The sequence below is a fragment of the Protopterus annectens genome, chromosome 13.part0 (genome assembly GCF_019279795.1).
Source record: "Protopterus annectens isolate FY-2018-M chromosome 13.part0, PAN1.0, whole genome shotgun sequence".
NCBI lineage: Eukaryota > Metazoa > Chordata > Ceratodontiformes > Protopteridae > Protopterus > Protopterus annectens.
Genome location: NC_056747.1, coordinates 1,084,228,624 through 1,084,300,712, shown reverse-complemented (window position 1 = coordinate 1,084,300,712; position 72,089 = coordinate 1,084,228,624).

Below are 72,089 nucleotides of genomic sequence, written 5' to 3'. Positions count from 1 at the left end.
TTTAAATATTGTTCTTACAAACTTAGAAAATTGAAACAACAGCAGGTTTGCAGAATGCAGCTTTTCTGCCACTCCCCCCAAGCAACAGTACACATCAGAAAACATGCAGACCTCCCAACATTTTAGGGCAAGACATCTGGACAAAGCCATCAATAATGGGGTGAGGAAAGGGACAGAAACAGAGACACCTTTTAAATATTGCTCTTACAAACTTAAAAAATGGATAGAACAACAGGTTAGCAAAATTCAGCTTTGCTGCCACACCTTCTGTGATGTCCCTCCTCTGGGCCAATAATCAAGGAGCCTCAATCCTCACCACTGACACCAGTGAAGGACGTTCACTTGGAACAAAAATAGATATGCACAGTATTTCTAGATGCAGCTCACTGCACCACACACAATTTCCCTTAAGAGCACACAGGTAACACACTCCCATCCTTGGATTGGGTTTCCCCCTCTCTCTCCAGACCCCAAATAAGTCTCCCCACTGACACAGATATAGAGTTAAGTCCTTAGCTGGGTGCTCAAAGCCAGGTCCTCCACCACCCTCTGTGAAATCAGTGCTCTTACTGTCCCTCTTCAAAATAGCTAACACACACCTTCTCTTTGAGCTTTAGATTTCACACACACACACACACACACACACACACACACACACACACACACACACACACACACACACACACACACACACACACACACACACACACGCACACGCGCACACCTGGGAAAGGCAGGCACAGCTTTACTAGCTTTACCACCTTCACCCAGGCTATAATGTAGATACACTGCCACCAGAACACCCACAAAGACAGCTACTGTAAGGCTCTTACCAGGGTACCCAATTATACTGAGTGAAATTAATACTAATACCAGTGGTAATGTTGACTAAATAGCAAGGCTTTAAGGAGCAGCCACAGTGTCACCCAATAAATGTAAGTACTCTGAAAGGTTAAAATATCCTCTGTAAGACCAGCCACAATGAAGAACATGGAAATACTAACTATCTATTTACAATAAACACCAGAGATTCAGATACAGGAAATATTAAAATAACATAGATGGAAAGATTCACACAGATGCAGAAAAAACAATACTTAACTAATCTCACTATAGTTTCTTGACTGACTAAAAAATTACTGTTCCCTAGTTTACTTACTAAACCAAGGCACAGTGATGTGGGTAAGTGGTTCTACTTTGTCAGGATTCACAAACAGACAGCTGAGAGCTAAGTGATATCTCTTACTAATATCTAAATATCATTTCAGTGCTGCCAACATCACATCTGGTCATCTGACTCTGGCTCCTACACTACCCCCTCTACTAGAAACGGAACCAGAATCTAGCATATATGTCTCAAAATGCACACACATAGAGCTTTGCTAAGATGTGTTACAGCATCAAGAAGCTGTAAAACAATTTTAGCACTTCCACTCTTCCTACAGAGCTACTAAACCAGGCTTCTCACAGACATTTCATGACTGGCTGCAGTCAGCACTGTGAGATACAGTCTTTATGGCCTACACCAGGTAATTTAATTTTAGACTAATTTTCAAAGTTAGTTGGACTGATATTAACCTCTTCCCTTCCAGTATCCTCTGTTACAATATATTAATTTCAACAGTTACAATACAGTCTGACATACAGGTGTATTTCTTTTCTGTCCAGCAGGACTCACTGTTGGTACATTTTTAACACAAGCAGCTTTACAAATACATTTTTCAACACACGTATCTGCCCAAATTGGTTTGGTATACAGATGACATATATTTATTTACAAAACTCCAGCTAACCATGCTGGCATATGTCCAATGTCTTACTCTCCTTTCATAGCTGGCAATACCTCAATCATCACTCCCCCCAGTGAACAGTACATAATGCAGACCATACTCCTCAACTTCTTAAGGCAAGACCTCTGTACAGAGTATGACATAATGTAGGGGCAATAGGACAAATATAAGGACACATGTTAAATATTGCTCTTATAAATGAAGAAAGTTGCTAGAATAACATAATTTGTGTTACCATGCATTGTCTGAAGGGCATGAAGTTTGAAACTCAAAGGCAAGCCATTATTTAGTCACTTCAGTCCTCAGATCATACTAGTGATTTGCCAGAAAACCATAACATTTATGAGGAACAGGCCAAAAACAAGAGGCAAAACCTGGACATTCTGCAAAAAACTGGGCACTTGAGAGGTATGCTAGGGACACACATTAAATATTGCTCTTACAAACTTACATGATTTGTCAGAAGGATATGAAGTCTGAGACTCAAATGTCTGTCACTATTTTCTGACTTCAGTCCTCAATACTTTAACAGTGATTTGCCAGATAAAAAACACAATTGTATGATAAATAGAGCAAAATATGAGACAACATCTGGATATTCTGAAGATATTTGTATATTTAAGAGGTATGTATCTGCCATTCTGTTAGTGCAACATATCTGCACAGGGGACAACTTAATTAGTGGAAAAATCACTGGTAATAGGGATATATTTGACAGAAATGCCACATGGGAATTTGTTTGAATGTAACACTCTCAACCTCTTGGAATGAGAAATGTGAACAAACCCATAGCAATGGGGGGGGGGGGCAAAAGGCCATAAATCAGGATAGATTGCCAATATTCTGTGTCCAAATTATGAAGTTGATAGAATATATAGGTTGTACATTAGCATGAACTTTCTGAAGAGCATGAAGTTTGCAACTGAAATGTCATTTATCAGTTACTGACTGCACTCTGCAATGACATGCCATTGACTGGCCATGAAAACAGCATATTATGAGGAAAAGATCAGAAATATGAGACAGAACTGGACATTCTGCACAGATCAGGACATCTGAGAGGTATGAAACCAAATGTCTGTAATATTGAGTCACAGCCATCCAGAGATTATTCCAGTGATATGGCACAAGTCCACACACCCGATAAGGAAAACACCTGGACATCCTGGAAATATCTGGGCACTTGACAGATATGAATGTGAAATATATGGTCCAAACACAGTACAGGACAGTATACCTACAGTGCAGAGTACTATGATATCCCATTCCTGCCATTCTGTAATGAACCTGTGTTAACGATCTGAAACAGGACATGGGACTGCCATGTAAAGTGTTCACCCAGGGGAAGAGTGAGAGACAGAGATGAATTGTAAGAATGAACACAGGTGAAACTCCCACATGTACAGCACAGGAGGGCATGTAAATCAAAGATGGTTGTAGCAGCAACACCAGGCACATATCTATATGATACAGTACAGACTGTGCAGTGAAAATGTGTTGCCTGTGACTGTCACACAAGGTGACATAACAATGGGGAGGATGTGTGTATGAGATACACATCCTTACATGAGTAATGCAGAGGACATCCATCAGGGATTGGACATACAGTTGAGGTAGGGTGCATATTGGGAAGCTGTGCAAAATTATATACCTGAATAAGACTGTACTCAGCAGAGATCTCCGGCATGGTGCTCACAGTTAAAAGATCATGGCAAACATTACAAGAATGAACCACAATCATAGGAAATATCTGAATAATAGGTTCATAGGAGTTTACTAGGCTAACGACCACAAAGGCCTTTTTAAGCCTAGCCATACATCTAAAATATCTGACAAGTTCTGAGACCCTTGATAAGTGTTAGCATGAGCCTGGGAGATTAACCATTTACAGGTTACCTGTGTCCATTAGAGACATAGGTGCCAAACCAGGGATGAATTTCCAGTTCCCCATCGAATTGTCCAAGTTGCTTGAATTGGGTTAGGGAGGAACTCTATTTCACATGGATAGGGAGCCTGTTCCATAGACAGGGTAGTCTTTGGGACACATACCCATCTCTCTAGCAGGTCCTATTTATATCACAGGGAAAGTTTATGTCTTTAGAACAGGTTATTCTGGTGCTGTTTCTTTTGTGGATATGCAGGAGGTCTATTAGAGTGGGGTCTGACAATGCCCTGTATGCCAGGAATAGATCTCCCCTCAAAAGCCTGTAGGAGACAGAATACAGGGATAGGGCCTTGAGGTGGTCTGCATAGGACATTTTACTTACTCCCTGTATTCTTTTAGTGAGGAACCTCTGTGGATGTTCCAATTGATATATATGCCTGGTTAGGTACATATCACTCAGTGATATGTCTGATGAATGCCAAATACAGTGGAACAATGACTTCCTTGGATTTTGATGCCATAGCTTTGTTTATAAGTTGAGCAACATAGAATGATTTCATCACCACTGTAGACACATGATGGGCAAAGGCTAGATTCCTATCTATGTGTGTCCCTACGTCCCTGACTACTGGGTCAACTCTAAGGGGTATGTTGTCAATATGATAGTTACCAGGGATGGGTGACTTCCCAAAGGATACTATTATGCATTTCTTGGCATTTAGTTTTAGTCCAAGGCTCTGACACCAGATGTTTGCCTGTGTCAACCCCCTCCTGGAGAACATTTGTGTCAGTGTGAGATTCAATAATAGATCCTAATTTTCAATCATCTGCATATTTAGTCAGCCAGAGACCATTGACATTGGCCTTGACTTCTGAGAAGTAAATGCCAAAAGGAGCAGTCCAAGGACTGATCCCTGAGAGACTCCACTTGTGACTGTCCTCTTTCTAGAGATGGGCTCCCCAAGTCTAACTTCTTGGGTCCTGTCTGTGAGCCAATAGGCTATCCATCAGGTGACATATGGGTTTGTACCTAACCTCTTGAGTTTGTCAACAATACCCGAGTGGGGTACTGTGTCAAATGGCTTGGCCAGGTCAAGGTAGGCAGTGTGCAAGATTTTGCTCTCATCCATTGATGTGACCTTCTCAAAGAAGTCCACCAGTTTGACTAGGTATGATCTTCCCTTGATGAAACCAAACTGGGTTGGGTCTAGTATCTGTAGGTTAACTATATCTCTATTGATCATCCCCATGATAATTCTTTCCATGGCTTTACATATAAGACTAGTGAGACTTATAGGTTTGTAGTTTCCAGGGTCTGTAGATGGCCCACCTTTGTGCAGAAGGTTGACTGTTCCCTTTCTCCATTCATGAGGCATGAAGCCTTTTTGAAGGCTACAGTTAAACTGTAGTTCTAGAGGGCCTGATAGGTCATGTTTCATGCTATTTAGAAGGCATCTTGGGATACTGTGTGGGCCCATTAATGCAGTGTTCTTGGTCTTAGAGAGAGCATTAATGACCTCTTCCCTAGTGATAGGAGGGGCAGTTATATTTGATGATATTTCCTAAGGGAAGGTTGAGGGGAAGAAAGGGGTAAAGTTGGAGATTAATGTGTCAGCCAGGAGGTTTGTTATATCACCTGGCTCAGTATAGGTGGCTCCATTTACAATGAGCTCTGCACACAATTGTGTATTGCCTTTGAGGTTGCAGACATAGCTAAAGAATGCTTTGTGGTTGTCCTTGGCCTGATAGTCCAAACCTACCTCAAATTTGGCTTTGTTAGACTTTATTTGTCCTCTGAATTGTTTGTTTAGTTTGATGAGAGTGCTTTTATCTTGCTTGGTGCTGCACCTCCTAATTTTTGCCATGATTTTCTTCCTCCTGTTATACGGCTTATTGATTTTGTGATTCCAACAGGGTGTCTTGTTCTTTGAGTTAGTGCTGTACTTTTTTCTAGTGTGTACAGCTGCCTCTATGCAGCTATTAACATGCTTGTACATGGTTTATGTGAACAGTTCTCCATAAGCAGCTGTGTTCTCAGGGTTTATGGGAGCTTGAAGTTTTGCCAGGCTCTCACTTAATAGCAGGAGGTTAGCCACTAATTCTATGCCTGTGAAAGAACATATGTGATGTGGAGTGATAACAGATGAGCCTGCACACACATTGGACAACTAGTGTGATACATTCATGTGCTATGAAGCTAACCATGCACACTGTCCTGGTACTGTAATATCTGCAGTAGGTGTTAGGAGGAACACAGCTATACTTATATGTGACAGTATGGGCACTACAGGCTAGTTGCCTTGTGTGCCTGGCATATATAAATGGCACAGTTCACACTGTCACAAATTATATGCATGCCATTAATGTTGTCAAACATCAATGTATGCATTGTGTGCACAAGGTGAACAGGTAGCACACATGCATTTGGTGGACAATCATGTATATTCCACAGAAAGAATACCTAGGTATGGACAATAAGCTGTGTGACAGTGCACTGTGACAAAGGTGGTACATTTCAGTTACACATCACTGGAACATATGTAAGGAGGTACATGGAGAAGGTTGCATCGCACTCAGTTATTGGTGTGATGAATGCTGTGAACCATGATGCTAGTATGCTCTCTGATGTGCATGTCCTTCAATTCAGTACTTGTGTTACAGACATGGAGGGATCAGCACTGTGACCACATGCTGGTCATACTTCGCAACCTCTTCACGCAAGAAATTTGTAAAAAGTCTAAAATAATGGGTGGACAAAGGCCGAAAAATAGTGACAGATTTTAAATACTGGTCTTATAAAATTAGAAAGTAGCATGTCTTGTGTTAGTATGAATTTTTCTGAAGGCTATGAAGTCTGAAACTCAAATTTATGTTAGTCCTCAGTGATTTACTACAAATTCACAAATTTGAAGTGGGACAGACTGAAAATATTAGGCAAAAATCTGGACATTCTGCGAAAATCTCGATAGTTGAGATGTTTGATGCTGGTGAATGTACCACTTACCCTCTTCCCCAGGAATTAGGTCAGATACCTATTGATCTGATTATAGGGTGTGATGTCCACATTATACTTGTGTGTTGTGCCTGCTTCCTGATGTAACACATTCCTCCATGTGTCTTGTCAATGCAGGTGTTGCCATGGCTGTGGCAGTATTCTCTGGTATGTATTGATACTATGTGTATTATACTAATATTACAGTTGTAGTCAGTGATTGCCCAAAAGCCTGTAGTCCTTCAGGATGATGTTTAGACACAGCATGTATATGTCATCAGTGATGTCCATTACTTATCTAAGGGGCAGGCAAGGGCCTAGCAGACACCCCCAATGTACTGACTTGATCACTGGACCTGAGATATGTGTCACATCACACATTTCAGCATAGTGCGATGCCACATATGTCATACACAATGGCCTATCTATTTGCTGATATAGCTGTTTTTGGCCACATGTAACAGTATTGATTGAATACCACAGTGTGATGTTTTGACAAATGCCTTTACCTATTCAAGTTCCACAACATGATACTGCTGTCATCATGCATGCCCTTGATGACCTATTTGAGGACATCTGTCAGATGTAATGGACCTGATGTAGCAAAAACAACTCACACAGGTCTGTTGCATACACCCAAAATATTACTAGTATAAGTGTAGAAGAGGTCCATGATGACATGTTGATCTACCTCACAGTCAAGGAGAGTCAAGATGTCTCTATACATGCATGCATCAAATGCTGTCTCCCCAATGCAAGTGGATGCAAGTTGATGTACACACTTGTACTGGAACATAGGTTGTGTGGATAGTGTGTTGAACTGTGTATTCTACTGTATCAGGATGATGTATGTGCTTGATCACACCATAGATGATCTATGATGTGGTCATGGCAGACTGATTACATGTGATCATAAGTCATGCCATCATATTGACATCTTAGGATTATATGACAGCACTGTAGTCAAACTGCATTACAGCAATAATAGAGTATACTGCTCTTTTTTTACATGTACCTCAACAGACATATGTAGCAGCGGAAGAAAGCAGTGGGCTTTCTCAGCAAGATAACACAGGGTCTACACACATGACATGATGTATGTGGATAGATTAGAAGCCATGCCACTGTAAACTTTATTGAATAAGATGACATGACCTCTGCCTGCCCTTATGGGAGTACTGCATATCCAAAAATATAATATTGCTGATGACATCAGCACTGTCTATTGAGGACAAGATAGCAGTGTCCCACATGCTAGTGTAGAATGCTCTCTGTAATGTCAAACAAAAGCTCACATGCACACACACACACACACCCAAGTTGATTGCAGTGAGAAGAAAACCTCTACCTCTCTAAGTACACAAACTACAAACAAAGTATTTAACACAAGTTCCACTGTTCAAGTCTGACTTGAAGTGTGTCAAACAACACTTTATAGCTGATGATTTCAGCAATGTCTTGGGAGGAGAATATGGCAATAACAGTGTTCCACACACTGGCATAAAAGACACTATGTCATTGGAGAAGTAACTGTGGGGTACACATTTCTGCTTTTCTGTCTAGACACACACACACACACACACACACACACACACACACACACACACACACACACACACACACACACACACACACACACACACCAAGGTGACTGCAGTGAGAACAGAACCCCTACCTATGGAAGAACACCAACTATAGAGCATAGTACTTAGTGCAAACACTACAGCACAAGTCTTATTCATGCATAACTGCAGGTGAACTTATAGTAGACAACATCAGCAGGCCATGTGGGGGACAACAGGTTTTGAGGCCTACATAGGCACATAGCTTCATAAATTCATATAAGGCTAATAGCCAATAGTACTAGGATGTGTAGAAGCCTACCAGTGTAAAAACACAGGTACCCTTATTAAGCATAGTTGGATGGATGTTTTTAGCTTGTGAGCAGCATCAGCTGACCCTGTCCATGAGGGACATACTGTAGGCACCAGCTCACAGGTGACTGTACAATCACCCAACCAGTAGGGAAGGTTGCCATTGAACACCGTCAATGAGGAGTACTTCTTCACATGCAGTGGGAGTCTATTTCAGCCTCTGGGGGTGGCATCTATGTCCCTCATAGACAGGACCAGTTGTTGCTCTTCACAAAATTGCTCTGCTAACAACAGCCATCTAAATATGCTTAATAAAGGTATTTGTATTTTTACACAGCTAGGTTTCTATTGCCTCATGTATAGGGATAACCATGTACTCCTACAACTTACCAATACAATATGTGAGAGATGCAAGTATATAATGAATCTACAATAAATCCTTTGTCTCTCAGGTATTAGAGCACCAGATATCAAACAGGTTGTCACCACACACACTTTACCTCCTCAACAAACCAAGTGCACAACACACAAACCCACATATGCAGAGGTACTCATTAAAAACTTACCAAAAGATCAGTGTCCTCATAAATGCAAACCTTCTGCACACACGACAGTCCAAACAGAACCCACTACACATAAAAACAAACATATCATTGTCTCACCCATTAAGCCCTTAAGTCAAAACAGCTCAAAACTAATGTCTTGGACATAGGTGAATCTATAGTGAGACACACAGTTGTCCCCCTCACCAGGTTGTACAAGGAGAAAATCACGGTCAGCTGCCTGTCAAGTGCCAGGATCTGCAACAAGTCTTTCAACAACAAAGTACAGTTGTGTAAAATCTTACCATAACAGTAGATGTCATGCTTTTACTGCTGTAGTATACTAACATATGGGATTCCCTACTGTGGAAGCCTGACATCCGGCAAATCTACCAAAGAATCCTATTGCTTTAAAGGTTCACCAAATTTCACCCAAATGCTCCTTGGATAGCATAGGGCATAAAGGTGATATTCAGGCCTAGATTGCCCCAGTAGGAACACCAGCCCAAGGAACCCAGGAGGTACTCTGTACATCCAGGAAGGCAAAGGACTAGGGGGAAGGAGGGAGGTAGAGAATACTACAGCAGTGAAGGCAAGAACATCTACCATTATCGTAAGATTTTACACAACTGCACTATGTCCTCACATTCACAACTGCAGTATTCTTAATGTATAGAAGAGTGCCAAAACTCAAGAGGAAACTTGGGGGGAGCAGAAGACTCCTCTAAAAAGCCCTGAAGAACAGCACTAACAAAACCAGCCCTAGCTCTATAGATACTTGGAAAAACAAATAGATAGGTAAACTTGACAAAGAAACACCGGCTGCTGAAGTTCGGCAATAAAGGTTCCACAGATCCTCTGATATTCACCACTTAATATTTATTCCACGACAACACTGCACACAGATCTCATTGTTCATCGGTTGATGAATTGGAAGTTGTCCGACCTCTGTTTCTCATAGTCCTGAATCTTGTATTCTTCTCATCTTTCTTCATTAAAAAAGACTTGGGTTTAGCTCCGGCCACCATTTGTTCATGTTGGTTATTATTACCGGCGTCTTCAATCACCACAGAAGTAACTTCCTGTCTACTGGGGCAACAAGATTTTAGGAGCATCCTGTTGAATTTTGAACAGGACTTTTGGAATGAGAGGAAATGGAGGAAATGCATAAAGAAACATCTCCTTACAAGAAAATGAGAGGGCGTCCACCTTCCATACCAGAGGACCTGGGACTCTGGCACCAAACAGAGGAAGTCGTCTGTTCACAGGGGAGGCAAAAACATCCAATTGAAGGAGTATCCCACTGATATATAATGTCTAAAAACACATCCCTGTGAAGCATCCATTTGTGGGATGGAGTTAAGTACCTGCTCAGAGTGCCTGCCACAATGTTCTGGCTGGAAGGGATATAAAGCACCTGAAGAGACACTTGATGCTTGACAGCAATGTCTCATACCAGAAGTTCCAATCAGCAAGGAATATATGATCTCATTCCTCCCTGTTTGTTGATATATCACAGCACAGTTTGTGATATTGTCTATGAACAGTTTGAGAAGCCCTGAAGAGAAAAGAAGATGAAAGGGCTGTAGAACCAGCAGAAGGGCTCTCATCTCTTTGACATTGATGTGTTCCTTCTGCTGATGAGGTGACCAAACTCCCTGTACCTTTAGGGAGACAAGTGTTGCCCCCCCCCATCCCATGTCTGAAGTGTCTCTGAATAATTCATGACTAGGAAGAAGGGAATAAAAAGGGGTCCCTAGATTCAGAAACAACTGCTGAATCCACCAGTGAAGTTCCTGTCTGAGACAAGGAAGAATAGGAACTACAAAGTCTAGACAATGTGCATGTTGAAGCCACATTGACTTCAGAAACCACTGAAACTTTCTCATGTGAAGTTTGGACAGAAGGCACATTAGAGTAGTAGATGCCATGAAAGCCAGAACTCTCAGAAACTCCATGGTGGTAATAGAAGCCAGAGGAAGAAGAGTGTGAAAGGAAGAAATGAGTAAGAGTTAAGGCCATTGGAGGTGGCAGGGATGAAAGCATTGGCACTGTCTGAATTCTGCAATCATGAAAATCATGATCCTGAGAAGGAGTTAGAGAAGGTTTTTTGAAATTTATAGTGAACCTCAGGCTCTGAAGAAGGGAAAAGGGAAAATGAAGATTTTGCAAAAGGATCTCTGGAGAGGACACCTGAATCCATAGGTTGTCTAAGTAAGGAAATATTTGGATCCCTTGAAGTCTGTAAAAAGCAATCACAAGAGCAAGGCATTTGGTGAACACCTTTGAGGCAGTAGAAAGGCCAAAGGACAAAACAGAGAACTGAAAATGCCAGGAAGCAACAGAGAAATGCAAAAACTTCATGAAAAGATGATGGATCAGAATATGGAGATAAGTATCCTTGAGATCCATCGATACCATATAGGCCTGATGGAGCAATAGAGAAACAGAATCAGAGGGACAACATCCAAAAGGAAGGCACTTTTAAAAATTGTTTAGATGTCTACATTAGGTCTCCAAGTGCCCTTTTTTCTGGGTACTAGAAACAGTCTGGAGTAGAACCCTTTCCCCCTTTGTGGCACAGGCATCTCTTAAATAGTACCATGAGTCAAGAGATTTTGAAGAACCTCTGGGGAAAAGGGAAGTTGTTCCTGAGGAGGTTAAGGAATGTCCATAAAAGGAGGACATGATTTCCACACCTTGTAGTACCCCTGACAAATGATCAACAAACCCCAAGCATCCTTAGTGATCTGAAGCCAAACAGGAAGAGAAAAATAGATGTCAAGAGAAAGAGGCATGTGGTTTGGAAAAGAGGGATAATCATAAAGCACCTGGTTTGTCTGGAAAAGAAGGCTTCAGAGTCCCTGAAAACTGAGCATCCTTAGCAGGAGGAGCCCATTTGTCACTCTTCTTACCTTTAGTAGAAGGGCGTGATTGCCTACGAATAAAGGCAGGCTTAGCAGGGTAGTTTCTCTGAAACACAGGCACAGGAGAAACAAACACATGTTTAAGTTCCTGTAAAGCCTTACCCTTATCCTAAAGGAATTTAAATCAGCAAAAGCTTCCCCAAACAAAAGTTTAGAATGTAGAAGAGAATCCATCAACTTAGCTTTAATATCATCAGGTAGAGGTTGAAGTCTAAGCCAAGAATACCTTGTCATCACTGAACCAAAAACAGCAGCCCTAGAAGATGCATTGGCAGTATCATAACTACATATAATAGAATGACAAATGACTGGAGAGGAAGTCCCTAGCAAGGAAAGAACAGGTTTTACCCTTAGAGTCTGGAAAATCAGAAATAAGCTGACAGGCATGAGAAAGAAGAGCCAACACATACCTAGATATATGAGTCTGTTTATTAATAGACCTAAAATCTAGGGTAGCAGAGGTGTAAACATTCTTATCCAGCCTTTCCATAGTTCTGCTGTCCTTGTCATAAGGTAATAACATGGGCGAAGGAAGCAATTGAGATGGTTTATCAGAGGCTAAAGAAACTAGAGGTGGCAGCAGCAATACATTTATAGAAAAAAATAACAATCTTCGGCCCGTTGGGCTTCTTGGGAGCATGGTCCAGAGAATCAGACACATGAGATACAATGGAAAAAGCATCCAGCAAAGCAGCCAAAACAGGAGAGATAGCTGCAGGTTTAGGATATTCCAACTGCAGCAACTCATAGTACCTCTTATGAATATCAGAGACCTGAACACAATCCCACTTAAAAAAAGCATCATCCTAGTGTATCCCCAAAGGAAATTTCCTCAAAAAAGCATCAGGACCAATAGATTCAGCTTCCTCTGCCCCATAGTCCAAAGGAGAAGGAATATAAGTAGAATACATTAGGGAATCATTATCAGAATCAGATTTATCCTCAGAAGAATCCTGTTCTCTAGGCATTTTAAGGAGAGTAGAGGATCAAGGAGGAGCAGAAACCGAAACCCCTTGAGGAGACTCTAAGGACATTAAAGCAGTAAATAGTCCCTGAGTGAAGACCTGCCACTCACTTTGTGGATCCCTGGAAGCAGAAGAAACATGTTTAATTTTTTGTTTCTTTTTTAAGGGAACGTCCCCACCTAAAAAATAAGAAGGCTCAGACCCAGGGCGTTGAAAAGAATAGTAGAAACTTCTTCCCAAACTAAAAACTGAGGAACTCCATTAGGCCCCTTTGAAAAAATTCAGCTGTGGTTCTCCATGAATTTCCAAGATGGATGCCTGCAAAGCCTCTTCATACATGGTGCCAGCCGGATCCTCACCAGCCTCCAACATGGTCATGGCTGAGAAATCCAGCAACACAGTTGGGCGAGCATTTGGGTTTGTAACAGCCTTGGGAGAAACACCTGGCAGAGGCTGGACAGCAGAAGATTCTGACCGTACCCTTTTTACCTTCTTCTTCCCTAATGGCTCACCCTCAGAGTAGGAGATTTCTTCCATTGTATCTTTAGTGAGAAGCTTAACACACTGGTTTTCAAGATACAAGGAAAAAGAAGAATGTCTACTGTAAAGGGTTTTCAGGATGAACGACTGACAGAACAAGACATATGGTCATGAGAAGCTCCTAGGCAAAGAAGACTCTTATCGTGGTGGTCTTTATGTGGAATCTGATCTGTCTCACACACTGGCATTTACTCTTCGTGGATGACATTAACCTCACAGAGCACAAAAAAGCAAGAAAAAACAGCATCCCCAATGGAGCACTTATCTGCAACTGCAAAGAAGTCAGCAAACAGGTGTAAGTAGTCATTGAAGAATGAAAATGCATTAAACTGGCAGAAAATGGATGCAGGTAAACAGACCAATGGTGAAAACATATTTTGGACTGCAAGCAAAGAAGTTCTGTTTTTGGTAAGCCTGAATATCACCATTATGCCCTCCACCATGCAAGCAGCATTTGGGTGACACTGGGTGACATTCAGTGTACCATTAAAGCAATAGGATTCTTTGGTAGACTGGCCAAATATTGGGCTTCCACATCAGTGAATCCCATATATACTGCAGCAGTGAATGTAAGGGCATCCACAGGTACCCCTCTTTCATGCTCCATGTTATAGTGAATGACTTGATACATATCTCACTGGACTACATGAGGATAGATATGACTGACGTCTCAGATTATGTGTCCCAGACAGGTATGTCAGTAGTAGTCCTAAGTAGCAAGTAAGTAGTCCTAAGTAGCATTCTACCTTCACCAAGAATAATGCCTCAGTACAAACAAAAGAATTATCAACTTCAACAATTGGCATAGCTACTAGTGTCGTTCCAGGGGGATCCAGTAGTTGTCAGGCTGGTATGATATGGTTGACAGACCACTCTGCTTTGCCAGGGATGGTCTTCATCTGTCACCTCTTGCCTTTTGGTTACTGGCAAAGGTACTTGCCTCCACCTTAGTGACTTTTTTAGGCAATAACATAAGAGCAAACTTCCTGACAGCAAAATATCCTCAAAAGACAAACTCAAGGTTATGCTACTTAATGCTAAGAGTCTAAATCAGAAACTACACTCAATGGGGGCACGTCTTACTTGGGAAGATGTCAATATTTGTGCAACCACAGATATATGGTTTAGGGCCACAGAGAGTACTCCAGCCATGAAACTCTATAATACCTTCCACAGGTTCAGGCCACAAAAGGAATGTGAAAAAAACAAAGGAGGAGGTGTATCCATCTTCAGAAAAGACAAGTACACCTCAAGACTAGTTCAGCAGTATGACTCTCTAGAGTTACTACAAGTGCAACTAACTGTAGGTGAATCCCCATCATCATTGTTAGCTACAGGTCTACCAAAATGAATCATGAAAACCACACAATCCCTTCCTGGATCTACTTGAGTCACTCATAATACAGCCAAACACCCTAGGCATTGGTCACTGTAAGTATCCTTCCATCGACTGGTATACAGATATGAGCTAAAACATGCTCCGTCTAAGGTTCTTGCACTTTGTAAATGTGAATATTCAGGAATAGTTAGTCTGTACCTCCACAAGGGCCTTGCATTTCTTTGGCCTAGTACTCACCAATATGGTAGATCACTGCACCACCCCATTTGTTAGATCCTCCCTGATAATGTCTGACCATAAATCAGTCACTTTCAATGTAACAATCGTACCTGACCCCCCTCAGGATCCAACAGGTGGAAAAATCTCTGCAAAGCAAACTATAGCCTCCTAAGCGATGGCATATATAGTTTCAAACCTAGTGCCACCACTGACAGTAAAGACTCCTATACAGTGGTGTACACAAATGGCTTGTATAAACACCTTTACAATATAGCCTTAGCTGTAGCAGAATGGATGAAAACTTGCTCATGAAAAAAAAACACCATGGTGGACATTTAGCATAAATAGATTATACAACAAGAAAAAGAAACTGATGTCCAAAAATAAGAGGGAACAATCTCACCAGAAAACACCCTTCATAGCTTGAACAAGCAAAGCAGACATTCTGTAAAGTCCTATAAAGTTAATTACAAAACTAAATTAGCATCAATAGCTAAGGATGAAGTGGTGACATGCGTGAATGGGCATTCCTTCATTGAAGGTTGTGCGTTAGGCCCGGCAAGCCAGTACGTAAAAATCTACTGCCAATCATTAGCGGACCGGAGTTCTGCTGTGGCGATCCCTAACTGGGAAAAGCTGAAAGACACCACAACAACAACAGCTAAGGATGAACACAAGGCATTATTTAGGTTTGTCTGTAATGTAAAATGGAAGGCCTGAAATTGCAACAAATTCAGAGTGGATGGTACCACTCATACTGAACCTGATGACAGTTAACTGAATTGCATTTTTGACATTAATATTTTTGGTATTTGAGTGCTAAGCAATGCCTGCATCTTTTTTCTCATGGATATTTCATTTTACTTGGATTATTTTTAACAGTTTCGCACTAGATTTGCTCACAGCAAAGTATGTTCACTTTTTTCAGTTTCATTAATTGAGTCTGTGTTTTTCTGCATGGTCATTTGACTGTGCTTTACTACTAACGATTTTGGAACATGACAATGTTCTGGAAGACTGCTACTTACAGTTGTAGAGGAGCACCTCGGTCAGCTTTGCCACTACTACTACCGATGCCACTACTACTACTGATGCCACAAGTATTTTAACTGCATTTCTTATAACTAACTTCAAGGTCTAATCAGGTGGTTGGCATTTGTATATACTTGAATAACTAACATTTTGGACTGATATCTTTATAACTTAACAGTGTATATTACTGTGGTTGTAGTTTGTGCTAATGAGGTGTGTTGATTATGGACACCTCCTGTAATCAAGATAAACCTTTATGTATCATTGGATCAATGCAGATATACTTAGAATTTGTCACCTGCTAGGATTACAACCACTGCATGGAAGCATTGTGGCATAGATTTTATAGGATCCTGTACTCCAAGAAGAATGCCTGATCCGTGTTAGGAATTCCTCCTGCTGACATGGTGAAGTCACATACTGACCAAAGAACAACTGGTCTGAGTACAATAGGTCTGCCATTATTGCCAACTTACTGTGTGAGGCTGACTTGCATTTCCACCTGAGACTCGGCTCATTTCTATATTTGCCAATATCTGGATTTCTGGCTCCACCTTACTAATACATGCTAACCCATCTCTACCCCCTGCCCCTGTCCCTAATCTCTACACTACACCTTGCATTCAATAAAACTCTTTCTGTGAAATTACCACTACACAAGACAAAAGGCCACTCACCACATACATTAATGCAGAGGCATAAAACATCACTTATCCCATCACCTAACCCTTACTACTCTAACCCTAATATGCAAACACATACATACACTCCATGCTCTGTCACCTTACTTCAATATATGTATATATTTATATCTATATCTATATGTGTGCAGTTAATTTGATTGAAGCACCCATATATCAACATCTGTTTGGCAGACATACTTTGACAAAACAGATGGTGGACAGGTGTGTGAGACTGACAATTTCCAGGGCTGAAGAATATGCCACTTCCCCAGAGATTGTGCAATTTCAAAGTTAGCACATATAATTAGGAGGGGGTTTCAGGAGTGCAGGGAAGCAAGCTCCTCTTCAAAAAAATGTTTTTAGTATTTTGTTTTTATAGTGTTTTATGCAGGCTTAGTGACCTGATGATGTTTGCATTGTGAACTTATTATTGTCGAAGTTATTGACTTCAACATTTGGATGTTTCATTTTACATACGGCAAAAAATGATGCACAGATGCTCTGTAGTCACTCAAACCACACAGCGATAACTCAAAGCAATTTTATTGAATACAAAAGTATGTGTTTTCATCTTAACATTTTTTAACAACTTCATCACATAGAAACTCAAAGTAAGCAAAAAAGATTTAAAAAACAAAGTTGAATCACATGATATCATGCCGCTAAATTTCTTAAAGTTACAGTGTAAAAAAAATTAATACATAGAGCTCCACCAACTGGTGTAAGTTCGCATACAATTAAAGCTAACCAAACAAAATAAAAAAAAAAAAAACAAGCAAAGTGCTTTAAATAACATTTTAAAATTACTATAAAATATTTAAAAAATACACATTTCCATTAATGAGTTAAAATGTTATATATAATATGCTTTTAATTTTAGTAAGCATGTAATAGACATAACTTCATTTAACCCAGGGGAGATGCTCACATTTAAACGTATTTACCATACTAACTCCTTTTTTTCTAGCATTAAATCGCATGGTCCTGCCAATGGGTTTAAACTTAACTGTTCTGCCACCATAAATTTAAAATAATGTTCAGGATTTGAAACAGGTTTTGATAAGGCATTGGTATTGCTTTTATTTCTAATATCATACAGATGTTCATATAGTCTTTCTTTCAGCATTCTTTCATTTTTTTTCTGACATAAAAACTAGCACAGGATGGAGATAATACAATATATACAACCCCTTTTGTTGTGGAGTTATATTTCATTTTAACGAAAAAATGATTACAATTAATTATAAACCTAGTATAGCAAAAAATACTTTTGCAGTAGTTATACCCCTGGATTCATGATGCTTAATGCAAGAATAAGGCTATTCTTGCACAGAGTGGTTTGTGTCCGTTTAGGATAGCAGCGTGCCTTCCTTATGCATAAAGGCACCCTGCTATCTAAACTAAATAGACACGAACTAGGAATGAGGGCAGGGGGCATGTGTCAGCAGTCCCAGCACATGAAACATGCCCCCATTCAATCTGAAAGTGCCGTATGGCACTTTCTAACATGGATGAGTGCCAAACTATATAATATTACAGCCTGGCTCTAATATTATATAGTAAACAAGTGTCTGCAGACACTGAAATGTAAATAGCTAACATTTCAGTGTCCGCAGACACTGAAAAAAAAAATACCACAAACACCTATAGAAGGCAGCAGCCTTCAAGTGCACACCCCCAAATGTGTGCAGTCTTGACCTACAGGCATGGAAGCAGTAGGGCAAGAGGAAAGGAATAAAAAATAAAAAATGTAATAATATTTTATTTCATGAAATAAATCCAAAGTTTAAGCACCGCTCAGCTTGTTTGCAAGGTACGCCACTATGCTTAGCCTTGCTGAAATCCTGAAAATGATAGACACGTGCTACTGTGATAAAAAGTGTCATCAAGCTGCTGTAGCGTATTGGTACTGCCATGGTATAGCATGCTCAGTTCGAATCCCCCTCTGGCAAATAATTTAATAAACATTTAAGGAATGTGAATGATAGATGTCAATCATATGGCTCACGTATATCACAGTAGGGGTGGGAATATATAAAATATAAATGTAAAAAACAATTTATAACTTTAATGAAAAAAAAAACAGATTTAAGCAATGCTTTGCTAGTGTAAGCATTGCTTACCTGCATTCAGCTCTGCTTAGCTGGTGTAAGACAAAAAACCCAAAACCAAAACTTAGTTCCAAAAACACAAGCACAATGGGACTGGTTACAGCTTCTAACTGTCACGAAGAACCGAAACGTTTTCTTACATCCAAAAGTAACGTTTATTGTAACAAAACGACAATCTCTTAAAATGAGCGCTTTCGTTTGGCTATGCCAAACTTTTTCAAAAACACTAACAAACACCCACAATACATTTAAATACATCTCCTTGGGAATCATTAATTAACCAATTAATAGGTTAAACCTATTACTTAAGCATTCCTATAGTAACGTTTACCTAAACCTAACTAAAAACATGACAGGATGGATCGTCAACCAAAACTAAAGGAGACAGTACGCTCGAGAAACAAAATAAAACATCATGCAGTTTGCTGATGTTAAATGGATGAACCTATGCATACCGCAAATTAATAATAAGTTATATTATATAATATATTGAAGTTTGTTTAAAATTTATATATAAAATAAAATATTACTTCTTACTATCAATAACCTATAATATGTTATTATTAATTCATTATATGTTGTAATACAAATATAAATATGTAAAATATAAATAAATAATATAAATAAATAAACTTACACATATAACCTATCAATAATATAATATAGTATTGTGTATAACCTGATAATATGTCAAATCTATTCTACATGGCTAATTGCACTGTGAATATATATAAATGTAATATAAATATAATACAAATCTTAATATATAAATAAATATTAATAAATATTATTATATAAAATATATAATTTTAAGATAGATTATTTGAACCACATGATATAATGTCTATACTAGATAATAATAATAAATATAAAAAAAACAAATTATCTTGATAGAGTTTTTAATTTTAAAATACTGCTTATTGAAACGTGGTTGTTCATTCCTGGCCAGTTGTTAGAATTTAATCTCAACTGCCATTCTAATTCATGTTTTTCTAAGAGAGGTTGCCATGCCCCTTCTCTCATATCTGGCTTGATTACATCCAATACAATAAATTTAAAAGTATGTCCTGGATGGAATTTTACATGTTTTGCTAGGGCATTAAGTTCATTTTCATCTCTTATTGCCCTAATATGTTCTCCTATCCGCTCTTTGAGTTTTTGTTCTGTTTTTCCCACATAAAACATAGGGCAAACTTGACAAAGGGCACAATACACCACTCTCTCTGTAGAGCAACAAGCTTTATGTGTTAATATAACTTTATTATTGGAAATTATTAAATTATTCGTTTCAAAAATAAACCTACAAAACTTACATTTACCACATCTAAAAGTTCTACCTATCATATTTTTATTTTTATTGTTACCTTCAAAAATATTTTTCATATTCTTGCCCTTTTTGTACACTATTCTTGGTGTTTCACCCATAATATTGTGTAGTGTCATGTCATTCATAATAATCTGCCAGTTTTTAATAATAGTTTGCCTAATAATGTTACTATGAATACTATAGTTTGTAATAAAAGCGCTTCTAAATTCCTCAGAATTATTGACCCCATTATTAAACATTAAATTATTCTCCATAGTTTCAGTGTTGTCAGTTTCAGATGGAATTGAGAACTGTATGGAAGATTCTAAATTCATGTCAATAACACTTTGTTCTAAACCAGTGTCTGGCTGTTTCAATAAAGGTTTGTAAAATGAATTTTCCCATTTATTGGTAACTTCACTCATCAACTCATTGATTAAAAATTCAGGGTAACCTCTATTTTTAAACATACTTGATAGTAACTGACATTCAGATAGAAAATCATCCCAATCGCTGACCATCCTTGCAGCCCTCACGAATTGGCCCTTAATCACGGCCTTTTTCTGAGGGAAAGGATGGCAGCTGTTGTAGTGTAAAAGCATGTTGCTATAAGTTTTTTTTACGATAAATTTGCGTTTTGTATGTCTTATTCAGTCTATCTTTTGTTAACCCTACATCCAAATAAGCAATGTGACTCATATCAAAATTTGCTGTAAATTTTAAAAAGGATGTGGTTTGATTTAAATAATCTAAAAATTAGTTTAAAAGTACACTATTGCCTGTCCACACAATAAAAATATCATCCAAAAAGCAGAGGTACAGTTTACAATACTTAAAATAATTAGAATTAAAAACATAATCAAATTCCCATGTGTACATCACGGTATTAGCGTAAAGTCCACCACAAGGTGACCCCATCGCTACCCCTTTTCTTTGTAAATAAATTTTTCTGTTAAAACATATAAAATTATTCCTAAGTACTATATCCAACAATTGTTCGTAAGAATTAATTAAATCCTGATGAATACCTTTTCTTACATAATAATTATTGTACATATTAGTACCTTCACTGTGGGGTATGGAAGAATACAAATCTTTAACATCTATAGTAACCAAAAAATCCTCTTCATTATATACCAGGGAATTTAAGGTTTCAAGAAAATGCCACGAATCCTTTAAAAGGTGTTTTTCTGAATTAATGTAATTTTTTAATTTTATGTCTATAAGCTTCGCTATGGGGTAAGTGATGGATCCCTGTGCATCAACAATCACTCTAAAGGGTGGACATATGGTACTTTCATGAATCTTTGGAACCCCGAATATGGTTGGGGTTCTTGGATAATCCATATTTAAATAATTAAACTAATCAGAAGTTAAAACCCCTTCGATAAATAAATCATAAATAATACCTCTAATTTTTCTATACGCTATATTCTTTTCATTAATTGAACCTTCTGAATATGTTTCGCTTTCTAATATAGTAGTTATACTCTGTTCATAATCACTATTGTTGAATATAGTAATGCCTCCGCCTTTGTCAGGTTTTATAAATCTCACAGTGTCTAAATTAGCTAAATAGGATAAAGATTCATAATCTTGTTTAGAAAATTATACTTAATGTTCTTGTTGTTGATATTGTTCGTCCCATTACAAATTGTTCTGAAGTCCAATTCACATGCCTTTTCAAACCTTTCTATGGTAGCATGTAATGGGGGGTTAAATGAACTAGATACATAAAAAGGTCTGACTATAATGTCATTGTTCCTAAATAGTTGTAAAAAATTCAACTTTCTGGTGTACATTTTTAAATCTATGATGCTCTGTACCATATTCATTTTCTTACTAGGGACGAAGGTTTGACCATATGCTAATACTTCACCAATATTAGCATCAAAATTCAAATTATAATAGTTATATACTGTAAAGTCCCCTTTCTTGTTGAAATATAGTGTGGGTCCATTAACATCACACTCGTTATCTAACGACGGCCCCTCCATGGGCCTCTCTGTGGTCTCCCCCTCAAATGTTGCCCATAGTTGGCCCCTTGATTTTGTTGTGGTTGATTCCCTTGATAGTTGTTTTGCTGTCTTTGCTGAAGTCTCTCGGACCTCTGCAAAGGCGGGAAGGAATTCTCCCCTAAAAAATCCATTTCTTCATTACAAAATTCATCCACAACAGTAGTTGTCCCATCATTCTCAGTTCGATAGAAATTGTTGCTGTTATTGGTATTTAAATGTTTTCCCCATACTTGTGATGATGGTGGTTGGGGATATGCAAACCCTTGACTATAAGCTGAAATGTCACGTTCAAGTTTTTTTATTTTCCTTTCTTTTATATTTTTCACTTTTTCATCAATAGATTTAAAAATACGATGGTAATCATAGTCGTGTTTGCTAAAAGAAATGTCATCTTTTAGTTTTTTATCTAAATCATTTGCTTGTTTAAACAACTGATTTAGAATACTATTATTGTCCTTGATAACAAGCCCCATATAGTCAAACCCAAACTTATCGAATAATTTTAATAATTCCATATGTAAGTGGAATTTACTTGAAGACCCATTGGAAACCTCCACACCCGTAGGCCCTTAGGTACTATCTTTTTATTCAAACATTCCTGAAAATACAGGTTGTCCATTTGTAGTTTTTTTATCCTTAATAAAATGTAATCTAAATCAGCCAGTTTATCTGATATAGATTGGACAGTACCTGATGGTGGGGTTCCATGTAAATGGAAACCACTCGTATTTTGCATCCATTTCCCCAGTTCTTCCGTCATAGTATTGTTTGAATTTGGCGGTTGCATTCTAGTTTCCCCTTGTTGGCCAAAGTTATCGCCGATGTTATTACGAAAAACCTCTTCAGGTTCGTCTTCTGTGATGTCCACAAACGGATTCTTGTGTAAAGTAATGTTTGAACATTGTGTTAACGAACGCTGTTCAAAACGATCCATCCTGTCGTTGAGTGTTTGTAGTAAGCGTGAAATAGCTGATAAAGACAGTTCCTCACTGCGTACCGGTGACGCTTCCTCTGCACTACCAGTCAAGTCCATCCTGCTTCAAGACCAAAACCAAATAAGACGAAAAATCCAAAACCAAAACTTAGTTCCAAAAACACAAGCACAATGGGACTGGTTGCAGCTTCTAACTGTCATGAAGAACCGAAACGTTTTCTTACATCCAAAAGTAACGTTTATTGTAACAAAATGACAATCTCTTAAAATGAGCACTTTCGTTTGGCTATGCCAAACTTTTTCAAAAACACTAACAAACACCCACAATACATTTAATTACATCTCCTTGGGAACCATCAATTAACCAATTAATAGGTTAAACCTATTACTTAAGCATTCCTATAGTAACGTTTACCTAAAACTAACTAAAAACATGACAGGATGGATCGTCAGCCAAAACTAAAGGAGACAGTATGCTCGAGAAACAAAATAAAACACCATGCAGTTTGCTGATGTTAAATGGATGAACCTATGCATATTGCGAATTAATAATAAGTTATATTATATAATATATCGAAGTTTGTTTAAAATTTATATATAAAATAAAATAAAATATTACTTTTTACTTTCAATAACCTATAATATGTTATTATTAATTCATTATATGTTGTAATACAAATATAAATATGTAAAATATAAATAAATAATATAAATAAATAAACTTACACATATAACCTATCAATAATATAATATAGTATTGTGTATAACCTGATAATATGTCAAATCTATTCTACATGGCTAATTGCACTGTGAATATATATACATGTAATATAAATATAATACAAATCTTAATATATAAATAAATATTAATAAATATTATTATATAAAATATATATATATCACCCTTTAGAGTTATTGTTGATGCACAGGGATCCATCACTTACCCCATAGCGAAGTTTATAGACATAAAATTAAAAAATTACATTAATTCAGAAAAACACCTTTTAAAGGATTCATGGCATTTTCTTGAAACCTTAAATTCCCTGGTATATAATGAAGAGGATTTTTTGGTTACTATAGATGTTAAAGATTTGTATTCTTCCATACCCCACAGTGAAGGTACTAATATGTTCAATAATTATTATGTAAGAAAAGGTATTCATCAGGATTTAATTAATTCTTATGAACAATTGTTGGATATAGTACTTAGGAATAATTTCATATGTTTTAACAGAAAAATTTATTTACAAAGAAAAGGGGTAGCGATGGGGTCACCTTGTGGTGGACTTTACGCTAATACCGTGATGTACACATGGGAATTTGATTATGTTTTTAATTCTAATTATTTTAAGTATTGTAAACTTTACCTCCGCTTTTTGGATGATATTTTTATTGTGTGGACAGGCAATAGTGTACTTTTAAACGAATTTTTAGATTATTTAAATCAAACCACATCCTTTTTAAAATTTATGGCAAATTTTGATATGAGTCACATTGCTTATTTGGATGTATGGTTAACAAAAGATAGACTGAATAAGACATACAAAACGCAAATTTATCGTAAAAAAACTTATACCAACATGCTTTTACACTACAACAGCTGCCATCCTTTCCCTCAGAAAAAGGCCATGATTAAGGGCCAATTCGTGAGGGCTGCAAGGATGGTCAGCGATTGGGATGATTTTCTATCTCAATGTCAGTTACTATCAAGTATGTTTAAAAATAGAGGTTACCCTGAATTTTTAATCAATGAGGTGATGAGTGAAGTTACCAATAAACTGGAAAATTCATTTTACAAACCTTTATTGAAACAGCCAGACACTGGTTTAGAACAAAGTGTTATTGACATGAATTTAGAATCTTCCATACAGTTCTCAATTCCATCTGAAACTGACAACATTGAAACTATGGAGAATAATTTAATGTTTAATAATGGGGTCAATAATTCTGAGGAATTTAGAAGCGCTTTTATTACAAACTATAGTATTCATAATAACATTATTAGGCAAACTGTTATTAAAAACTGGCAGATTATTATGAATGACATGACACTACACAATATTATGGGTGAAACACCAAGAATAGTGTACAAAAAGGGCAAGAATATGAAAAATATTTTTGAAGGTAACAATAAAAATAAAAATATGATAGGTAGAACTTTTAGATGTGGTAAATGTAAGTTTTGTAGGTTTATTTTTGAAACAAATAATTTAATAATTTCCAATAATAAAGTTATATTAACACATAAAGCTTGTTGCTCTACAGAGAGAGTGGTGTATTGTGCCCTTTGTCAAGTTTGCCCTATGTTTTATGTGGGAAAAACAGAACGAAAACTCAAAGAGCGGATAGGAGAACATATTAGGGCAATAAGAGATGAAAATGAACTTAATGCCCTAGCAAAACATGTAAAATTCTATCCAGGACATACTTTTAAATTTATTGTATTGGATGTAATCAAGCCAGATATGAGAGAAGGGGCATGGCAACCTCTCTTAGAAAAACATGAATTAGAATGGCAGTTGAGATTAAATTCTAACAACTGGCCAGGAATGAACAACCACGTTTCAATAAGCAGTATTTTAAAATTAAAAACTCTATCAAGATATTTTTTTTTTTTATATTTATTATTATTATCTAGTATAGACATTATATCATGTGGTTCAAATAATCTATCTTAAAATTATATATTTTATATAATAATATTTATTAATATTTATTTATATATTAAGATTTGTATTATATTTATATTACATTTATATATATTCACAGTGCAATTAGCCATGTAGAATAGATTTGACATATTATCAGGTTTTGTTTCTCGAGCGTACTGTCTCCTTTAGTTTTAGCTGACGATCCATCCTGTCATGTTTTTAGTTAGGTTTAGGTAAATGTTACTATAGGAATGCTTAAGTAATAGGTTTAACCTATTAATTGGTTAATTGATGGTTCCCAAGGAGATGTATTTAAATGTATTGTGGGTGTTTGTTAGTGTTTTTGAAAAAGTTTGGCATAGCCAAATGAAAGCACTCATTTTAAGAGATTGTCGTTTTGTTACAATAAACATTACTTTTGGATGTCAGAAAACATTTCGGTTCTTCGTGACAGTTAGAAGCTGCAACCAGTCCCATTGTGCTTGTGTTTTTGGAACTTAGCTGGTGTAAGCATTGCTAAGCAGATTTGTGAGGAGATAAGCATAGTGCAGCATATTAAAACTGGCCAAACACTAAAATGTGTGGGGAAACTGCCCTATTTAAAATGCACAGATGGAAATACAGCCATAACCATTTGGGATTGAACACAGCAGGACCAAAATGGCTGGCATCGGAAAAGGTGTGCACTTCAGAGCGCAACATTGGGGCATCCAGGAGTCCAGGGTCATAGTTGGGCTCCTAGTTAAAAACCATAATGGCAGGCTGCTGCAGGGCCAGTACCAGGGCTTGCAGTACAAAACAGAGGCCCGGGACCATCTTGCATGTGGTCTCATCAGTGCCACTGACATACCCCAGACTGGAGAGCAGGTACGTCATCACCATAATGATCTGAAGTGGAGGAGGGGTGGACTCCTGGACCAGTGTATCCAAGAAGCCTGAGCACAGGATGTCCCACCTGTCTGTAAGTATGCAGTCTTATGTATCTCTAAGTATGGAAAATGCTCAACTTGTGCCTGTGCAAGTATGATTAATGTGTGATGTCTCCCCATACAGCTGCTGCAGAGAGGTCCCAGAATGTGCAGGCTCATGCAAAGCGACTGGCCTGGCTGTGTTGGCAGTATGGTGAGTACAAAATACCCCCTACTATTAGCAGTAAGAAATCAAAATTATAGTAATAGTAGTGTTGCCTGTATATATAATTGTGCTGTAAAAGTCAGGAATAAATGCTTGTGTCAGGCTACCAGTGTTATGGAGCATTCCCAGCTGCTGTGTAAGACAGATACCAGTAGTAAACAAGGTACAATATGCAGGAGAGGAATATTAGAACATTTATGAGTGTGTCTGAGTGAACCTGCAAGAAAGTGCCATGTCAAGGCTACTGTAACAGTTAAAAATGAAAAGGATTCCCCTGTGCAGATCATGCAGGAATAGTAATTATGGAGTTCTGAGTCGTACACAGATATGTATGTCAAAACTAATAAAGGTGATCCCAAACACTGGTGTGTCATCTCACGTGTACCTGATAAATAGAAATGTGTATGTCCTGCAGAATGCAATAATTGAGGTGAACTGATTTAACACTGCTTGTCTGCATTCTTTAGAATGGGCATGTCAAATAACTGGAAAAAAGCAACAGTGCATATTTCCATCAGAATGTGTTTTACTTGTTTGTCTGCCAGCATTGTCCCATGTTAACCTTTCAATTTCAGCCATATGTAGCTGTGACTGTACTATGAAATGTGCAGACCTAAAACCTACACTGTGTACTTAGGAATCTAAATTGCAGTATGTAGTTGTAAAACAGTCAAATGTGCAATTCAGCTAATGTGCACGTGTTTCACAAACAGTGACACCAATATCTGTTGTGTATACATAAATTGTACTGAAAATGGGAAAGAAATAATGCAACATGTGATAATAAAAGTACTGTGCACAAAAATATATACTAGATAGAAATGTCACAAGCAACACACAACACTTACTCAGTAGCTCAGTCTGATAAGGACTAGGCCTGTAGTCAATTTTGCACACACAGCACCGTTCGAATACAGGAACCGCCACTAACATCTCAGTCTGGTTCTACAATTTTAAATTGCAATCTGAATAGAAAAAATAATGTACTGCAACACATGCATTTTCCATACAGGGCACAAAGGTAAAGCAATCTGAATAGAAATACTAGTATGATGTGTATAAATATGAAAGGTGTACAATTGCTGTGTTGATCAGTCCCAGTCCTACAAATAGATGCAAGCTAGATATCCACACTCTGCAGTCTGGCCCAGACAAGCCCCTCAAGTGTCATGCTGCCATGGATAGTTTTCCCAGTTGACAAGAAACCTGCACACAGAGAATATCCCAGTAGATGTATGTGAAAGACACAACACACCCTCCAGGGCCTGCAACTAATATGTGAATCTGAAATATGTGTAGAAACAGCAATGTAATGTGCACACAGTTCATCTGAACAGGCCAACAGGTAAAGAAATTGGTACAGAAACAGGCCTGATGAGTATAACTAAAATAAGGGTACAATTGCTCTATTGATATCGGGTCTATATTATAGTATCGAAGTTTTTAAACTTCGAATGCTATAATATCGACCTGTTTTTGTCGAAAACTCAAAATAGTGAAGCCACGGAACTTCAAAATCTTACCTAGGGTAAGATTTCGGTTGTCCATTCCATGGCTTCGCTATTTACTATACTATGGTGGGAAGGTTACAGACCGGGGTAAGGTAAGGTAAGTATGCGAACAGAGGTTACAGACCAGGTTATGGTAAGTGTGGGAATGGATCGGGGTAAGGTGAGTGTCCGATAGGGACATTAGGGTTAGAGAGCGGGTAAGTTGAGTGTGTAATAGTTAGGGACGTTAGGGTTAGGGAGCGGGTAAGGTGAGTGTGCAGTAATTAAGGACTTTAGGGTTAGGGTTGGGTTAAGGTGAGTGGATAGGTAGTAGTGTAGGGTTAGAATTATGGTTTTGTTAAGTGTATGTGTGTGGTTTACTTATTTTGGTGTGATTGCGTTGTGTGTTTGTGTTTTGGAACAACAATTGTTTTCCCCGGGAAAAAATGTGCTGTTCTGTATGTTCGATATTTTGTGGTTTAGATATTTTATGCACGATGAAATAGCATTTGCTATTTAAATCGTATGACAGGGTAATATAAACGCATCGATATCTACAGCTGTTGGTGTGCTGTAGCAGCCCCAAGGCCCAGGTAGAGTGTAATTATGGTCAGAATGTAGAGTAGTGAATAGTAGTGTACTGACAAATATACTTGATAGCAGTTGTCAATTGAATCTGTTCCCTTCCCCCACCACTCAACTGATCCAATCATCACACTAAATCTAACATGGGTATGTTCCTAAACAACCCTCTACTGTTGGGACCATTGCTCCATTTGGTTTATCATTGTTTAAACTGTGTGCATACTAATATCCCCTGTTGAATAATCATCTTATTGCCTGCCTGACATACCACTAAACGGCATGCTGTTGCAACCCTGAATGCCATTCCATATATGCATGGGTTCTGTTTGCTATGGCACTGTTATAATTGCACTGTTTTGGGTTAATGGGAATATCCATGCATGCTATTTTGACTAATGTTGTAATGTGTTGTGCATGACTAACCAATATTCATTGTTAATTCCACACCATAGCACATATGGGAAGGCAGATCCCAGTGGATCTGCCTCTTCCACCCCACCTGGCTGAGGCATTGAGTCCCAGCATGTCTCGGACCCAACCTAGAACTCCCTCATCTGCTGGTCCTGCACCACCCATGGATGGAACTGCTGCAGGGGATGGGGCTTGCCCCCCCTGCAAGTGGGTGTGGTGAGGACTTTGTCACTCAGGACAAGGTCTGTGGCATGGTGCGCAGTGTCCTCCAGATGGAGCTGGATGACTGCCTGCACCAGGTGGAGGGCAGGCTGTCACAGCAATAAGGGCAGGTGGCCCCTCCAGCTCAGCTCCCAGCACAGCCACTTTTGAGGCTGTGAAGGAGTAGTGGTGACTGCCATTGGGTGGGGGCATCAGTGCCACTACTACCATCTGGGGGGTTCATGAACCTTAGATTCCCAACCACCCTCCCCATCAAGGTGTTTACCCCCCATGTGTCATACACTGACCCTATCATCTGTCTTGTCTGTGTACAAATGCAACCTCTCCTACCATCACCACACTTACCAGTAATCCTTCCTTAACATCCCACTCTCACCTTAAAAAAAAATAAAAGGGCATCTGTCCCACAATAAAATCACATCCCATACATACCTCTGCATTTCGCCCAGAGACATGTACCCAGCACACAATCTAACCCTACCAATCATCCATATTTTATGATGCCCACACACCTCCCTGTAGGGTGTGAGGCTCCAAATTCCAAATTGCCCACATTGAAAGCAGCTGTTGCTGCCAAAGAAATGCAGAGCTATGATCCTTTAATACACCAGTCCTGCACATCCCTACTTGTTTCTCCTCTTGTTTGTCCCCCTGCTTGCCCCAATTTCACCACTTTCCAATCTCCCTTTTTTCTTTTCTTTATTTGAAATTAGTGCAGGTTTAAACAGCTGTAAGTGGCCGTAAGCGAAGCTAAGCTCATGTAAGCATTGCTTAGCTCCACGCAAACTGGTACAAACTTGCTTACAACTGCTTTAAAGTGCCTTAATCACTCTGTCTCCTACAGCCCCTGTTCTGCCCAGCAACAAAATAATCAGCCCTTGCAAGTCTCAAACCTAGGACCCTGAATACTATAGCCAAAGTGGGTTACCACTAAGCCATGTCAAATGTAAAAAAAAAAACCTGATGTTTTCTCAAAAATATCATCCAGCACAGTCATTCAGCAGTAAGGGAAATGTATTTATATATGTATATGTCTGTATATATATATATATATATATATATATATATATATATATATATATATATATATATATATATATATATATACCTGTAGAAAGGCACTGGAAACCAGCTGGCCCACTCAACAGAGGTTTAATCCAAAATGCACATGAACACAGGTGTTTAAAAGCACAAAGCACATCAAGCACATAAACATTGTAAAAACAGTTCCTCTTACGTTTTCGTCTTACAAACTTCATCAGATAGGCATGTACTGTCCTAAAGGCCATGTTAAATACATTTTCAAAAGGAAATTAAACAATAAGAAGCATTGATCAATTAAACAATTAACAAAGAATGTTCAATTTAAATGAATTAAAATACAGAATGTATGAGAAAAAACTGTAACATTAACTCAGTCTTAAAATGTTTGTAATGTAAAATGCATCAGGTAGGGTGTGTTTTGTGAAATATCCACATAAAATACTCATGTTATAAAATAAATATTTTACAAAAAATGTTTTATAAAAAACATAAAACCATGTAAAAATTGTAAAATAAAGTAGCATGAAATAGCACCATCTAATGGAAACAGCAAGAATGATTACATAAATAAATAATTAAACTGACTATATAAAATATATAAATATTTATATAAATTAAATTAAATTTATATAAATAATTAATTTAATGTAATAATTGTCGTTATACTGTTGTGGTTTATAATTTAGCAGACCTGAGTTTCAGAACTGGCTTTAAAGATACCATGTCATTTAACCCTGGATGGTTACTGGCATCCGACAACAACTGCCAGTATAACTCCCTGTATTTAAGCCAGTCTGCCAGGGTCCTCCCCTGGGGTCAGCGGGTACAACTTCTATCACAAAGAATTTAAACTCAGCATTTGCAAATACTTGTGAGTGTTTGAACAGGGCATTGTTATAATTTTTCTTTCTTATATCATACCCATGCTCATATATTCTTTGTTTTAACTTTCTCTCTGTCTTGCTACATTCCATGTTAACATGAGACAATATGTTTGTTTCTACATTTTAAAAACCTTGTAACTAGGCACTTGTTCGAGTAGCAAGAAAGGAACACACAAGTGTGGAAACTGCCCTCAATGTTGTAAGATTTGGAACGGAGAGGTCCTATTTTTAAAATGTAGAAACAAACATATTGTGACTAAAGGGTTTGCAAATTGCAGTACCACAGGTGTTGTTTATATTACCCTGTGCGGGTTATGTGATTCTTTTTATGTGGGTAAGACAGAGAGAAAGTTAACAGGGAGTTATACTGGCAATTGGTATTGGATGCCAGTAACCATCCAGGGTCAAATGACATGGTATCTTTAAAGCCAGTTCTGAAACGTGTCAGAGAAGTATGTAAGAGTGGTACAGGATATGTACAAGGGTAGTGTGACAGTGGTGAAGTCTGCGGTGGTAGTGACTGATGCATTTAAGGTGGAGGTGGGGTTACATCGAGGATCAGCTCTGAGCCCTTTCTTATTTGCAATGGTGATGGACAGGTTGACAGATAAGATTAGACAGGAGTCCCCGTGGACTATGATGTTTGTAGATGACATTGTGATCTGTAGTGAGAGTATGGAACAGGTGGAGGAAACCCTGGAGGGAAGGAGATATGCTCTAGAGAGAAGAGGAATGAAGGTCAGCAGGGCTAAGACAGAATATATGTGTGTGAATGAGAGGGAGGATAGAGGAATGGTGAGTATGCAAGGAGTAGAGGTGGCGAAGGTGGATGAATTTAAATACTTGGGGGTCAACAGTTCAGAGTAATGATGAGTGTGGAAAAGAGGTGAAGAAGAGAGTACAGGCAGGATGGAGTGGGTGGAGAAGAGTGTCAGGAGTGATTTGTGACAGACGAGTACCAGTAAGAGTGAAAGGGAAGGTCTACAAGAGGGTAGTGAGACCAACTATGTTATATGGGTTGGAGACAATGGCAATGACAAAAAGGCAGGAGTTTGAGCTGGATGTAGCAGAGTTAAAGATGTTAAGATTTGCATTGGGTGTGACGAGGGTAGAGAGGATTAGGAATAAGTATATTACAGGGCCAGCCCAAGTTGGAAGGTTTGGAGACAAAGCCAGAGAGGCAAGATTATGTTGGTTTGGACATGTACTGAGTATATTGGGATAACGATGCTAAGGATGAAGCTACCAGGTAACAGGAAAATAGGAAGGCCTAATATAAGGTTTATGGATGTGGTGAGAGAGGACATGCAGGTGGTTGGCGTGACAGAGCAAGATGCAGAGGACAGGAAGAAATGGAAACAGGATCCGCTGTGGCAACCCATAACGAGAACAGCCGAAAGAAGATGATGATGATATATATATATATATATATATATATATATATATATATATATATATATATATGCAGGGTTCCCCTTCATAATATCGAATAACTGAATGCTTGAAATTCAGTAACTCGAAATTATAAAGTTGAACCAACAAAAATCCCGAAACACACAAGCACAAAACAAAAAACCTAGAACATACAGAACACATACACCACACAACAGCATACCATACAACCCACCTAACATAAACTACAAGCCCTACACTACATGTAGCCAGGGGGGGCAAGCCCCCCCTGAACCCTCCACCCCCCCATTTATATATTATAACTCCGAGATCGCACTAATACACAAAAAAAACACCACACAGACATTTTAAACTGCCTCGCACACACACAAACACATCACACATACATAGACACATCCAGCACTCACACTTATACTCCCACCTCCCTACCCTAACCCACATGCTCAACTTACAAAACACACACATTCCCTCACTTACCTTAACTTCCGTAAAACATCCCATGTCACACACTTCCCATCCCGTAGCTGACATGCATAAGCGCAAATTCAAGATATTTGAATTTGCGCTTATGCAGATTCGTACATCTGCATTTTCAACTTTACAGTCTCGAGTTACTGAATTTCGAGCATTCAGTAATTCAGGATTGTGAAGGGGAACCATATACACATACATACACATATACATATATTACTACGTATAGATATGTATAGGAAGATACATATTTAGAGGGTGCACAGCATATTGAACAGCCAGTATTCCTACTGCTGCCACCTTTTAAAATGGACAGTGTTTGATTCTGTCATACAAAAGACAATTATTGCATAAACATATACCCACAGAGAAGTCAAAGGATATGACACCACACACAGGGTTGCATACATAGAAATGTTTATTTGTGTACTATTTCAGTTGTATATGCCATTTCATATAGCAATTAGGTGTTTGAACTACATATTAAATGAGTAATGCAACTCTAAAGCAAAACATTTTATATAGTAATCTGAAAGCGTAACTTATGTTGCTGTCCAGGCCAAGGCCTTCAAGTTATTCAACAGTAAAGAAACACTGAGCTGGAAGATAAGAATCAATCAACACTAATTAATACAGATGTAGTTCAGCAGCCTCCAATTACACTCTGTACTCAACCCCTGGTGGGAAAAATTACATTGTCACAATGAAAATGTATCTGTTACATAACAATGATTAACTTAAAACATCACTATCACACTGACAAAGAGAACTGTTTGTAAGACAGTAAGCACTAGCTCATCACTGTTCCCATGGTGAAATGTATGAAAATGTACAGCCATATACCTTAATATGTCTTACTACTGATATTTCTCACAGGTTGTAACAGCCTAGGTTATATTTGGTGCATACCCCTCCCTCATAGAATGACTTCCAAGGGCATATGACAGTGTTACATACACTGACCTATGAACTGTACAAGGTCACACACGTTTTTTTCCAGCTGTAGCCCACATATATTTGGACCCTACCCCACAAAATGTGTGGGAGTCCACAACATCACTGGAATGATGGCAGGAATGTCAGCACTACATAATGATAGGTCAGTACTTAACAACCTCTTCCTGCATGACATATGGACAAAGCCTGGTATATAGGTGAAGGACAGAGGCTGGAACACAGGGCCATATATGCAATATTGCTGTTATACACTGTGAACGTTGCTGGTGTTCCATGACTGGTTGCAACATACCCTTACTCAGGAATATGAAGTCAGAAACACAAATGGATGTAGCAATGTACTGATAGCACTCAACAGACAGAATGTCACTGATATATCAGAGGCAACACCCTGTGTGGTGAACAGACAAAACATAAAAGCTAATCCTCTGGCCATCATGTGGACTGTCCCACAGTTGAGAGCTATACAGACAGACTGCATTCCATGATAAACTAGCATGCACACACAAACCCTCTAAAACTAGCAGTATACAATGCATATAACAACACTACTTACACTTTCTGTAGGTCTGGAACTTTATACAAATATGTAGTTGGCCTGTGTCTGCAAGTCCTGTTGTAAGAGGCATTGCTGTAACACTGCTGCCCACGCACAGGAAGGATGTCTTCCATACAGGAAAAGTAAAGGGACAACACCAACATGAAGTAGTAATTTATAGTAGTTGAGTTGCCATGACAGTGGTAATTGGAAGTAATACACATGTAGCTGCATGGAAATATCAAGTGGTGAACACTGATTGGTGCAGAGGTCATCACCTGATTATGTGCATCACCTACAAAATCCATGCTGCAATCTATTCAAACAGCTCAATCCCTGTAGTGGAGAGAGAAAGAGAGACAGAGAAAGAGAGAGAAAAACAGGAAAATAAAAAATAAATAAATATCTAAAACAACTAAAACTACAAACCAAACCTATATAATACAGGGGACAAATAAAAGTGTACTTAGAAAAGAGGCCAATACTACAACAGGTATGTGAAACATATATGCATATAATTGAATGTAGTACTTGGTCTATAATAATGGGATAAATGATGTGGAAATATTTATATGTGCCATCAGGGGTTGTTGTAATGATGTCCTGCTGAACATCTGCTATGGAAATAGTGTCTGGCCCAGTGGGCAGTGGGCCATACCTGTCAACTGTGCAGATCAGCACTGAATGAGAAGATGTAAGCCATCATAGTGTGTGTTCTGTACCTCAAGACATGTATATTAGTGTGGCAATTAGCTGGTGGTGGAAGTAATGCCATTATGATAGACACATGAGTTTCAGACCCCACCACCTGCAGGACAGTCATGTTAACATAGAATGTAGCATGCAAAATGTCATAGGTGTGTAATAGGCTTACCTGCAATATGTCCCTGTATATACCGCCTAATGTTAGACTGTGTCCACATGCGACACCTGTCTGTTTTGTAGCAATTCAGAACAGTGCAGCTGTGGAGGAAGGAGAGTTAGAGAGTGTGAACCTGATGTTTGAATGCAATATATATATATATATATATATATATATATATATATATGTATGTGTGTGTGTGTGTGTGTGTGTGTGTGTGTGTGTGTGTGTGTGTGTGTGTGTGTGTGTATACATATATATATATATATATATATATATATATATATATATATATACATATATATATACATATATATACACACGTATGTCTACAGATATACAGACACACACACATATATCTATATATATAGCTATATATATAGCTATCTATATATATATATATATATATATATATATATATATATATATATATATATATATATATATATATATATATATATATATATATATATATATATATATATATAATATAGATAAACACACACACACACACACACATATATATATATATATATATATATATATATATATATATGGGTCAACTTGATATGGTAGACATTTCACAATGTCGAAATTCATATCGCCGAGACCATATGATCGACATTTGAAATGCCGACTATACAAGTAGAACATAAAAACCAAAAAAAAAAATATCTTAATGCTGCTAGCAGGGGACTCCACCCCCACACCCCCAGGAACTTAAATATGCCAACTCTGAGATAGCACTACAGTGTGGAAGTGGGAATCTTTCCATTCCGCACTGTATGGAGATGCCGGTTCCCCATGGTCGACATTTCAAAAGTAGAACATATGGTCTCGGTCATATGAATGTCGACATTGTGAAATATTGACCATTCAAAGGGGACCCATATATCTATCTATATATATATATATATATATATATATATATATATATATATATATATATATATAAATATATATACATGCATGTTTACATATATACAAGAACACACACACACACATAGATATATATATATATATATATATATATATATATATATATATACAGACAGTATCAATTAAGATACATATGCTGCACAAGCAACACCTCACCCCACATCAGGCTCACCATCCCCATCTGTACCTTGCTGGTGCCAGTGTACACCTGTATGTTTTCCATTCATTAGCAGGGATTAGGCCAGTACACATGGTGTTCTGAATTTGAGACACTACAAAATATCACACATGTGTAGCCCATAGTTGTCAGGCATCTGCAAAAAAGGCTGAGGGTGGGGTATCATCCTAAAACACAACATTGAACTGAAGCAGATATCCAAAGCTCACTAAGAATGGCTGTATCTGCACACAGTCAAGGTCATGAATTGTGGCAGACATATCCTGACTCCACAGCAATAATGACAGCACTGTGTGACCTCCAAGGGCTGTGCACAGGAGTTGCCCTTGCAATCATGCAGAGTTGGGGGGCATTTGTAGGATGGAGTGAGAAAATACTGTCAAATGCAGAGAGCCCATGCTAGTATACCCCTTCCAGGAATAGTGACTGCTGTAGTATACTTTGTTGGTGCAACAAACCATCATGATTAGGGTGTGCACATGTATGCACTCACAAAGTGTATGCATCTCAATCAGCATCTGCACAGCTAACACAATTGTTTGATACTGCATTTGGTTGCACAGGTCATATGTCACATATTAGGTTTGTGTAATGTTAACATATGCAGTAATGTGGCCCCATGGCTTATCAGGGAAGAGGGTGCCATGTCAATAACGGTGTGTACACTCCTCATAGCCACAGTAAGGTTTGAAGGTTGTCAGTGTAATTGTATTTTATTGGGCATATATGCACTGCTGATGATGAGATCTGTAAATCAGACATCAGGCATTCACTAATGACATCTGTCCACATATCATCCCAGCTATGTGTCAGACAAACACATCAGGGCTGTGAGCAGCAGAGCAAACATAACTGACACACATATACGCATTCAGCAATGTCGTGTACACCTGTGAGGTATGGTGCACAGTACATGCCAGGGTGCTGAACAGGCGCACAGCAATACTGTGTACATGGGTGCAGTGTGTTCCAGGGGAAGGGACATCACATACTAACACAACTCATGCATCACAGAGATGTATAATGCTGGTAACAGGGATTGACTATAGCTGCACTGCATGCTGAGTGCCATATGTCATGCATGTTGACAGATGGATAATGATAGTTCTGTGTGTAATATCTTTGTGCAACCTCACCTGTAACTGTGTGTGTGTATGTGTGTGTGGGTGTGGGTGTGTGTGTGTGTGTGTGTGTGTGTGTGTGTGTGTGTGTGTGTGTGTGTGTGTGTGTGTATACTGTTAAGCAATGATGTACAGGTCTTAAAATGCATTTCTTGTTTTCCCCTCACAGGTGGCGAGATTGGTCAGGGTCCATCCTGCAGGCAAACTGATGTTAGTGTCCATACAGACACTGACAATGATGATAGGTCTGTTGAGGCACAGGCAGGTTGTCAGGGGCCAAATCTGCGCCATCGTTTCACATCCCACTGTTATCCACCCCATCCCCGCACGCAGTCACATTGCCTATACATACACCATCACCAGTGGCCATTGATTAGAGACAGTTGGCAGGTGGTGGCATGGGGCAGGACAGTGTGGTGTCTATGGCATGTGTGTCTGGAAACAGCAGCCATAGACAGATACCTGGTGGGGTACCACACAGGCAGATGTACAGGGGTGCTCATAGGAGGGCTGCTGGTCATCATGCCCCTAACAGAAGTGCCACATTTGGTGTCACCAGACACATATTTCAGGCAATCATGGAGGCACAGGCACATATGGAACGGTATACCAGACAGGATCTGAAGCTGCAGAACGCTACTCATTCTGCTGTAATTGACAACATCTGTGATCTTGCAGGTGCTCACCGTTATTTTGCAAAGGTCATGGATAGACAGTTGGGTGAGATAGTGGGAATCCTTGACCATGGAATGTCTGTGCTTGAGCATATGATGGGAGTAGTGTGATGACCACATGGATGTAGGCCAGCAACACCAACAGCTAGAGGTCAACGTGGATGTGCAAGAAGTCAGACCCGCTCCTGTATTAGCAGTACCAGCCCCAGCACTGCAGGGGGGGGGGTGCTGTCTGCACCACAGCACAGCAGACCATATGCATGTGGCCCTGGCCTTTCCCAAGAGGGACCTGGATCCAATGGACGTCTGCCATCATCAGGGGAGAGTACCATATTGTGGCTTGTACCTGGTGGTGCCCGTGGAATTCCGGGAAGCTACAGTTCTCATGTCCATGGCTGGAGATGGTGAACTGCACACCCTGCCAGGTATGGTCTGTAGCTGTCCAACAAACCCCTGTATAGGGCAGCCACATGGCAGAACTGTGTACATGCATACACACACACATCACCAACCCAGCTAGGGAAACCTCACACCTACACACACACACACACATCATCGCAACAGCCCAATTAATAATGAAACCCCCTAAAACACACACATGATGTCAAACATATGGCTCAGCCTAGGTCTCTGGCAAACCAACAACACACCCTGTGCAAATGATGATACCTGTGCCACATCCCTGTCATCCATAACATTGATGCTGGGACAGGCTAATATGGTTCTGATGCACAGAGTGACTGTACTATAATGTACCTTTGTAATGCTGTGTAACATGGTTTCAGCACTAAAGTTTAATGCTTACATGTCAAGATGCGTAGCTGTCCAGCCATGATGCAGCATAGCTGTTATTAACACTGAGTGATTGTGGTCTCCATAATGTATTCTGTTTGAGTTGTAGGTGTCCATGTGTCAGCAGGATGTTGGTTTGCTGTTGTTTCCTACAAGGGTTATGGCACTGTGGTGACACCTTGACTGTGCCATATCCTGGGTAGAGCTTAACACATGTCCCTGGTCTGTATAACAGTTATTACATGTGCCACATGCCTGATAGGTCTGGGGGTGTATGCAGGTGAGTGCATGGTGGCTGATGTCAGCAGCCCTTCTACAGCGGACAATGGTAAGTGTACTGGGTGGTACACACCATATGTTTGTGTATAACACACACATAGGCTTTGGTGTTGATGCAATACACAGAGAATACTGTACACATGGATGTATGTACTTTTGCAAGGAACCCATTTTAGCCTATGTAATTCCACCAAGACAGAATAGGCACAACAGCACATGGGGAAATAAGCAGTCTGCTAGTTTAATGTCATTGGATATGGTACTGGCAGAGTATATGTCCCCTTCCCCAATGTACTGCATTCCTCAACTTGATAAACATAGGTGTGCTGGTGTGGGTGGCACAGCCCTACCCTTTGCAGGGTGTGAGGTGGTGTAGAACCACAGATAGTGTGATTGACAACTACTTAATCTGTTAACATGAACTGTAGAGTATTACAACCAGCTAAGCAGAGGGATACACTCAGCAATAACTGCAATGATGGTGGCTGTGTCCACAAGATCCACACTCAGCTATATAAACCAGCCCTAGTATCGCTGTATAGCTATACAGTGGGGAAGAGGGCATCTACACATCTACTACTAGTTGTGATGGAATGACTTTCCACAGGATGATACCTGTGAAATGTTGCATTTGCCAGGCAGTTTTGGACAGATGACCTCCTGGGACATGTATATTCTGCAAACTGAAGTAGATCCCTTCACATACACACACACTCCTACTTGGAAACACTGGTATTAGAACCCCTATCTACGTATGTAGTGCTACTGATATGTGTGTGGCCTTAATTGCACACACCACACAGCTTTTAGGATGAGGTGTGTTCCAGGTTACATGTTAAGTGAAGGACTTCAATAGACCCTGTACAATGGGGGATGTACTGGTTGCTTATGAACAATACATATTGTGACATACTGTCATATACACATTGACAAACACAAACCAGTCATACACACATCTGAGAGACCTGGGCTTATCAGTGCTAACTAGCTTGTCAGTGTGTCAATTCTGTTACAGATAAGTTGCACACAGCACATGCATCACTGGGATGGATAGGGTTATCAGTTACCTGTATGGTTGATGGTGACAGTGGTCCCCATACCGTGGACCATGGGACATGGATTGGGGGTACCATGGTGTAAAGACAGTATACCCAGCACCCACACCCCACATTGGACATTGTACTCACTGAAACCCATGATAATACTCTGACATACCCACCATCACATATTGACCAGGAGTGCAATACAACCCCTTGTCTATCTCAAGAGTGCTACTTCAGGGATATCCATCTATTGCACATGCCACAGGGATAGTAGGATGATACATTGTCATGGCTCTCCTATGGTCAGCAACATTACAATCCCTAATACTGTGTGGCAAGGTGTATTGTATTAAGAGAATGTGGCCTCAGAATGCTGTAGCCTACAAATATACACAATTGCACACATACACACACTTGCCAGAACTCAGAGGGTAACCCATGCCTATCAACCCATTTGTACAACAGTGTAGTGCTGGTACTGCAAGCTCCAGGTATCCCATAGGGTGAAGAGTGTAACAAGGTACATGTAATGTCCATTACAGCAGCAGCCATATCTAACTATAGCAATGGGGGGGTGCGGTGGGTGTGAAGGGCCTCAGGGTTTTATCAACTACAGGTCTACAAACACACAGACACTGTTATTCTCAGTAATACCCACGTACACATTTGTCAGTACTAAGGTCCATAGGTGCAGGTGTTTATAGGTGTGTACCAGGATATTGCCCATGGAGAGATGTGAAGAGTTTGGGATGTGTGTACATTGGTATCATGCCACCTGCCATTTGCCAGCAGATCATCTATCAAGAGATGCCACTGGGGTGATCCTCAGGGTGAAAGTTACATGCAACATCCAATCATCTGGTTGCCTCTTGCAGAGGGCCAGTGAGGTGCTCCAGTTGACATGTATGCAACATGTATTATATAACATGGTCAGTGTCTATCTTGGAGACCTGTACCCAAGCATGTTTTGTTGACAGTGGTAGTGTAGTTGAGGTATCCATGGCATGTGGTGCATACAGGGTGTAGATTCCTAGCTGTGGCATTCATAACACAGCTGGCAGACATGTCAGTGTCACTCAAGTATAGATTGCCTGTAAGCAGCCAAGACAGATTCCTGACATCTGCACATCTGTACAGAGGACAAACAGACATCAGCTAGCCAACTGGTTATGCAGTAGGATGACTATGTTGACAAACAGACGTCTGACACTGATAGGTATGCCATTACTACATGACAGCAACCCTCAATGGCATGTCCTATACACACAGTAGTCTACAGTTAATATCCACACATCAGATCAATATCCAGTAAGAAATATTTAATGGCATACAGCTCATACGCCAAGAACATGACAGTGATGACTCAGAGTCCATCTTTGCATTCAGGGGTGTTTGGTTCCAGTACTACAATCTGCAATCTACTCTGACTTGGGAAAGCACTGTCAACAGTAGTAATGTAATGATACACTACATGCCAGTGTGACTGCATATAACCTGGGATACGACTCATGTATGTAACACAGTCAAATGGAAAAGAGTGTTGTGCAAGCCATATATACTCAGGTGTCCCATACAGTAGACTAACACCCCTTGCTACTGTAATGACAGCACATAGATGCATGTTATGTACGTGGAATTAAATACACTTATTAAGAATGACATTACCCTGCTGTTCTTTCAGACTGGAATGTAATCAAGCTGCTCATAACTGCCTTAACTCGTATCCAACAGCCCTTGTTCTGCCTAGCAACAGAATAAACCTTGAACCTAGGACCCGGTACACTATAGTCACAGCACTTAACCACTAAGCCATCACAAATGTGAAGACTTTTGATACTTTTTTCCAATATATCTGTCATTACACATACTGAATAGTAGTGAACAACTGATTTGACTTCTACAATTGTGTAGTACTTGTAAGTGATTTTAGTGTTGAATCAAGTATGTTGTTGTATCTAAATATACACATACCAGATAAATACAGTGTGATATATCTGGGAAGGTATATGCAGCAGTCATGCGTACACATAACAAGGATATGGATATATATATATATATATATATATATATATATATATATATATATATGTATATATATGTGTGTGTGTGTGTGTGTGTGTGTGTGTGTGTGTGTGTGTGTGTGTGTGTGTGTGTATATGTATATATATATATATATATATATATATATATATATATGTGTGTATATATATATATATATATATATATATATATATATATATATATATATATATATATATATATATATATATATATATATATATATATATATATATATATAGATAGATATATGTACATATTATATATATATATCCAAGTGGTTATCCAAGTGCAACTAACTCTGGGCAAAACTGTAATCCAAATTGTAGCTTGCTACAGATTCCCCCACCATGCCCCAGGATTTCCACTCCTCTTTTCTTGATGTACTGGAAAATATTAGGGTTTAACCAAACACTGTAATAACGAGCGACTTCAACTTCCCCACCATTAACTGGGAAAACTACTCATGTACCAACTCCTTAGCTCAAAGCTTTCTGGAATTCATAAACTCCAGTGCCCTGGATCAACTTTTCCACACCCCCACCAGGGGCAACAGTATCTCAGACCTAGTCATTACCAACATGAGTGACCGGTGTTCCACACCTGAAGTCAACTCCTTGTTGGTCTGATCCAACCATAAGCTAATCACCCTTGATATCCACATCCCGCCACCACCCCCCATTAAGGAAACCATGGTAAAAAATTTCTCCAAAGCCAACTTCATGCTTCTTAAGACAGAAGTGGTGAACTTTATGACACCCATGCAGATGGACAATACAGTTACAACTGCTAAATCCTACACAAATGAACTCTATAAGCACTTACACGAGTGCATGGATCATGCTATCCCAAACAGAACCAAGACGCTATCCTCCAAAAAAATAAAGCCAATTTGGTTGTCCCCTGCCATAAACAAACTGTACAACAGAAGGAAGAAACTGTTGCAAAAGAGAGTAAAATCCCATGAGTGGAGGAGCTCCCTGGTCAGCCTCAGTAAGAAGCTGTGATCCCTTATAAGATTCTCCAAACTAGCTATGAAAACAAAATCAGCACTAATTCTAAGGACAATCACAAAGCATTCTATAGCTATGTCAAGAATCTCGATGGCAACACCCAGATCTGCTCTGAGTTACAGCACAATGACACGAAAATTACAAAACCAACTGATAACTGCCAACATCTTAGTAGATAGGTTCAGTGCTAACTTTAACCCCTCTTCAACCCCTAAAGTTCCCATATCTATACAGGAAGAATGCAGAGTCCCTGTAATCACAACTACGCAGGTAAAAGCTGCACTCTCTAAAGTCAAAAACTCAGCATCCATGGGACCGGACAACATCTTAGGCTGTGTTTTACATAAACTTCAGAATGAACTGGCTCCCCAGTTAAGCACCATGTTCAATAATTGTCTTGAATCAGGCTTTGTGCCCACTGAATGGTGCACAGCAAAAGTTATCCCACTCCATAAAGGGGGAGCCACCACTGATCCAGGGAACTTTTGACCTATTAGCCTGACGAGCTTGGTCTGCAAGGCCATGGAAAGTATCATCATGGATCTCATAATCAAAGACATTGGTAACCTCCAAACTCTGGATACCACCCAGTTCGGGTTTGTGAAAAGCAGATCATGCCTCCTGAACCTGATCGACTTCTTTGAGGCAGTCACCAAAGCCGTAGATGAGGGTAAGGTGGTTCACACACCCTATCATGACCTCGCCAAGGCTTTCGACACCATCCCCCATTCTGGAATTATAGCTAAACTCACTAAACTAGGTAGGAATCCCTACGTCACAAGATGGGTTACCAACTGGCTCACTGACAGAACCCACAATGTAAAAGTTGCAGACTCCAAATCTGACCTCCAAGCAGTGACAAGTGGAGTACCACAGGGTTCTGTCCTTGGACCTCTCCTGTTTGGTATCTACTTCTCTGAAGTACTGGCTAACACAGAAGGCCTCTGGCTAACAAAGTTTGCAGATGACTGCAAACTAGGAGCCATAAACAAGTCTCCAAATGATGTGGACATCCTACAGAAGGGCCACGCTGAGACAGATGCCTGGTGTCAGAGACTTGGCCTCAAGCTATATGCCAAAAAGTGTAGTGTCATCCCCTTTGGTAAAAAACTCTCTACCCATGAACTACCACATAGGCAGCAATCTACTTAACACCGAATGTGTGATAAAAGACCTTGGGACCCAGGTGGACAGCAGTCTCTCCTTTAATAGTCACATCGCCAAAGTAGTCAGGAAGTCCTTCTACTTGGCACACTTCATCATAAAAGGGTTCTCATCCAGGAAAAAAGAGGTCATTGTTCCCTTGTACTAGACAGTCATTAGACCCATTATAGAGTACAATGCCCCTTTTGGAATGTACCTCACAAGACATCTGCAGCAGCTGGAAAGGCCACAGAAGTACCTCACAAAGAGGATTACTGGCCTCAAACAAATGCCCTACATTGACTGCCTCAAAAAACTCCAGCTTTGCACCATAGCATATCGCCTACTCTGAGGTGATCTCTGCCTAACATGTAAATCTATGTCAAACCCAGAGCTGTTGGACATGCTACACCTAAAGAAAACCCAATCCCTCCGAGCTACACACTCTAGGGACCTAAACCTTATCACCACAATGAACAGGACATGCTGGAGGGATAGATTCCTGTTCCAGAGACTTCCCATACTCTGGAACAGGCAACCCATCTATGTCAAGCAAAGTTCTTCATTAGCACTCTTCAAGAAAAATCTTGATGAGTGGATGGGAAATAGGAAATACATTCCAGGGATCACTTCTGTGTCTCTGCTCGACAGTGGCACAGGAAAATAACTTTCTTGGGTGGCATAAGCCAGGAAACCTTGTTGGCTAGGCTTACATAGGCCCTTGGGTCGATAGCCTAGTACCTACCTATGAACCTACATACATATATGTATAACATATGTCCATAACATTTAGTGGAGTCATACCTCAGCACCAAAAGTCACAACCTCTTAGTGCAAGGGGATGTCATGTAAGTATTGCAGGTATACATGTAGACTTTGGTTACTGTAACAGGGGTTGTCTTAACAGAAATGTGTGGGGAGTCACATCTGATATTGACATGCACACCATCAGTTACTGACAGACATCATAAGATCATCATAGTACAGTACCACAGAATCACAGTAATGATCCTGTTGAATACAGCAGAGTTATGACCAATAAATGTGGACAGTCTTCACACTCTGGTCAGTCCAGAGGTATACACAGCACCCCTTAGTGCAAGACATGTGCACCAAGCCTGACAAAGTGGATGTTTACAGCCTTGTAAATGGGGATATCACAAAAACACTGGAATAGATAAACTCACACAGTTTATGCATTCACACACACCTGTCTGTCCTGACACATAATAACTGGAGGAGCAGAGGACACAAGCCCACATACTGCACACTAGTTATTGACCTATATCTCTACAGCATCCCACTGCTTTGTCAGAAATTATTTTTTCTTCTTCTTCTTTCGGTTTTTCCCGGTTAGGGGTCACCACAGTGGATCACCTTGTCTGCTCATGATTAGCAGTGGAGTTTTACGGTGTATAGTTGCCAGCCTGGCGCCCAACCTTCCACAGAAGGCCCACATGCACTCACACCTAGGGCCAATTTAGAATGTCCAATCCACCTACAGCATGTCTTTGGGATGTGGGTGGAAACCAGAGCACCCGGAGGAAACCCACATGACCACAGGGAGGACATGCAGACTCCGCACAGAAGGCACCCGAGCCGAGGATTGAACCGGAGAACCTCTTGCTGTGAGGCAGAAATGCTAACCGCTGCACCACCGTGGCCGCCCCACTGTTTTGTCAGAAATACACAACAGTAATGGTGGCCCAGCATCAGTACATGTGACAAATATCTGGACATAACATCACACTGGGTAAATACAATGAGCTGCTAGACTTGTCACAAAGCACTGTGCAAACTACAGGCAGACTGATACAACACTGGCCTACATTTCTTATGGGGGAATACACATGCACCTGCAAATATAGCAGGCTACACAGGCATGTAACAGCATGGAGTAATAGACACCTGTGTGAAAGTGCATACCCACAACCAATCTGAACACAGTCAGTCACATATGGTAAGAGTACTTAATATTACAGTAAATGGAGTATGTGAACAACACCATCCTCATATGTGCCACTCACACTCCAACCCTACATATATTGGGCCAATACTCAGTGTATTCTGATGCCTGACTGTGGTATGGGACATGTGTCAGACTGGCCCTACAAACATGTACAGCAATAGGGTACCATAGACTGCAGCAGCATACAACAACACATAGCGCAGGACCAAGAACAATGACATCTACCACAGTCTGTACACAGGCCAAGGTACATATTCACACTACATACTATGTCAACAATCACCATAAGTACACAGACCTCACTACTGTACAGACTACAACAGAATATCCAGGTTTTGTCCTCAGATATAAGGCCTACTATACATAACATGTCTAGCAGTGTGACAGTCTGATATCTCACTGGTTTGTTATCAAGTATGATGTCAGTAAATAATGATGTACTGAACATATGCACCTCTTACTACATGACATATGTACAAAGGTTGACAGAGTTGTGGCTGGAGGCACTAACACAGGGACAATATTGACATGTTGCTGTGATAAACCCATAAATGTACTGCTGTAACAGGGTTTGTTGTGACATATGTCTTTTGAGAGATATGAAGTCAGTAACTCTCATGCCTGTCACCATGTACTGACTGCAGTCCTCAGAGTATGCTACTGCATTTCTAGCAATAGGAAATGTGTGAGTAACACAGCACATGTAAGACTACAAATACTGGCCAGTCTGCAGATAGCCCTACAGGTGGGAGTTTCCTCAACCACATAACACTGTCATGACATATATTAAATCATGTAGAACAGCCATATCCACACAAACCCTGTTAAACCAACATTACTTCAAATGTAGAAGAGCAATACTTACATTCTGTCCTCATGACTGGAACTCCCCCCTCCTGTTTGTTGGCCTGTCTTCACAGTGTATGTTGTAAGAGGTATATCCAACTACCCTCTGTGATGCTGTTTGTCAAACACCCACATGAAGTCCTGCTCACAGTGAATGAAAAGGGGCAACACCCACACGATGTTCTTAATTATAGGTGTGTTTTCATGCAATTGGTTATAGGAATTATATCACAGCTAATAACAAAGCACAAATAAAGAAAAACCAATAAACCAAAAAATGGTCGGAAGCAAATTCCACTGGTATAGTAATACGGTGATCGATCAGCTCACAATAAGGCTCAAAGCTCGACTAAACAGAAAAGTTTATTACAACGCTAACGCCAACAATGTAGTGCACACGTTTTCATCAAAAGTATGACTTCATCAGACAAAATGAAATTGAATCCCACAGGTATAAATACTCAAAACATCACACTTAACACTAATGAATTAATTGATAAATCAAACTTAAAGACACAAGCGTCCATTGTAAAAGTTCAGTGTGTCCATGTATATGATACATCAACCCTCTAAGTTAAAAACACCAATTAAAAACATTTTGCAAAACATAAAATATTGTCATAATTTTATAACCATAGTTATTTTTTTTAAAAATGTTGTTGTATTATAACGTTCCTAATGTGTTGCATGTTAAAATTTTTTTTTTAAATCCTGTCAGATTTTAACTTTAAATATGGGACAATAGATATCGCTTCATTGAGCCCAGGGAATCTACTGGATTCCAAAAGAATTTGCCAGTGTGTCTCTCTATGGGACAATAATATCTCCCATGGTCCACCCCTGGCATCCTGAGAAACGGAATCCAAAACAAAAAAAGTGAAAATAGCTTCAGAGCATGCTAAACTATGCTTATAAAGTGCATTGTTTCTGTCACATTTTTGTATGTCATAAAGGTGCTCGTACACCCTTCTACGGAGTTGTCTTTTGGTCTTCCCCACATAAAATGCCTGGCATGACTGGCACACTGCCAAATAAACAACCCCATAGGAAAGACAATTGTAAAATCTTTTGGAACTGATCTTCCTATTTCTACTTTCCAAGTATACTGACCCTTTGTTAAGAATGTATTTACACTGGGAACACCGTCCGCACTTGAAGGTGCCCTTGCGGGGATTTTCAGATTGGTGTTGTGTAGGACCCATCTCTAAAATTCTCTTGATATTAAAACCTTTTTTATATACAGTTTTAAGGGTTATAGTCTTGAATCTGTTAAGGTCTGTCAGTTCCTGAAAGGATTTAAATTCCCTGTCAATAATCCTGCTAAGCATCCCAACATTGCCACTATATTCTGTAATGAACAATAATTGTTGTCCTTCACTGTTGAATTTACCCTTGCCCTGCTCGGTAACTAAACCCTCTTGCCCCAAAATAGGCTTAAATCTTGTAAGTCTGCCTTTCAAAACTTCTTCCTTTACCAAATTAATCATGGTTACGGGATACCCCCTATCCATAAGCATTGTTGTCAACTTGTCACATTCATTATTAAATTGATGGTCCTGAGATGTCATTCGTGAGGCCCTGACAAACTGTCCCTTAATTATACCCCTCTTTTGAAACTCTGGGTGTGAACTAGAGAAATGCAAATAACTATTTGAAAAAGTTGGCTTTCTATACACTGTAGAGGTAAACCCTGCTGTCTCCTTACTTATAGTTACATCTAAGTAATGAACGGATTCCACAGATGTCTCGTAGGTAAAGTTTAAGAAACTAGTGGTACCCCTAATATAGGTGATAAACTCCTGAATGGTCTCAATGGGACCAACCCAAAAAATGCAGATGTCGTCCAGGAATCTGGAGTAATGATTCCAGTACTTTTCAAAACCACTATTGTGGACAAATTTCTTCTCCCAGACAGCCATAATTATATCTGCATAGGTTGGAGCAAAATTAGCCCCCATTGACACCCCAGTTATTTGTTAAAAATACTCACCCCCATAGCATATGTAATTATTTTGTAATACCAACTCAACCAGAGTCATAATCGTATTTACATCGTTGCCTGTAATCCCTGCGCACTCCCATAGAGCCTCCTCTAACCATTCCAGTCCCATGTCAGTGGGGATTACTGAAAACAAATCCACGACGTCAATTGTTAAAAACGTAAGGTTAGGCCTATACAATTCATTAGTGACTCTCCGCAAAAATTCCCAAGAGTCCTTAATGAGGTGTGACTCTTTCCCCCAAACCTGTTTGAGCTTCCAATCTAGGAATTTAGCTATTGAATGGGTCTTCGAGCCCTGTGCGGCCACAATAGGCCGTAGTGGTGGATCTTCCATACATTTGTGTATTTTAGGTACCCCAAAAATAGTGGGTACCTTAGGATGGTGATTTTCTAAAAAAGAGAAGGTGTCAAATTCAATGACCTCCTGGTCTAACAGGTCCTTTATAGTTAAATCAACCTTTTTATATGAGAGATGTATCTCTTGAATAGATGTAACAGTGTATTTGTTGGTATCATATAGTATTTCCCCCATTTTGCTTTCATATAAAACCTGGCTCATAAAAACAGTGCCCCCTCCCTTGTCCGGTTGCATTACCCGGATGGAGTGGTTATGTGCTAGGTCGTACAAAACTGTATATTTCTCCTCACTTAAATTATGTTCAAAACGAACCTGGCCTAGTTCTTTACGTATTTCCCTTTCAATTCTATACTCCAAATTACATAACTGTGGGTGTAATGGCGGGTTAAATGCACTGGACTTTTTTAAAAACATACTTGGAGCAACAGGGCCATAACCAAATAAATGTTGAAAGCTTAATTTTCGAATAAGCATTTTAAGGTCAAGAATGCTGTTAACCAATTGGCTACCTCTAGCAGGAACAAATTTAAAGCCTTTTGTAAATAAATCAAAACATGCTTCAGTTACAGGTACTTCACTGTAATTATAAATATGGTAACCCTTCTTACTATGTAATTGATACGCACCTAGGTTTGTGACAGTAATACTTTTATCTATTGCCAGGCTTGATTCCTGCTCGTCCCTCTCCCCTGCGCTTGGTTGTCCCTGCCTTGAGAAAAAATCGGGTAAACTGGGAAGGCTTGTCCCCCTTGTTGGTTCCAAATACGTTCTGATCTTCTGGGTAAAAAACTCTCATCTGTTTGCCCAAGTATATCAATAGGACCATTGTCCTCACCCTCCCCTGTAGCTGGTATTACCGTTTCAGCATTAGGAACAGAACTCTGGTGAAACTCAGGGACTTGAAAATTCATGCCTCTAGGGTGAGGTGGATTGGGATACTGTCGCCCCTCCCTATATTCCCTGAGGTCTCTGTTCAGTTTATTGAACTTTCTTTTAATGATGGTATCACAATGTTTATCAATGTTTTTACGAATGTTATAATATTTGACATTATGTAATTCCACAGAAAATAGTAAATCACTAGTGATAGCATCATTACATTTAAAAATAGACTGCAGCAGCATACAACAACACATAGCACAGGACCAAGAACAATGACATCTACCACAGTCTGTACACAGGCCAAGGTACATATTCACACTACATACTATGTCAACAATCACCATAAGTACACAGACCTCACTACTGTACAGACTACAACAGAATATCCAGGTTTTGTCCTCAGATATAAGGCCTACTATACATAACATGTCTAGCAGTGTGACAGTCTGATATCTCACTGGCTTGTTATAAAGTATGATGTCAGTAAATAATGATGTACTGAACATATGCACCTCTTACTACATGACATATGTACAAAGGTTGACAGAGTTGTGGCTGGAGGCACTAGCACAGGGACAATATTGACATGTTGCTGTGATAAACCCATAAATGTACTGCTGTAACAGGGTTTGTTGTGACATATGTCTTTTGAGAGATATGAAGTCAGTAACTCTCATGCCTGTCACCATGTACTGACTGCAGTCCTCAGAGTATGCTACTGCATTTCTAGCAATAGGAAATGTGTGAGTAACACAGCACATGTAAGACTCCAAATACTGGCCAGTCTGCAGATATCCCTACAGGTGGGAGTTTCCTCAACCACATAACACTGTCATGACATATATTAAATCATGTAGAACAGCCATATCCACACAAACCCTGTTAAACCAACATTACTTCAAATGTAGAAGAGCAATACTTACATTCTGTCCTCATGTCTGGAACTCCCCCCTCCTGTTTGTTGGCCTGTCTTCACAGTGTATGTTGTAAGAGGTATATCCAACTACCCTCTGTGATGCTGTTTGTCAAACACCCACATGAAGTCCTGCTCACAGTGAATGAAAAGGGGCAACACCCACACGATGTTCTTAATTATAGGTGTGTTTTCATGCAATTGGTTATAGGAATTATATCACAGCTGTTCCACATGCAATCAGCTAATGGGGGACTGCAATTCATGCACAGGCCATCAGCTGATCATGAGCATCACTTACAAAACACAAGCTGCTGCCTAAGCAATGCAGGCATACTTTTCCACATCCACCAGATAGGGAGTGAGAGAGACAGACAGAGACAAAGTAAGAAAGGAAGTGGGTAGGAGAGTAAGAGCTAAGCATGTTTGTGTCTGATCCATGGGTGGAGAGTGATATCTGGACATTATGACGGTTGCCTATATTGTTTACTAATCCATACTATCACATGGTAATTGCACATGGTTGTACACATTTATGGCTGAGGATTGTTGAGTAGAATCTCTACAATGTTTGGAAAATTTTGGCCTTGTAATGTTAACAATGGGACATGTAGCTCCTCAATATGATGATGTGGCAAAATCCACACTGCAATGGACCCTGTCATTACACAATCACCCCCAACAGGACACTGATAATACATACAAACACACACTTACCAGTAATGGGTTTCAGTCCCCTGCCTGACTATGCATTGTTATTACATTGCTATGCAGTTATTGCACACACCACAGAGCTTATATGTTGGAGAGCTGTCCAAAGGTATCTTTGAAGGTGAGTGACATCAGCAACAGTGATAAAGGAGGGATAAGGTAAGTGTAGTACATGTGTCTGTCCACAAAAGCAAGCGTCAAGGAGGACACAACCACACTTTCTCAGGGACTTAAACACATTATCACAGTTGACAGGGTCAGGATTAGAGCTCCTAACTAACTAATTTTCTGCATTACAGTATTACGCAGGTATCAGATGCGCCACAGAGCTTAGCAGGTTGATATATGGCCAAAGGGTATTTCAAGGTGACTGACATCAGAAGGCATGTTACAGTAGGGCAATGTGAGGTGTAGTGAGTGTGAATGGCTTCAAAATCATTAATCTCCCACACACACACAGACACACATTTGCCAGTACTGACATGCATGGGTTCATTGCTTCACAGGTGTGTAGTAGTTGACTGTGCCAGAAGGCTGTACAAGGATAGGCAATGGGTATACCTTGGCATCAGGTCACATGACAATGGTCTCCAATGTGGCTCAGGGGTGTAGTCCCTGGATTGGCCCACACAGGTGGGCATTGTATTCACCATCCACTATCTGGGTTACTATTGTGGGTGGCCAGTGCTGTGCAATGCTTGCCATGTATGTGTTCTATATTCCATAACATGGATGGTGTCTTGTGCACATGTCCTACATGCATGTTCTGTGACATGTGGACCTTTACCTGGGGTCTCTGGGGCACATTGTGTGGACAGATTGTCATCATCTGATGTGGCATTCCTGACCTCATGTGGTGAGAACTGGCTATAGAACTGAGGTTGTGCCTGCACCTACATTGACAGCATGATACATGCCTTCACTGGTTTTAGTGGCATCTGTCCATACAGGGCATGTGTATAAGACATGGTATTCCCTTTGTGGGTTACATTTTCAGACTCTACAGTTGTGCAAGCATCCAGTGGGGAACATAGCAAAGGATCACTGTAAGCAATTATTTGCCTTGTTTAGGGATGGAACATGGTGCCATGTCCTCTGTAGTCCACTGCAATCACACCATGGTTACTATCTGTGGGCAATTTGCAGGGAAATACCATTATAGTGGTTGTTGCCTAGCCAAGTGTGTTTGTGTATGAGACATGGGTGGAGAGTGTTCTCTGGGTAATACAAGGGTTGCCTATATTGTTCACCAATCCATAATGTCACATGTAGGGGTATAGCTTGTCTACACCAGCCTCTCTGCTGTTTGACATCTGTTGTCCTTGTAAGGTGGACATTGTGACATATAGTAGATCCTCAATATAAGAATTTTGCAAAACCCACGCCACAATGAGTCCTGTTATTACACAATCACAGCTACCTCCACACAGGATACTGATGACAAACACACACTTGCCAGTACTGAGATTCAAACCCCTACCTAGCTATTTATTGCTACTATAGTGTACCGCATTTATCACACATGCCACATAGCTTATAGGGCTAGCCATTCTGCAAAGGTGTATTTCAAGGAAAATGACACCAGCAGACTAGCTAAAGTAGGGTAATGGAGAGTGCAGTGTGTGTGAATATAGCAATAACCCATGCCTGAGTGTGGGTAATGCTGGATTTACCCACGGTTGGTGTGGTTTGGTCATGAGGGCGAAGCCCGAGTGGCCAAACAAAGCCAACTGTGGGTAAATCCAACATTACCCACACCCAGAAGTGGGTTATTGCTATTATACAATGACATTATTTAAGAAAAAAAAACTACTTTTCTTAAATAATGGCATTGTATAATGCCTCCTTGCTGCCCTTCTGCAGCTGTCTGGTATTCTGCGGCAGTTCTGATGTACTGCGCATGCCTATGCAGTACATCAGAGCTGTGGGCAAAAGCAATGGAGAAAGCAAGATCTCTGTTGCTTTTTACAAACTGTTTTGCTATGTTAAATGGGTTTAACATAGCGAGACAGCTTTAAAAAAGGCAACGGAGAATCTCCGTTGCTTTTAAAGCTGTCTCGCTTTGTTAAACCCATTTAACATAGCAAGACAGTTTTGAAAAAAGCAACAGAGAAAGCAAGATCTCCATTGCTTTTTACAAACTGACTCACTATGTTAAAGGAGTTTAACATAGCGAGACAGCTTTAAAAAAGCAACGGAGAATCTCCGTTGCTTTTTTAAAGCTGTCTCGCTATGTTAAACTTGTTTAACATAGCGAGACAGTGTAAAGCAATGGAGATCTTGCGTTCTCCGTTGCTGTAAAAAAAAAGTTATAGTAATGGAAAAAGTCCAGGCGACCGGACCTTTTTCCATTACTATAATTCAGATTTACAACATGCACGCTGCCAATCAGCGTGCACGTTTTTGAATATTAATGAGATGTTTGTTGTACAATGATCTATAAACCATTCCTCTGGAGGCACATACACAACACTCAGTCACACACAGCTTTACATTTGACATGACTGTGTATGCAACTGCTAGATGAATAATGACTTCTACTGTAATGTTACACAGTTATCACAAGCACCACAGACACTATAGTGCTGAGGGCTACCAGAAGCAAATGTCTAAAGTGATAGACATTTGCAAATCATGTGATATTGGCCAATTGGATGTGTGCTGGGTGAGACAGGCCTCATGATGGGGAGCTCTTTGTCACTCTCTGTCACTCTCTTCCCCACATCTATGTATGTGTATGTTTGACCTATTATAGTGTGTTGTCCTTAGATATATGTGTGTATTTCTAACCGATGTGTGTGCAAAGCATGACTGGTGTGCAATGTGGAGTGTATGCACAGATAACTGTGACTGACAGATATGCATGGTCCACTGTTGTTGCCAGACATGGGCTTAATTTCTCTAAGTGTGGAAGCATGCCCAGTATGACCTTTTGTACTGAATGTGTGAATCCATTCCAGGTAGGTTGTACTCCAATGCAGGCATTTGTGTTATACACCTACAGCTAGCAACCTGTTTCTGCAGGATATCTGTAGATAGGTTGACAATATGGGGTCACAATGGGCAAAGGATGGGGAATACTGTAAATAATTGTGTCTGTGCTGCTTCTGCTATGTGGTTTTGGTGTTAGCAGAGATATTCAGACATATGTACTGTTTTACCCTGTGATGTTTTATGTCATCAACTACTGACAGATTTACATATTTGCTCGCAGTAATTTCCTGGGGAATACAAGATGAATGAAGCTGTGTCCAGTATTGTGGTCTGCAGCCTACATATTCTTGCACAATCATGCCATTCTGGAGGGGGATCTGCAGACACTTGCTGATGGGTCTGTGTAAATGGTACAGCACCTTGGTACTGTGGTGGCTGAGGATCCCATGCTTGTACGTCTATCGATATGACAGAATGGTCATATCTTGCTGTGGCCATACCTCACAGCTGTACAGATTAACACAGGTTACCCAGAGGCAAGGCTCATATTTCTGGTCATTACCCCTTCACATTGTAGTTTATGAGCAGGTTTGTAGCCACCCATTCCTGTGTTTGCAGGCAGGGATAGTATGTGTACACATCAGAGTTTCAGACTTCACACACTACATGGCATCCATGCTCCCTCCCCCCCTCTGTTATTCTATCCTCTTCCTGGCATTATGAAAATGATATCTGATAAGTATCCGTATAGTTATCACTTCATCCCAGTAGTATTTACGGGTTGGTCCACAGTTCATGAAGTAGGACATGGTGGACTTGCTACTGGAATTTGTTGACATGGTCTTCCATTTGTGTTCTGTGGAATGTGTTTTCTCATTATTTCGGAGTCCATGAGATAACATACACTGGCAGTATGGGCGAGAGACAGGCCTTTGACAGAGGACTGCAGGGCATTTGGTAGTGATGCAGGCCATCTGTAGCAGACCAGTGCATTCTGTCACTCCTACAGTCCCAGGCTGCAAGTCACTATATTCCCCTGGGTTGACAGGGTAGGTGTGCAATGTGTTAATGGCAATTGTCTCTGTCCCTATTTATCCATTGGTGTGGATGCTGGCAAGGTGCTGCTTACAGCTAGGGGCACACTTGCATGGGACACCTCTTCAACATGCTGCATTCTGTGGGTATTCCCATACAGAAGTGGGGGTCATATTGTACTCATGCCTAACAGCAGGGATATGACCTGTGAGGTACCGGTGGCTGATGGTGGGGTGAGCTGAGTGCATGTGTGCTATGGAAGCTACTTGCAGCTGCCTCACAGATATAAGTGGAGAATTTCCCTTATGCTGGCTTGTGCAGGGACATCAGCTGTTTCTCAATACTTCATACTTGAGATCTTTGTGGTCTGCCAGTGTTTAGCCAGACTACATCAGTATTCCATACTACACAGCCAACTAATGTGCTGCTAACCTGTGTGTACAAATCCAAAGGTGTGTCCATTTGACAGTAACATTTTATACACTCTCATGGTATTTCCACCTGTGTACTGTTTGTATGTCTGGGTCCACATTCATGCCATGTCCATCTTTCAGATGGTGACAGATATTACATCTGAATAATTAGTATGGATTACTGCTGGATTGTGTCTTGCTGGGATGCACTGTGTTTGGTACTGCAGTTGTGAGAATTTGGCCCTGTCATCAACAGTACTGGCCAGTGGCCACTGGGACAAAACCTTCCATGCCTACATGCTGACCACTTTCACACAATATACAACACACAACAACTTAACACACAGAGCCCTGCATAATGTACATGTGCAACAATATTTTCTGCTAATTTGGCCAGCTCAGGTAATCTGTGCTCCGCTGTTACTATACCCACATGTACATGTTACTACATTTCTACATAGGATTGTGGGAGGAGGGGGCACACTTGACAACTGCAAACATTTGCTCTGACCATACTGGTATTTCAGTTACTCTGTTGGCTTCCATTTCATTATGTATTCTCACCTATCATGCAGATTAGAGGCATATCAGTGTAGTACAGTTCTTAGGTTTTATTGACCTACATTTCAGTTTCAGACTTCTTACCCTTCAGAACTAACATCCCACTGCCTGACCTGTTGTAGTCTGTCTGTGTAGGTCTAGAGGGGGGCTGTTCTCCATTGTCATCAATGGGAGGCCTTAGCACAGCCTTTTTTGTGTTCATCTACACCTGTTCTGCTGGCTGAGACTGTTATTAGGTATGTGAGCCTCACTGACATGCATGTGTGTGTCCTATGGAGACACATTTGGACCACCACATGTTCTGCAGTGGGTTTTGTCACCTTGTCTAGTACTGCCTACTGTGTTGACACCAGTATTTGTTATGGATTTCATGCTGCCAATATAGGTGTCTACTATCTGCTGCCATCCCATTCAGCCACCCATTTCCCTTGCATGTTCACATCCGTACCATAGATACAAGTAGAAGAACATACTACTCCATTCAGCAATTGATAGTGAGAGTGACTTACCTTGTAGCTGTGCCAGTACTGAGGATAGTGCTGGAGGGCTGACTATGTCGGATGCAAATAGTACACTCCCTATACATGGTAAAGCACATGTAGTGTCATGTTTGGCATCCCTTTTACTGTATGTGCGAGTCAGAGACAGGTGTCATTCCTTGGGTTCCTACCGTGTCAGTGTATGTGCTATGCATTGCCTCTTCGCCAAGGCCTGGGCATACTGGGCATCCCTGATTCTGCCTACAGGGGCAGGCTCAGGTTGTTTCACCTCTGAGTCACTCTGTGCCTGTGCTGCCCTTGGCAATGGTGTGGGGGTGGACTGTGTGGCCCTGCCCCATGCTGTTCCTGCTGCAGCTGTTTCTGCAGGATCATATTGTGTAGAATGGCACATATGATGACAATTTGGGTACATGTAACTGGTGAGTACTGCAAGGCTCCACCAGATATGTCCAGGCACCGGAACCGTGACTTGAGATTCCCAACACACACTCCATTATGATTGTGGTCTGTGCATGTGCGTGTGCCTCATTATGGAGTTCTTGTTCGGGTGTGTGTGAATTTCTGATGGGTGTCATCAGCCACGTCTCCAGTGCATAACCAGCATCCCCCACTAGGTGGCCATATGGAATGTCCCCATTGGCAAATCTCTGATACAGCTGCATCATATGCCAGCTGTGAGAGTTGTGATAGCTTCCAGGGCTGCCAGCATACACATTCATTATAATGCCCTGGGCATCGCACATGACCTGGCAGTTGATGGAGGGGAAGCCCTTGCGGTTTATGTAGACCCTACCCCACTTGCCGGACATTGCTTTGATGTGCATGCAGTCTATAGTAACCGCTACCTCAGGGGATTCTGCTATTTGGTGGAAGAGACGCATATTGCTGGTCAATGCCTCACAGGTGTTGTGGACATATATGTCCTCACTACCATATGTTGACATGGCATCCAGGAACTGGTGGAGTACCCTGGATGCTGATGCCCGTGAGATCCCCATGATATCCTCAGTTGGCCTTTGGAAGGTACCTGTGGCTAGTATTCTTAAACTTACACATATCTTGTTATCCACTGGGATGGGTTTTCCTCTATTTGTTTTGTGTGTGAGGCGTGGCTGGCACAGCTCAACAGTTTGTTGTAAGGAGATCCCTGTTCACCTTATAGCACTCCACTATCTCCAGCTCATGTAGCTCCTGTTAGGTTACTCTGGTTCTGTACACTCTTCTCCTTCTCCTCACTGTGGGTTGGTCGTCAGCATTCTCATCCTCACCACCCTCAGCCTCTTCCACATGTTGATTTATGAGAGCAAAAGCAGCCCCTATCATTTTGTCACTTTTGTTAGGTAAAATTTCCCTGTTTGTGTACACCGGTGGTGTAGAGTTTGTGGGAAAAAACAGAGGGAAAGGTGTTTGCATAGTTTATAGTAGTGTGCTGGGTTGGGATGGGCTGCTGCCTGTGTAACTGGCTGGTTCTGATACATTTCACCTGCCAGCTATGCTAGTTCTCCTTGATTGCCTTCCTACTGCTATATTTCCTTCCCCTTGCCTTCCTGTTTAAGCCACAAGGTGCACAGCACAAACCCAGTACTCAAATGTAAATGGAGCTGCTATTTTCTGGGTTTTTTTTTTTTTGGTTTACAACCCGGTGCACACCACGCACACCAGTTTAGGCAATGTAAACACCTCCCTGGAGACGATCACACTCTGCATTTCTTAGTAGGAGATAATATAGCCTTAGACACACCTCCTGCCTTAGCTGTGCTTAGCTAAGCTCAAATACAGGCCACAGGGCTCCAATAAGCTCACAGCATGGATGACACACCCCCTTATGAAGTCATCTAGCTCTTAGGCTTACACCGTGGTCTTAATGCACCTACATGGTTGGGTGCAAGCTAGCACTGAGGGGAAATCTTTGATTCAGTACCATTGCCCTCATTTGCATAGGATTGACTGCTAATGCATGGTTACTAATCCGACATTTAGACTTCCCCCTTAGCAACCACTATTCCATGGTCTTGTTGCATTATGTATGCCATTGACTATTATAGCAAAATTATGATTTTGGTTTAAAAGCTTATTTCCAGCTTTTTTTAATTATTTTTGGGCTGATCCCATTTGCGCACCACTGCCCTGCCCTTAAACAGCCAGAATCGGCCAAAAACAAATTTTTTATCATTTTGAAACTAATTTTCTTGCCTATGACCATATATTTGGCCTTTGGCATGCCTACCCCTTCTAATACATGAGTTTTTATGAGCTGTCATGGCTCCGTTTTTGTAGTTTGCAGAAATGTATTCAGCTACTGGATTTTTCTGAGGTCTACACTATTCCTGCAGGGAGGTCTTCCTGCTTCCTGGATCACTAATTCACCTCATTTGCATGGTTTTCACCAGTAAATGAGGTAATTCGCATGCAGGGGCTGTGTCCATGCAGAAATAGTGCAGGAGTGCTTGTTCACATCCAGTGAGCTTATTCCTGGATCGCACGGCAGCCATATAGCCTGCAGCAGCTCTTGCACTATTTCTGCATGCCATGCAGAGCTTGCTGAATCCTAGGGATAGTCTCCAGACATATTTTGTACTTCCTTAATGTCCTACTTATCTGTATGCTCAAAATATGTTTTAAAGCTGAGCTCTTTTCTAAATATAATGGATGATTTCCTAATTTCTTATTCATCTCTATGTTATTATTCATCACACACCAGTTTTTGTTCAAAATCCATTTAAAAACTTCACAATCTGCAGAATATGTTGTAATAAAACTACATTTATAATTATTCCTAGATGTAACATAGGCACTCACAGGTAGAGATGCATTAGTGTTAAGCAAGCCATATTTTTTTAATATTCACTTCCAACATAAGGGTAAAATAATTTTCCCTCCTCTTACATATCATTTCTTTCAAATAATTATCTATAAATCCATCCAGGTAGCCTCTTCTTTGAAACATACCCTTAAGTGTGTTACATTCTTCCAAAAAATCTCCATATAATATGCTAATTCTTGCTGCACAGACAAATTGTCCTTTTAAGTACAGCTTTTTTCTGAGTTGTGGTGTGAGAGTTTGTGTAGTGTAAGAAGGAGTTGGAATATATAGGTTGTCTAAATATTCTTGAAATAAACCTTTTATTCACATAATCCTTAACCAACATGACATCTAAATATGAGATGTAATCGTATCCTGTATCATGTGTAAATTTTAAGAAATCAGTAGTATAATTCAGATATTCAAGAAACTCAGGTATTTCCTTCACATCTCCTTTCAATACAATAAAAATGTCATCCAGGTACCTGTTGGAAAGGTACCACAAATCTTTGTATGGGCTGTTAAAAACATACTTTTCCCACTCTACCATAACTACGTTGACATAAAGTGAACCACATGCTGATCCCATAGCCACCCCTTTATGCTGCAAGAAATATTGATTCTCAAAAAAATATACAGTTGCTATTTAATACCAGGTTAAGCAAATCCACACACAAGTTTAATTTATCCTGAGATAGGTCAGTATTAGTGTGCAGAAATTCTGTAAATCACTGTATACCGACATTATGGGAAATGCTTTTATACAAATCCTTTACATCTACTGTGAAGAAAACCATAGATTCATCAAAACCCAAAAAATTACATTTACTAAAGAAGTCCCAAGAATCTTTACACTATTTTTAGCATTTGCTGATGTGATATAGACCCTTCAAAGGCATCCAAATGCTCACCAAATGTAGAATTGTCTGTAGGCATATAATCATTCGACACAAGTCCCGTTTTTTTCTGGAGCCATTCATTAATATTCGTTATGGTAAAATTACTTGAATCCAGCCCTACAGAAGGGTTTCCATTACCATCTATACTTATATCTATACTGATACAGATTTAGATAATGGATACATATACATATATAGATCTCTCTCTCTTTCTCTCTCTCTCTCTGGGTCTACTTCATAAGATCAAAATTCCAGAACATAGAACCTCTGATCATCAAAACCAGAGGATCGAAGTTCTGAAATATCAAACCTATGAAAAAAAAAATCTTAAGCATGAAAACTTCTTACCCTCTGCTACTTAAATATACCAACTCTGAGATTGCACTACAGTGAAGAGAACAGTAAAGTTCTTGTTCCACACTGTATGACAACTCCATTCACAAGGTTCAATATTTCAAAACTTCAATCCTCTGGTCTTCTATGATCAGAGAAATTTTGATCCTTTTAAGGGGATCCGTTTATATATATACATATATATATATATATATATATATATATATATATATATATATATATATATATATATATGGTTTACTATTATTTTGCCAAATTAAACAATGGTGAATCGCTACTAATTCGAAACAAAAATGCAAAATTTAAAATGTTGAACACAAAGTCGAACTCCGAAGTGGTGAATGTTCATATTCAATATAATTTGAACATTCACCATACTTCCGCGAACAGTATTACTGTGACTTGTACAGTAAAAAAGTGTTTGCAGGGGGGCAAGCCCCCCATTTGGGGTGCTGTCCCTCCCCACAACCTGTTACTTAAATATACAAACTCCGGGATCGCATTATAGTGAGGGAAAGGGTACATTTCCCGATCCCCACTATAGTGTGATCTGCATCACAATGTCGAGCCTTACAACAGTGAATGCTTTCGTACAAATGTAAATCGCATGAAGTGCGATCGACAAAATGATGTACAGCCTATATATATATATATATATAGGTTTGAGGACCAACACCAGGTAAGTAGTAAATAATCTGTCTACACCGCCTATGAGATCAGCTTTCGACATGTAATATTGTACTCCTGGTTAACTCTGCATTTTATATAGGTATAACTAGGTGGTGGAGTTAACTATGACAATGACAATGACAGTACTTGCATCTACTGAATTCAGTATTTCCTGCTCTATGCGAAGAATCTTCCAACTACTGCTAAGATGAGGAGCTAAAGTGAAATAACCAATAAGAAAACAGCTTGAACTTCATCCTATAATGTCTACCCCTGAAAAACAGCTTTTAAGTAAACTTTACTACTGAGGAATCCCTACAGCTGTAAGCAAATTGACACTCTGACTAGAAAAACAATGTTAGTTGTACTTTAAAATAAAAAGTAAAAGCAAGACTGTATAAAAGAGTGGAAAGTCACAGGAAAACAGTTTTATTAGTATTTTGGAGGTGAAATATATTGAATTATTAAGGTAAAACACTCACCCCCGGATTTATTAATCTTCTGTGCAGGACTAGTCTAGTCCTGCATGGAAGCGGCAGTTTAGGTGGAGGAAAGCAGCCCGCCATATATATTAATGAAGGTGTGCTGCCTGAATTCCTAATCCAACATGGAGCATGTACGAGTGCAGGGGGCGTGTCTGAGAGCAGAGCTCTCAGGATAAATATGCCCCTGCAAAGTAGAACAGCAGAAAGTGTAAATAAATAAGCAAGACCGCTCATAGGTGTCCGCATATCCCCACCAACAGTCCCCCATGTGTACAACAGCAATAGGACATAAAAATAAAAAGAAGTAACCCCTTTATTTATTTTTAAAACTCTGAGTACAGCTAACCGTAGGTGCACGGGTGTGCCTATCACTTAGCTACGGTTAAAGCAGCTTAAAAAGCTAAAGAGGATAACAAGGAAGATATATGCAAATGAAGCAGCACAGCAATAGTTTAGTGGTCAGACCATCCACCTAATGAGCAGGCATTCCTGGTTCGAGTCCCACTGCAGCACATACCATTTTCCATGTGAAATCTGTATACGAACATTTATTTACATTTTATTTCTGCAATCTACTAAATATCATTTAAATGTGAACTGGAGTACTGCATTAAATGCACATGTGAAGAGTCAGTACCATAATGAATAAATCAGTAGTAAGCAGGCGTAAGCACAGATAAGCAGTAGTAAACATATGTAAGCACCAGTAAGCGTGTGCAAGTGTGTTTGCGTGGGGTGAAGCACCGCCAACACAGTTTAAGCAAAAGTTACCTGGATGTAAGACACTGTGACTGGAAGACAGCAGTGCTTACCTCTGCACAAACCCGCTTACAACCGCTTGAAAGTGCCTTAAGCACACCATATCCAATGGCCGCTGTTCTGTCCAGCAACAAAACAAACAGCTTCTACAAGGGCAGAACCCAGGACCATGCACACCATACACGAAATGATTTACCTGTAAGCCATAGCAGATATGCAGAAATTGTATGTCGTCAGAAACCTAACCCCAGCCCAGTCATGCAACAGTACAGAGAATGTATACCTACAGCTAGATGGGTGTGTGTGTGCAAATATATCACTATCTAAATGGATACAACATATCTATAGATGTAGTCACACATATATATATATATATATATATATATATATATATATATATATATATATATATATATATATATATATAAATATCCAAAGATATATACATATATATACAAATATATGAACAGATATACATGCAAATGCTGACACCTACACATATATATGTCAACATATATATGTCCACATATACACATCAAGGTGTCTATATTAGAACAATGAAGTTTCAGAACTTCTAATGTTCTCATATCAACCCCTAGTAAACGAAAACTGATAACATCGAAAATTCAGAACAGCAAATTTTTCCTAGGTAAAAAATTTGCTGTTCCAAAACACATACACACAACACAAACACACCAAACAAACAGCAATCCACCCACATACACTTAAAATCTTACATCTAACCCTACACTAAACTGTACAAACACCACTATCTACCCACTTACCTTAAGCCAAACCCTAACGCTAAAGTCCGTCACTATCGCACACACACCTCACCCACGCCCTAACCCTAACTCACCTACCCCGCCCTAACCCTCACATCCACACAATCAACAACAATTAAATTTAAATGCCACCAACCACCCTGGCCTTAATGAATTTATTTCCATCATGCCACTACTGAAATTAAGATCTGCTAAATTATGAAGTATGATATTTAATGTAACAATTTTTAATATACATTTTTATGAAACATGAGTATTTGCACTACACCCTTCACTCTGAATGTTAACTCTATTTTTAATTTCCTCATAAGAAAGTATTATAAATTTAGCTTAGAAACGATTTTATAATTAACATAGAATAGTTTTACAATAAGTATGGTTTTTGAAAAGGACCACACAATCTATTTTTGGTTGCAATATGTTTTTGTGGAAGGGTATTAATAGCTTTGTATGATTTTTAGGTTAGAAAAAAAGTCTTTGATGAATTATTCATGAATGTCGAGATTTGATAGGCTGTTTTTAAACAAACTCATTTGAATAAATGATGGTTTTAATTAAGTAATTAACGTAAATAGGTATATAAATGGTTGTTTAGGGACTGTTTTTATGTTACATCTGATGAAGTCGCTTTGTTTGGAAGGACGAAAACGTACTATTGGAATAAAAGACGTTAATGTGATATATATTTTTTGGCTTTGGATCCATTTTTATGCTTGGCTTCGTACACTAATTTAGACTGATACAGTCAACTCCATTTGTTTATTCCCAGAGCTGCTGTTTTCTTGGTTATTGGTCTTCTACTGGGAGTTGCCTTTGGTTTTTTCTTGGTGTCTATATTAGAACAATGAAGTTTCAGAACTTCTAATGTTCTCATATCAACCCCTAGTAAACGAAAACTGATAACATCGAAAATTCAGAACAGCAAATTTTTCCTAGGTAAACAATTTGCTGTTCCAAAACACATACACACAACACAAACACACCAAAAAAACAGCAATCCACACACATACACTTAAAATCTTACATCTAACCCTACACTAAACTGTACAAACACCACTATCTACCCACTTACCTTAAGCCAAACCCTAACCCTAAAGTCCGTCACTATCGCACACACACCTCACCCACGCCCTAACCCTAACTCACCTACCCCGCCCTAACCCTCACATCCACACAATCACACACTTACCTGAACCCGACCCATAACTTTCCACCATAGTGCTGAAAAGAGCGAAGTGATAGGAATGGACAACCGAATTCTTTCCCTAGGAAATAATTTGTTTTTCTGAAACTTCATTATTTTCAGCTTTCGCTTATTAGGGGTAGATATTAGAACATTCTAAGTTCTGAAACTTTGATGTTCTAATATAGACCCCACATCAAGTGACATATGTACACAGATATATGTCTCCGTAGGTATATTCCAACATAGTTAGAAATATGTAACAAATATATATACCCACAGAGGTATATATGGCCAGACATCTGTAGATACCAATGGTAGATGAACAGAAACATATATGTCCATATGGACCATCAATAGGCCTGAGAGGCCCCAAACAATATACGTCACGTATGAATTTGCATACCCCCCATTCAGCCAAACACGTCTGCCCTGCAATACACTTCCAAACTCATAGTATTGTACGTCTGTCATTGAACTAGGGAATTAAATTAGCTCTCTATTATGTGTCACATATTAACATCACATACCCCTCTTCCCCACCCTCTAGGCGGGCCGAGCAGTACGGGCCAATCCAACCCAGGCCATCCCCAACCCATACATGCATAACCCACAGTTCTGCTTCCCCCCACCTGCAGCACACACGCAGCCACCATCCCTACCCTGGTTACTGGCCTGTAGCTACCACACCACAACACATTGCCCCCCCCCTCGGGACCCATCCCATATGATGTTCTGACCCAAGTATCCTAGGTACGGCACACGCCGTAGACCATGAACATACCCAGGAGTACCTATGTAACCCTGGGTGTAGACGAAGGTTGACTACCCAATGTGTGGGTTGTCCCGCATTGGATGAATGTATTCTGGTACTAACAATGGATGTCACATGTGACTCTGTGTAGACTAACGGATTTAGTTGTAGGTATCGCAAAGCATACATGGCACACAAGGTTGGCCGGTATGCACACGAAACACAGTACCCAGCAATACCAGTCAACATTACAGGATATGTAGCTAAATATTTAGAGGTATATGTGTTTGTATAAATACCCATAACTATATAGATATATACCTTCCCCTCTCTGTAGTACAAATGTATACATACATAGATAGACATATAAATAAATACCCACATATACATAAATACATATGCAGACACCCATACAGCCACATGTCATTATATATGTATGTGTATATATATCTATATATATATATATATATATATATATATATATATATATATATGTGTGTGTGTGTGTGTGTGTGTGTGTGCAGCTATACACAGATATATAGCTATGATAAGATACAGCACTTAAGAATGACATATGTTCACAGGTCATGCCAATGGAGATGAGGGGTCCAAGAAACAAATATGTAACACGTAGCATGAACCACCCCCCCCAGCCAGACAGGGAAACATACAGACAAACCCACAAACAATGTAAACAATCCACTTCTCCCCAGACAACAGGCAGCATACAACCTGGGGGGGGCACAGTGGACCAGAGAAGTCTAATCTTGGAACAGAGACAGGAGTGTCCCTTGTGGGACACCCCAAAAAGTGTCTTGTTATAGGTGGAAGCCCATGCAATGACCTATCAAGGTGGGGCATGTACATACCCAGACTACAAGGGTGGGAAAGCCTGATGACCCATGGGTCAAGACAACGTACGAGATGGATCCCATGAAGTGGAGAGTGGGCAGTGTGTAGTGGTGTGTTCAGACCCAACCTGCACCCAGAGTAAGGATGAGTGCTGTAGAGGAGGCATGGGTGGGGGAACTATGGGTATGTAATTATGGGTCTAGGTGTGCAGGTGTTTGCTGGAGTGGGTCTATTCGGACCGCCCCAGGGATGTAAGCAATAGTGTTCATTGGGCAGAGCCGCCACCCAACGAGCAGCCACTCCCGTTATGAGTCCCACTGCAGCACAGTCTATTTTACAAGGCAAAGAACGGTATAACCAGATGTAGATGTAAATATGTAGAGGTATGTGTGTGTATATATACCCATAACTACATGGAGATATACCTCTCCCTCTCTGTAGTACAAATGTATACATACATAGACAGAATATATATAAATACCCACATATAGGTATATACATATGCAGACACCCATACATCTATATGTCATTAGATATATATATATATATATATATATATTCAGCAATATATATATATATATATATATATATATATATATATATATATATATATATATATATATATATATGGGTCTACCTGATATGGTCGGCAGCTCATATGATCGAAAACCAAAACACGGACACCAGAACACTGACAGCTCAAAACACTGAAAGCTCATTTGATCGGCAGCTCATTTGGTCGACGCATGAAACCAAAGGATTACGCCCTTTCTCCACTGTAGGGTGACCCTGGAGTAGGAATACTAAGTTTGGGGGGTGTGGGGGGCACAGCCCCCCACATTATGTACAAGAATGCAGTCAACTAATTTGATTGTATCCATATGTTTATTTTTATTATTTATTTATTTTACATTTGTTGACCGGGCTAGTCTAGCTGGATACATGTCCATTTTCAGTAGAGGCCCGGGGAGAAAAGCTCCACAGATAAGACAATACAGGATACATTTACAAGTGGTATACATAACACAGTGAAAGCCATAGATATCACAAATTTATAAAATAACACTCAGAATATTATACAGATAATACTAGGTCGGCGACCAATTGAAGTCACAAGGGAGGGGAGGGTTACGATCTCTGGTACAGGGTAAATACTGCAGCGGCTAGTCTGGTTTAGGACATAGGCATAACCAGTGAGACTTAAGAAATATTTTGAGGTGATTTTTGAATTGATTAATCGAGGTCATTAGTCTGAGGCTATTGGGTAGATAGTTCCATAGCTTTCCAATGGAATTGGCATAGAGAGCATCACCTCCAGAGTTATTAGATTTAATGGTTAGAACCTGAACACTATTAGCTGACCTGAGTGATTTTAGGTTAGAGTAGGAGGTCAGGATATTGCTCAGAGAGGGGGTTCGGTCCGGGTGGTTGATTATTTTGAAAGCCTCGGTAAGTTGGTTGAGTTTGAGAAGGTTGGGGAGTTCGAGCCATCCGAGGGTATTTAGGTTGAGGCAGTGGTGAGTACGATACGGTGTTCCTGTTATAAATCTGGCTATATGATTATAGGCAACAGATAGTTTATTGAGTTCCCGCTTGTTGAGGAATGACAGTATTGGTGAGGCATAAAGGAGGGTGGAAAGGAGGTGAGTGCGAGCAATGGTTAGTTTAGTATGAGGGGTTAGGAAATTTTTTATTCTGTACATAGATCCAAGTTTCTTGTTCACGGATTTAATGGTTTGGTTAATGTGTATATCAAATTTAAGCTTGTTATCTATAGTCACACCTAATAGTTTGGTGTGAGAGACCGGGGATATGATGGTACCATTTATAGATTCCACATGGAACGTGTTGTCCGCATTCAGAGGTTCTTTACCTAAGGGAGTAGTTGCAGAGGGGTAAAAAAGCAATAGTTTGGTTTTAGTAGGATTAAGGATAAGTTGCCTTATAGAGAACCATTTTTCCACTAACGTAAAGCAGTTTTGGGTGATTGTTTGAAGTTTCGGGAGGGAGACGTCAGAACAGATCAGGGTAGAGTCGTCTGCATATGTATGTTTACAATTTATGACATATGTTGGGGGCTTCACCCCCACACCCCCCAATGTGGGGAGCTGTGCCCCCGCACCCCCTAAACTTAGTATTCCTACTCCAGGGTTGCCCTACAGTGGAGAAAGGGCATAATTCTTTGGTTTCATGTGTCGACCAAATGAGCTGTCGATCAAATGAGCATTCAGTGTTTTGATCTGTCAATGTTCTGGTGTCAGTGTTTTGGATTTCAATCATATGAGCTTTCAGACACACACACACACACACACACACACACACACACACACACACATATATATATATATATATATGTGTATATATATATATATATATACATATATATATATATATATATATATATATATATATATATATATATATATATATAGATATATATATATATATTTTATATATTTATATGTATGTATATGTATATATTTATATAGATACGTAGATATATATATGTGTGTGTCTGTGTGTGTGTGTGTGTGTGTGTGTGTGTAAATATACACATATATATAGCTAGGATATGATACAGCAGTTAAGAATTACATATGTTCACAGGCCATGCGAATGGGGGTGAGGTGTCCAAATAACAAACGTGTAACACGTAGCATCAACCCCCCCCAGCTAGACAGGTGAAACATACAAAGACACAATAAAAGTAAACAAACCACTGCTTCCCAGATGACAGGCAGGATACTACCAGTGGGAGAGACCCGCCAAGTCTAATCTTGAAACAAAGACAAGAATGTCCCTTGTCGGACAACCCAAAAATTCTATGCTTTTCCGGTTTCCAGCCATTACACAGATGTCTAATGGCAGGGCACACATGTTCTCGGACTACAAGGATGGGGAAGTCTAATGATCCATGAGGTGAGACAACATATGTGATGGGTCCCAAGAAGTGGGGAGTGGGTAGTGTGTACTGGTGTGGCCAGACCCAACCTGTACCCGGAGTAAGGAAGAGTGCCGAAGAGGAGGTGCGGGTGGAGAACTATGGGTATGTAATTATGGGCCTAGGCATGCAGGTGTTGGCTGGAGTGGTTCTGTGTGGACTGCCCCAGGGATGTAAGCAATAGTGTACATTGGGCAGACCCGACACCTAGCAGGCAGCCAAGCCCGGTACGAGTCTCACAGCAGCAATGTATATTTTACAGGAAAATGGGCAGAATAAGCAGATGCGTCATTGCAAACCCATTAAATGAAACCAAAGAACACATGGTCGCAACACCCCACTGTAGGCATGTAAGCCGAACTAATTGGCATCACAAGGTATTATTGCTGTCCCCACCCCCACCCAGGGATGTGAGCGTCCAGACCTACCCCCAAATGCAGGGTATATACACAGCTGTTGCTGTAGAAGAAATGGCCAGCTGTAAACCTTCCCGTCAGCCTTCCTGCACATCCCTGGACATGTCCCCTATTATCAGCCCCTCTGTGTGGCCCAATAATACCACTTACCTACCGACGCATATTGTATTCATAGTAATGTTCACAGTCACAAGTAGGTGACACCCTCCACACAACTATATTGGCAGAATCTGGAACCCCCGACCCAGGTGTATTACTGCAGCTGTCCCAGACTACACATGTAAATAACACATGAATGGAAAACCCAAGCACACTTGGATCACCACCTGCTCACCACCTGGTGAAGTCAACCACCTCCCAACACTCCATACCCCTACACCAATTACTGACACTAATGCATCCTATCCTGCTTCGCATACATATCCCAACACCCTGCAAACCTGCACTACTACTCCCCCACCAATCAGTCGAATAGCCTACTATAGAGTTAAAATGTCCCCCCCACCTACCCGACTACACCTCCACTATTCGCATCTACTCTACAACACAGGTATGGCATAACTAAACCTAACCCGAATACCTGAGTGTAACCTATCCAGAAATGCTAAACTGGAATCTCACTTAACCTTACACTGACCTTCATGAACAGTCATACCTGACATGTACACCTGACTTAAGCATGTATAATACCCACATGTACATGAAGTAGTGCAGGGGTATGCAGCAGCAAGTGGGAGTACACCTGTTTGGGCGGCGGTAAGCAATGGCCACACTGGTTAAGCAATGTGGAGGCCAACCCAGTGTAAAACGCCATAACCAGAGGCCAGCAAGTCTGAGCCTTGCGCACACCAGTGCATACCCACCTACACTTCCCCCACAGTGCCTTAGGCACTCCGTAGCCCACAGCCCTCATCATGGCCAGTAACAACATAATCAGCACTACCAAGTCCCCCCCCTGCACACTATAGTCCAAGTGAGTTACCATGAACGAATGGCAGATATACAA